This window comes from Panthera tigris, chromosome F3 (genome assembly GCF_018350195.1).
Source record: "Panthera tigris isolate Pti1 chromosome F3, P.tigris_Pti1_mat1.1, whole genome shotgun sequence".
In the NCBI taxonomy this organism is placed as follows: Eukaryota; Metazoa; Chordata; class Mammalia; order Carnivora; family Felidae; genus Panthera; species Panthera tigris.
In genome coordinates, this window is record NC_056678.1 from 65,413,634 (window position 1) to 65,485,722 (window position 72,089).

The window sequence follows — 72,089 nt, forward strand, 5'->3', positions numbered from 1 at the left end:
CGACACTGTGCACCCATGAACACATACGCATGCTTCTCCTCGTGTCATCCTCCTACTAAAACTTCATTCTGGGGGCGCCTGGGCCGCTCATTTGGTTGGGCATCCGACTTCGGCTCAGGTCATGATCTCGCGGTTCGTGGGTTCGAGCCCCTCGTCGGGCTCTGTGCCGGCAGCTCGGAGCCTGGAGCCTGCTTCAGATTCTGTGTGTCCCTCTCTCTCTGCACCGCACCCCCCTCAAAAAAAATAAAGAAAAAAGCATTTAATGAAAAAACACTTCAATCTGTTTTCAGAACATACATCATTGCAATATGCAAATCTTATTCTGAGCCAGGTAGCACGCTACGAGTGTCGATCTCTTCCAGCACAACTTTTGTTTTCTCACTAAATTTTAGTAAGTGAACCCTTTTACTTCAGTTTTGAAGTATGCATAATTAATCCAACCTCAATTCCTTTTTCTTTTTCTTTTTCCAGAACAGGAAAACCTTCTTCCAAAGCTAGTTAGGTATGGTTAAACATAGGGGAGCCTGGGTGGCTCAGTCAGTTAAGCGTCCGACTTCGGCTCAGGTCATCATCTCATGGTTTGTGGGTTCGAACCCCACATGGGGCTCTGTGCTGACAGCTCGGAGCCTGGAGCCTGCTTGGGATTCTGTGTCTCCCCCTCTCTCTGCCCCTCCCCTGCTCATGCGCTGTCTCTCTCTCTCAAAAATAAATAAGCACTAAAAAAAAAAAAAAAAGAATACATTCCTTGTATAAGAGCCAAGATGCTTTTCCCTCACAGGTGACATTCAGTGTGTCTGTGCTTCATTCCAGAAGCCAACATTTACCCCCACCTGCAGGCAGCATTTACCCCACCTGCCATCACACATGATGTCTTCCTCCTTCCCTCTGAGGTTCTACAGTACCTACTTGAACTGGGACCGTTCTCCTTGGGTCTCACTTTTCTGCACATCTTGTGAACAGAGACACTTCACGCCTTTGTCCTAGATTATCATTTCGAGGAAATTTGTATAATGAACGGCCTTGGAATATAGACCGTGTCTCCCTCTGAAGCACAGAGGAGGCAACTTTACTGCGCGTTAAAGCAGACTTGGGGGCCCCAAGCTCAGAGTTTCATTTTTCTAATGCAATTCATTGCATGATCAGGTACTTCCTGGCCCTCCTTCTGTTCCTGTATGAGAACCAGAGCTCGAAGAACCAGAGCCAGGGTCGATACTATTGCTGTGAATAATAACATCCTTTGTCTCAGACCCAGGAGTCTGTGTCTTCTGCCAGCATCTGTGACATGATGGCAGGCTAACGTGCCAGCAACTTGCAAGTAGGGTCAGTCTCAGACCCTTCATAGCTCTGGATGGGGGCTTTATTCCAATTTTCTTAATTCTCTAACCACGGCTCTGCATGCACAGGGGGTGTTCTGTAGAGAGATAACTGCACCCCTGTGCTCACTGCTACATTACTCACGATAGCCAAGACATGGAAGCAACCTAGGCATCCATCAACAGAGGAAAGGATAAAGAAATGTGGGAGAGAAACACGTGCCCACGCACACACACACACACATTATCCAGCCTCAGAAAAGGAGGAAATGCTGACATTTGCAACAGTGTGAATGAACCTGGAGAACATAACAGTTACTGAAATAAGCCAAATGATCTCACTTATATGTGGAATTTAAAAATGTGAAGGTCACAGGAGCAGGTGGTTGCCAGCAGCCGGGGGAACTGGGAGATGTTGGTCAAAGTTAAAAACTTACAGTTACAAGATAAATAATTTCTGGGGCGCCTGCGTGGCTCAGTCTGTTGAGCGTCCGACTCCGGCTCAGGTCATGATCTCGCGGTCCATGAGTTCGAGCTCCGCGTCGGGCTCTGTGCTGGCAGCTCGGAGCCTGGAGCCTGTTTCAGATTCTGTGTCTCCCTCTCTCTGACCCTGCCCGTTCATGCTCTGTCTCCCTCCGTCTCAAAAATAAACATTGAAAAAAAATTAAAAAAGAAACAAGATAAATAAGTTCTAAGGATAGAGCTTGCAGCATAGTGACCACAGCCCATACCGCTGTGTTATATACCTGAAATCTGCTGGGAGAGAGCTTCAGTGTTCTCACCACACACACGGTCAGGGATGTGTTAATTAGCTTGATTGTGGTAATCATTTCACAATGTATATATCAAATCATCGCATTGTACACCTCAGACATAGTACAGTTTCTTTTTGTTAATTATACTTTAATAAAGCTGGGGATCGGGGGGAATGCTGGTGAAGGAGAGTTCCAGGATTAGAGCCCTAAAGCAGTCCCACAAAGCAACCCCAGCCAGACTGGAGCTGGAGGAAAGAGGAGTGCAGAACGCTGGTCTTAAGACAAAAAGAAGCTCCAGCAAGGTAGATAAAGATGGATGGAGACAGAAATGACTGGATATGTTTGACCGTATCTTTTTTTTTTTAATATTTATTTATTGAGAGAGAGAGAAAGAAAGCAAGCAGGGGAGGGGCAGAGAGAGAGGGAGACATAGAATCTAAAGCAGGCTCCAGGCTCTGAGCTGTCCGCACAGAGCCTGACGTGGGGCTCAAACTCACGGAGTAGAAGAACACGACCTGAGCCCAAGTCAGGTGCTTAACCCACTGAGCCACCCAGGCGCTCAGTGGGGAATAGGGAATGTATTCTTAAGAGGCTAGATGATCCATTTGCTCTGTAAATAAAAACAGTAATATATTTTGGGTTTCAAACTTTGGGAAGGCTCTCTGTCTCTAGTATTTGAGCCGTTAAAATAACAGAGGATCTTTATTATGTTTGGATTACAGGTAGGTAATAAAGGTCAAGATAAATGGTTATTTATCTTAATGGAAATGTATATATTCAAGGATGTGAAGATATGAAGTCAATGAAAATAAGTGGCAGGAATTTCTCTGCGGCTGACAGGAAGAGGAAGCGAGAAAATGTAAAATAATACATTTAAAAAGAGAGCCTAGAGCGTGATTGAAGCATCAAGTCCTCTGAGCTATTAATTTAAAAGAAAGCAGAGTTTGCAGCCACTGTGGGCAATTTCCCAGTATCCAGGCCTAAAAGATTTTAAAAAATGGGTTTCATCAGGGAGGAGTGACAACAAAAGACCGTTCACACACCCTTGGTTCTCCTTCCTGCAGGCAGGTGACCCCCGTCCACGCCACCAGGTAAGAGCCGGGAAATGCCCTCGGGAGAGGGGCCAGGGCTCCCGTGTGCAGGTAGTCTGATAAGGCAGAAGCAGAGAAGGGATGTGATTCACGCCAGCATATTAGGAATGGTGTGAACAGCGCTAATACAGGCTCATTCAGCTCACACAATAGTAGAAAGTACACAATGACACATTTGGTTCCATCAAATTCAGCCTTTGTATTTCGGAAAATCCCACACACCAAGGTGCTGTTCAGCCCCAAAGACTTAGCTGGGTTTCTCTTCCTTACGATAGGCCCCCAAGGACTCTGCCTCTTTAAAGCCACCGCAGGCCACCGAATGGACCCTGGACCCATTCAGAACCACTCTTTATTTCCCGAACGTGGCACCATCATCCCTCATGGTGATGATAATTATGGCCAACATTTTTTGAGATCTTTCTATGTGTCAGCCATTTTGTGTAATGGCTTACACACTAACCTCTTCGATCCTGGCTGTATTTGCAGTTAAGGACTAATGTTACCCGCTGTGTAGATGTGGAAAGTGTGTTATAGAGAGGAGTGGACCTTGCCCGAGGCGGGAAGTAGGATTCATTCGTAGGACCTTCTGGATCTGGAGCTTTACCTCCACATTTCCTAGACCTTTGTAAATGTTGATCTGTCTAACCAGATGCCCTCTGCAACGCATCCATGAGTCACCTTTCCCTTACTAACTTGGACAAGCTCTTTTCTAGTGTATTGTGACCCTTAGTCTGCATTAGTTGGCCCTGTCTGATGCTTCTGTAGCATCCTGTACCAATTTCCATTATAGCACCCATTGTTCTGTATGGTCATTCTCATTTATCTTTCTCCCCTAATGATGTTCCGAGTTCCTTAACATCAGAGACTTTTTCTAATTCATTCTTCATTCAGTAAACGTTTATTGAGAAGCTGGTATGTAGTAGGGATTCCATCGATAGAAGATCCTATCACATGGAAGGGGAATAGGAAATGTTCGAACAAATAAATAAATACCTTTTCTTTCAGATTCATTTCCCCTTAAGATCAGTTGTGAATTTCATTGCTAATCCAACATGGAAAGAGGGGGGTTGAATGCGTGGCTACACCCAGGAAGTTACAGAATCGATTGTGTTCACCCAAGCTTCCCGTGAAGGTTGCCTTCTCTCGTCAGCTTCCGGTTCGTCCGCTTCCGGTTCGTCCGCTTCCGGTTCGTCCGCTTCCGGTTCGTATGCTTCCGGTTCGTCCGCTTCCGGTTCCTGCCCTAAGATCCCTGGAAGGCACTGGGTGCTCCGTGTCTCTGCTGGTGGTGATTCCTATAATCACACCTTATAGGTACTTCGTTTACTTAGATAGAGTTTACTAGGTGCCAGACACACATCTGAACACTCTGCGTAGCTTAACGACTTTGATGCTCACAACTCTGTGAAGAGGGTGCTATCCTTAAACCCACTTCAGAGAGAAACCACGACGGAGGTGACTTGCCTTGTGGTGACGTGGCTAGAGGGAAGTGGGATTCCATCCCGGGCAGTGTGGCTCCAGACACGTGCCTTTCGTCCCCGAGCCCTGTTGCCTCTCCCTATGCTCTTCGTTCCTCTTTGAGACCTGATGACGGGAGATTGCATTTTGGCGCCTTCTTGGTGAGACATCGCTCGGTAAGACGTGTCGCAGAAAGATGTGTGGCACTTGGTCGAAGTTCCGTGTGCAGATAGCTTTTGACTTTGCATTTCACTTCCTTGTGCTCACTTCTGTATGAAATGACATGTTCAGTGTTTTCTAGTATGGAATTGTTTATAATGGCGATAGCTGGGGGGAAATAACATCTGTCAGCATTAAGCTGAGTTAATAATGACCCATCTTTAAAGTGGAAAATTACGCTGCCGTTAAAAGGAATTCAGGTAAATCTTTGAGTGCTCTGCGGAAGGACGTCCGAGATGTCGTTACATATAGCGGGGATAGTATTAATGTATATATGAGCACACGTATGCCTGTACATTAGCTTGTATTTGAAGGCATATCTGTATTTTTATATACTATGTATTTCCTGGAAAGAATGTGGGGGTGGGGGTAAGGAGGGAGCGTGCTTACTGATTGCATCAACATGACTTTGCTATTCATTTGTCTTCAATAATACAACTTTACTCTTCTACTGTCTTCATCAGCATGGCATTGCTATTCCAAAAAAAAAAAAAGTCTTTGTCCAGGAAGACAAAAGTTGTGTATAACTTTATTGTTTTTCTCGGGAATCTTCGCAAAAAAAAACCTCAGGTCAATGACCATCAAACTGTTCAGCTCTTCAATAAACACCACCAAATGACTGTTAATTCTCTAAGGCGCTTGAAACCCTGACCTCAAAAGTCTTTGTTGGGTCCACACATCCTAAACTATTTTATCATGACACCCAGTCCTAATTAAGCTCCTGAGTTGGAAAACCAGTCATATACCATAGCCCCAAAACATCACGAATAGCCTCACTTTTCAGCCCCCACTAGCGGATATAACACTACTGCTCTAGGAAGGTGATACTCTCCCTTGTCAAGATAGGAATAAACTCAGCTTTGCTTATCAACAGGTTATTTTAGTGCTATTTTCAGAGAGTTAGCATTCTTTTTTAAAAAAATTTTTTACGTTTATTTTTTGAGAGAGAGACATAGCGAGCAGGGAAAGGGCAGAGAGAGGGGGAGAGAGAGAGTGCCATGCAGGCTCCACACTGTCAGCATGGAGCTTGATGTGGGGCTCGAACTCATGAAGTGTAAGATCACGACCTGAGCTGAAACCAAGAGTTGGATGCTTAAGCGACTGAGCCGCCCAGGCGCCCCCAGAGGGCTAGCATTCCAGAAGGGACAGAAAGGAAGTTTTAAGGGAGACTAATAGTTAAATGGAACCTGCCTTAGTTCTGTTTTTGTACAGCATTGTGCATTACCTAGTCAACAAAAAATTGGAAGGAGGGATGAACGGAAGAAACTAGGTACTCAGTAGAAGCACGTCAGGAAAGTATGTAAAAAAGCTAGATGTGAGTCCTTTATCATCTCAGTATGGAAAAGCAGAGAAGGAACAACCAGCAGTGAAAGAGCGTCTGTGATAGGAAGAGGCAAAACGAACTAGAATACTTTAAATTTCTTAGAAAGAAGCAGGGTCATTTGTGGCAGAGAGGGGTAGAGGACGCGTACTGTTTATGTTTGTGCATATGATTCAGTGTTATGAATTCTAGAACAGTTGGGAAGCAAGACATAAGTAAACCTTAGTGCCCCTCTGTTAAACTCATCGTTTCTAGAAAAACTGAGACTCTCTTTGGGAGGGAGGACAGGTTCCAGCTGTACCAGTTGGGTCAGCATGATGGGGGGGAGAGCTACCTTGACCACTCGATCAATCCAGTGGTTTGGACCCCCTCTGGGAAGAGTGCTATTCAGGAGAGAAGACAAAGAGAAGAGCTAGAGCTAATGTTGGAAATCCAACATGCACTGCCTTTCCAAAGAAAAGACATTTGATTGTATCTTCCTTCCTCAGTTTCCACTGTGGGTTCAGCAGCCAATTTCCCTTTGAGATGGTGATGAAAACATTCATCTATGCATCCAAGAAACTACTCCCCAACCCCCCCCAAAGGTGAACACAAAGACAGCCACATGTAGAAACATCACAAACTATTGTAGGATAAAGACAAAAATCATGAAATCAGCAAGAGCTAAATGACTCATCCCATGCAAGGAAACCCACACTTAGGCCCGTTTAAAAAATCAGATTTTGTCATGGTTGAGTTTGAAACTTGTGTGTATATTGTGGAGATATCAGACGTGTCAGCGGCAAATTCTCCCAATTTGTGGCTTGTCTTTTCCTTCTCTTGCCATGTCAGAAAAGAGGTTTTTATCTCTCATGGATGGTGCCCTTGGTATTGTGTCTAAACAGTCCTCACCACACCCAAAGTCATTGAAATTTTCTTCTCTTTTAATTTTTTTTAAATTACCTTTTTTAAAGAAATAAATTAAAATCTTTTAATTTTAGAGTTTTGCAATTTTCGTTTAGTTCTGTGATCCATTTTGAGCTCATTTTTTCAAGGGTGGTAGGTCTGTGTCGAGATTCATTTTTTTGCCTGTGGATTTTCAGTTCCAGCACCAGTTGAAAAGACTGACTTTGTGCTATCGTATCGCCTTTGTTTTTTCACCAACAATCAGTTGACTGTATGTGGGTCCACTTCTGGGCCTTCTCTTCTGTTCCACTCATTTGACTATTCTTTTGCCAACACGATACTGTCTTGACGCTGGGTAGTGTCACTTCTCCAATTTTGTTCTCTTTAGATATTGTGGATCTTTGGCCTCTCCAAATAAATTTCGAATAAGTTTGTTGACATCCACAAAAGAACTTTCTGGGATTTTGACTGGGATTGCGTTGGATACATAGATCCAATCGGGAAGATCTGAGTGACGATATGGAGTCTTCCTGTCTGTGAATGTGTAATATCTCTATGTTTATTCTTTATTTTCATTTATCAGAGTTCTTGTAGTTTTCCTCAAATAGTTCTTTTTTTTTATTTCTATAAGAATTTTTTTTTATTTTTTAATATTTTTGAATTATTTTTTTATGTTTTAATTTACATCCAAGTTAGTTAGCATATAGTGTGATAATAATTTCAGGAGTAGAATCCAGTGATTCATCCCCTACATATAACACCCAGTGCTCATCCCAGCAAGTGTCTTCCTCTTCCTTTGTCTTCCCAGCAAATGGCAAGATTTCATTCTTTTTGATTGCCGAATAATACTCCATTTTGTGTGTGTGTGCGTGCATGCTGTACCCTACACACACACACACACACACACACACACACACACACACACACATCTTCTTTATCTGTTCACCTGTCGATGGGCATTTGGGCTCTTTCCATACTTTGGGCTATTGTTGATAGCACTGCTATAAACATTGGGGTTCATGTGTCCCTTTGGTAACAGCACACCTGTATCCTTTGGATAAATACCTAGTAGTGCAATTTCTGGGTATAGGTTCTATTTTTAATTTTTGAGGAACCCCCCACACTGTTTTCTAGAGTGGTGGCACAAGTTTTCATTTCCACCATAAGTGTAAGAGTTCCCCTTTCTCTGCATCCTCACCAACATCTGTTGTTGCCTGGGTAGTTAATTTTAGCCATTCTGACTGGTGTGAGGTCGTATCTCATTGTGGTTTTGATTTGTGTTTCCCTGATGATGAGTGATGTGGAGCATGTTTTCATCTGTCTGCCAGCCATCTGGATGTCTTCTTTTGAAAAGTGTCTATTCATGTCTTTTGCCCATTTTTTTCACTGGATTATTTGTTTTTTGGGTGTTGAGTTTGATCAGTTCTTTATAGATTTTGGATACTAACCCTTTATCTGATATGTCATTTGCAAGTATCTTCTCCCATTCCATCGGTTGCCTTTTAGTTTTGCTGATTGTTTCCTTCACTGTGCAGAAGCTTTTTATCTTGATGAGGTCCCAATAGTTCATTTTTGCTTTTGTTTCTCTTGCCTCCGGAGATGTGTTAAGTAAGAAGTTGCTGCGGCCAAGATCAAAGAGATTTTTGCCTGCTTTTTTCTCCTCGAGGATTTTGATGGCTTCCTGTCTTACATTTAGGTCTTTCATCCATTTTGAGTTTATTTTTGTGTGTGGTGTAAGAAAGAGGTCCAGGTTCATTCTGCATGTCGCTGTGCAGTTTTCCCAGCACCATTTGCTGAAGAAACTGTCTTTATTCCATTGGATATTCTTTCCTGCTTTGTCAAAAATTAGTTGGCCATATATTTGTGGCTCCATTTGTGGGTTCTCTATTCTGTTCCGCTGATATAAGCGTCTGTCTTTGTGCCAATACCATACTGTCTATTCGCTCACAGAAACTGTGAAGAATTGGTATAATTTTTCCTTAAATATTTGGTAGATTTTATCAGTGAACCCATTTGGGCCTGGTGCTTTCTGACTTTATATTATTTTTCTTTTTTCTACAAAATTTATTGTAACAGTTTTCAGAAGACGGGTCTACTGGCAACAAAATCCCCCAGTTTTTGCCTGAGAAAGTCTTTATTTCTGTTTCATTTTTGAAGGATGCTGTTGCAGGGTACAGAATTCTAGGATGGTCATTGTTTTCTGTCAACACTAAATATTTCACTCTGCTGTCTTCTTGCTGGCATGAGTGCTGAGGAGAAGGCCGGTGTAACCTTTGTTACTCTATAGGCAAGAATTTTTTTTTTTTCACTTCCGCCCCTGACGTGAACCTAGTGATCCTGTGGTATACACAGGATCCTGTGTATACCTAGAAATCCTGTGGTATACACTGAGGGTGCCAGCAGGACACAGATCTATTTCTTGAATTAAGTAAGAGCGGGTTGCCCATATCAAGGTATTACCCCGTTACTGCCATGGGTTGGTGACAGAAAAGCAAAAATGACGAGCCATATCCCATGCTTCTCCAGGGAAATGGGCTGATTCTTGCTTCCACAATACTTGAGAGCCAAAGTGAGATCCTGTCCAAGCAGTACAAAAAAAGAAAAAAGGACATTAAGAAACACAGGAGGGGCATGGAAGTGATAGTCGCCGAAAATTACAGGCACAGTGATGGCATTATTAACCGTTGTTATGAAGTACAGGTTTAGGGGTAGAAAAAAATCCTTGAAAAATAACTCACCTCTATTTATATCTTTCTTTTCATCGGGAAATGTCACATCACAAAGAGATTTGGAAAAAGTCAACATCATTTATTAACACCGGGTACTGCTTTTTTCTCTAGAGAGGACACAGTATACAGGAAGAAAGAAATGTGACAGAGCTTAGTTCACAAGAGCGTTGGCCTCCATTTCTGGAAACATGATGAGTGTTATAGCCTGAATGGCCCTCCCACCGCCTGGCCTTGTACTAGTGGTCTCGTGTACACGAAGGAGCAGGGCTAAGGAAAGGAAAACACAGGACTCAGTACTTGGTAAGAACACCTGTTCTGGGAGATTCCCAGGGCACTTTGTGCTGGCAATGCATGTTGACGGAGAGGACTGGACCGATCTCAGACAGCACAGAGGGAACTCAAGTGCCACGCTCACTCAACGCCCACCATGTCTTTGACCTGGGCCCACCTCTTTCGTGGTCAAGTTGGGTAGTTGTTCTCATGATTCTGCCGTTCGTTTGTGTTGAGACTTCTCCTCCCTGTCATCCTTGCCCCAAATCAAGCACATCACGAGAGACTTGTTGATTGATTCTCAAGAGTGCGGAGTTCCTAGCCGGGGGAGGAATGCTGCTGGCACCCGAGGCCGGGGCAGCACTCTCGCCTGCAGCTCGGAGCACAGTGTAACCTGTTGTGCAGCGAGAATCTCGCCCTCCCTTCCCTTTGGCCGGTTCATGTGGATCCGGACCCTTCTCAGTGCCAAGGCTGAACTCTTGCTGCAGCCAAGCTCCTCCTCACAGATTCCTCCAGCTTTGGGAGGTCACCCAGGCTTGGCCTCCTTTTCTCTTTGTCCTTCTAATTCTGTACCTGCTGTGACTCTCTCCGACAGTGTCCTCATCGTGACTATTATTTTTCTGGACCATCGCCTCCATATTCCCTTCATCGGCAATCAGCTGACTGTCTCTATGTGGGACATGTACATCTTCCCAAACATGCTCTCCATCTCGGAGAACAGCTACGCTGTGGCCGTCGTTCCTTGCATCCTATCCGGCCTCCTGAGTCCTCACCGGCCCATTGCCAGTCAAGACGGCCATGCCCACTCGTCTCCTGCCTCACTTGTGCAGCCCACAATGCTTTTCCTGCTCCTGGCCACGCAGCCTGATCACTGTGTGGCCATCTGCAACCCCTGTGGTAGTCGGTCCTCGTATTCATCGAAGTTCTCCAGAAAAACAGAACCCGATAGGTTTTATTGATACGTGTAGGAGATTAACTGTAGGAATTTGCCTCATGTGCTCAAGGAGGCCGAGGAGTCCCACGATCTCACATCTGCAAGCTGTGTAGAACCGGGAAAGCTGGTGGTGTAAATCCCGGTCTGAGTCTGAAAGCGCGAGACCAGGAGCACTGATGCGTGAGGGCAGGAGAAGACGGATGTCTCAGCTCATCCACCGACAGAGAATTTGCCCTCCTCTGCCATTTGCTTTATTCAGGCCCCCAGCAGATGGGATGATCCCTGCCTACATTGGATAAGGGTGATCTTCCCCACTCGGTCTGCTGATTCAAATGCTAATATATTCTAAAGACACCTTCGCAGGCGTGCCCAGAATTAACGTTTTGCAAGCTGTCTGGACATCTCTTAGCCCAGTCAAGCTGACGCACAGAATTCACCACCACAGCCGTCCTAGGGAAGAGGCCTGTGCCAGTGGACGTCTGCGTCTCTAAGAATTGGCCTGGGCGTGGCCTTGGCCAGGTAACATCTGTGTTTGGCCTGCCCTTCTGGGACGCCCTTGTCATCTTTCACTTCTTCTGTGACGTCAGGCCCCTGCTGAAGCTGGCCTGCGTGGACACCCCTGTCAACGAGATCATCAACTTTGTCGTCAGCGTCTGTGTCCTGATTCTGCCCACGGGCCCGGTCTTCTTCTCCTACGTCCTCATCGTCTCCACCATCTTCAAGATCCCCTCCGCCCAGGGCCGGAAGAAGGCCTTTGCCACCTGCACCTCCCGCCTCACGGTGGTCATCGTCCACTGTGGCTGTGCCTCCGCCGTCTACCTCAAGCCCAAGTCCCAGAGTTCCGTGGGGGAAGGACAGACTCATCTCTGTGACCTACACCGTCCTCACTCCCCTGCTGAGCCCTGTCGTGTACAGCCTGGGGAACAAGGAGGTCAAAGGTGCCCGGTGCGGAGCCGTGGCAAAACCACCGCTCAACTCTCAGTGCATCGAGACCGTGATAGGTTCTCTCCACGTACTCGTTCCTCTGAGTGTTGACTCGCAGGGCCATCGTGATTCTCCACGGCTCCACGGAGCCTCCAATGGGGCCTGCCCCTGCAGTGTCCTCTCAGGAGACGTCTCCTGTCACACTTCAGTCATATTCCCATGAACGCAGGTAACAGGCCCTGGGGATTCTGGCCAGTTCTTACATCTGCCAAATAACACACAAAAAAAGGAAGATTCATGTTGGACACCTTGGAAAAAGCTCCAAAAATTTGGTTCTGCTTTGAGGCCAGGGGACCTCCAGGAGAGATGGGGTTGGTCAATCTGGCTGCGCCTTATGCACTTTCCTCTCACGTTTTCATTTGTTGCCAGACTTTGGCGCAAATGCACTACTCTTTCTCTCCATCCGGTCTCTTTCGCCCCCCGCCCCAGGGAGCCCGTGCTGAGCCCTGCTGGATGCTGTTCCTCCCGGGTGCTGTTCCTGCCTCCCCCACGGCCGTGGCATGTCAATACCGGGACTTAGTATCACACCAATGGTAAAGTTGTTTGCCTTTGGACACGCCTCACGATTTATAAGGAATTTCCACCTGCAGGCTTTTATGTGATCTGGAAGGTAGGCAGGCCGGCCGGCAACGATCACCCCTGTGCCGTAAATAAAGAGACCGAGGCACGTATCGGTGGCATTGATTTGCCCAAGCATACAGAATTAGACAGCTGAAGACTCGGGATTCGAATCTACTTCTCTTTATTGTCTCTCGTTCCTTTTAGTGAATCCGTTTACAAGATGCGGGAACTTCACGGGCAAAATTGGGACCTCCAGGGAATAGCGTGGGCAGGGCTGTGGCTGGTCTGCAGGAGGCTTTGTGCCCTTGAGGAAAAAAGCATCCTCTCCTCTGGATGCTTCTGTCAGAAATGGCCATCACGGTTTTACTGCCCTCTCCTGGGAATTATCCTGAATCCAGATGTCTAAGCTGTGGATGGACCCCCTTAGTGTCACACTGGACACCTGCAGAATCCCACGCCGCCGGGCTGATCGAGGGATAGACGAGGAGCCTGGAAACAAATAGGTGCCAGTGTCCTTGCCCACAATCTTCGTTCAGTCCTGGGTTGTCTGAAAGCCTCATTTCCCAGCCCGCCCTTATCGACTGGAGTCCCTCTCACATCTCTAACTCGGGTCTGGTCGAGACGATGTGTAAGATGTACAAGTTCTGGAGTTGCTGTTAAGTGTGGTACCAGCACGGGGGTTCCTAGACTGAGCCAGCCTCTGTGGGTCCAGAGGACCAGATCTGTCCCCAGTTCTGCCAAGAGCTGGAGACAGGAGTTTACGTGGAGGGGGGGTGGAGGCCACGGTTACCCTGCCAGCATCTCGGACATCTTCCTACAGACACAGGAGCTATGATGTTAAACTCCCAGTTTCCAGCCCGGTGCCTCTAGTTCAGTGTCAGAGAAGACGACACGGATGCATTAAGTGTTTCGTGTGCAACAGGAACCGTGTTCGACATGGTATGTCCTGTGTCCTTCAAAAGCTGGTATATTGATTCATTTCTTCGCTCATTTACCCAAGTGGTGGTTATTGAGGGCTGTATGACCCGTTGATGCTGTGAAGCTGGCTCTAAGAAGGCTGGGCCATCCCATACTTTGTGACCGGGGGACCCCTTTAAACTCTTCGTAAAAATGAAGGAGGACCCAAGAGTCTTTGCTAGTACCACCTGACCACTTTAATTTGGTAGAAATTAAAACCAAAAGATTTCCAAAGTATGTTTTATTCACTTAAAAATAACAATCCAAATGATAGCACAAGTCACGTTGTTACGAAAAATAACTACAACCCAGACAAAAAGAGTGACGCCCGTGTACGTTTTTGCTAATGTGAAACCAGCATCTGGTTTCATCCAAGAGACCCGGTTCTCCCGCATGTGACCTGATGCCCTATCGCATATCGTGTAGCCTCTGAAAAACTTCTCTCAGAAGAGAATGAGCGAAAAAGGTGAGGAACGTCCGCTTCATCATGAAAACGGTTTTGACTGGACAGAACCTTTGGAAGCACACCCGCATCTGCCTTCACCGACCACGCAGATCTTAGAATCAAGGTCAGAGCCAGAAGTGGCCGTGGCGGGGGGTAGGAAGCATCACTCCTTGGGGGCGGTTAGCAAAGGACCTGAGGAGGCCGTGCCGGCCCCTCCTCTCTTCGAGCATTCCTTTGGTCCCTCGGAAGGGGCTTCAGGGAGCACGCCTGCGCAGGAGAGTGGAGAAAAGAAATGGAGAGTTGGGATCAGGAGGCTCATTACCCCTCAGTGCTCAGTTTGTGGGTGAAAGGCTGGCTTCCCGAAACTTGTTTCCCTGTTGATTTTCCTCACTCCTGACCCCACCCAGCAAACCAGAGTTTTTGATGCTTCCTAGCACCAGCTGAAACTTCAGACCGGTCCTTTGGACTGCCAGCATCCAACTGGAAGAGACACTGGATGGATATTTTTGTAGTAGTTGGCTCTAAGCACACTGGAGTTCAGAGCCAGGAAGTGCGGTTTAAAAAAAAAAAATCTAATGAAAGAGAGTTTCATGTTTGCACGTTTCATGTCTATTCAACCGTGGTCCCTTCTCTGTCATGGGCCAAATCGGTATATGCATACGCATCCGTTTTAGGATTCTGTTCTGGTGTATGGATCTATTTTGGCTATTCTGTGCCAATTTTATGCTGTTTTAATTAGTATAGATTTATGAGGTATGTTGGTATCTGCTAGATCAAGTAAAAAAACCCCATTGTCATTTTTTTTCTGAAAGAGCCTCGTCTATTTTTGCACATTTCCTAAACATAAGCCCCATGAAAGCAGTGAGGTTGTTTATCATTTTGCTGGCTGCACCCCAGCAGCTTTAATAAAAGTGACATAGTGTAAGCACTCAATAAATATTTGTTAAATAAAGGAATGAGCTTCTACTTCTGGACTAATTTTAGAATGAGTTTGTCAGTATGCATGCAGCATCTTACTGGGAGTTTTATTGGGATCGCATTGAATTTGTAGATTGATCTGGGAAGAACTGACATCTTTGCATCCTTGAATCTTCCCATCAGTGAAGGTGGCCCCATTTACACAGTGCTTCCTTTATGTTCTCCGGCAACGGGACGTAATATTCTCCAGAAGGATCTCATAGAAAAATATCCATTTACTGTAATAACAAACTTGTCTGAGCACCTTACAAAAACAACAGAAATAGACAACAGCTTTATTGGGATGGAATTCAGAATGTAAAATTCACCCTTTTAAAATATGCAATTCACTGGCTTTTACTAAAATCAGAGTTGTGCGCCTGTCAGCACTACCTAATTTCAGAACATTTTCATCACTGCCAAAGACCCCTGTGGCCATTAGCAGCCACTTTTTCGTTTCTCCCCTCGCCCCAGCCACTCACAAACGCGGATTGACTTTCTATCTATGAAATTGCCTATTCTGCACATCTCAGATGCACGGGATCACACGATTGTGATTACCTTCTTCCATTTAGCACAATGTGATTAAGCTCCATCCATGTTGTAGCATGTGATCAATATTTCATTCCTTTTTATGGCCGAATAGTATTCTAATATATCGACATGCCATCTTTATGTATCCATTCACCAGTTGATGGGAATTTGGGCTGTTTCCACTTTGTAACTCTTATAAATATAATGCTGCTGGGCACATCAGCCTATACGTTTTTGTGTGGACACTTTTTCGTTTCTTTTGGATATATGCCTCAAGATGGCATGATGGCATTGTTGCTGGATCCCATTTTGTAGAGGATGTTTGTATCTATATTCATCAGGAATATAGGTCTGTGGCTTTTCCTCTTGTTTTCTCGTGATGCCATTGTCTGGTTTTGGTATCAAGGTCATACTGGCCTCCTAGAATGAGTTGGAAATCATTTCCTCGTCTTTTATGCTGTGGAAGAGTGTGTAAAGGATTGGTATTAATTCTTTAATGTTTTATAGATTTCATCAGCGAAGCTAATGGTGGTTCTGGGCTACTCTTTGTTGATTACTGATGCAATCTCTGCTTCTTGTAAGTCTATTCAGATTTTCTATTCCCTCTTAAGGCAATTTTGCAACTTTCTGGGAAGTTGTCCATTCCATCTGGGTCACCTAACTTGTTGGCACACAGTTCATAGCCTTCCTCTATGATTTTTATTTCTGTAAGGTCACTGGTGATCTCTTCCCTTTAATTCTTGATTTTAGCAACTTGCGTCCTCTTTTTCTCTTGGTCTGTGTAACTAAAGGTTTATCAACTTTGTTGATCATTTTAAACAGTCAACTTTGGGTTTTGTTAATTTTTTAAATTCTGTTACCTATATTATTTATTTCCCCTCCAATCTTTTCATTTTTTCCCCATCTGTTTGCTTTGGATGTAGTGTCCTCTTCTTTTTCTAGTTTTTTAAGATGATTCTTGGGTTAATGACTTGACTTCTTTTTTAATACACACATGTACTTCTTTAAATTTCTCTCTAAGCACTGCTTTTGCTGTATTCCATAAGTTTGGGGATGTGTTTTCATTTTTATTCATCTTAAAGTGCTTTCTTTTTTATTTCTTTTTTGACACATCGGTAATTATTTAGAAGCGTGTTAATATCCACATAGGTGTGAATTTCCCAAATTTCCTTCTGTTGGTGATTTCTAATTCCACTGCTGTCAGGGAACATACTTTGTTTGATTTCAATACCCTTAAATTTATGGAGGCTTCTTAATGGTCTAACATACGGTCTGTCCCGAAGAATGTTCCTTGTGGACTGGATGAGGATGTATATGTGTTGATAGTTTGGGTGGAATGTTCTATGGATGTCTGCTGTAGCTGTTTCATAGTGTTTTTGTGTCTACTTCCGTGTTGGTCTTATTTGTGGTTGTTTTACCCATTGTTGAATACAGAGTATTAAGGGCTCCAACTATTACCGTGGAATTACCTATCTTTTCCTTCAAATCTGTCAGCTTTTGCTTCACGTGTTTTGGGGTTCTGGTAGGTGAATGTACAGTTGATAATTGTCATCTCTTCCTGATGCATTGAACTTTTATCAGTTTTGTCTTGCAGCAATTTTGGTCTTCAAGTTAATTTTGTCTGATATTAATATAGCCATTCCAGATACTTTTGGGTTGCTGCTTGCCAGGCATGTCTCATTCATCTTTTTAATTTTACCTTATTTGTATCTTTGAATCTATGGCCTGTCTTTTGCAGACTTTGTATAGTTGGCTTAAAATTTCCTACTCCATTCTGCCGATCTCAGCCTCCTGATTGGATTATCTAATTTATTTCTATTTTTTTGTACTTCCTGATCAAGTAGGAGCTACACCTCCCACTTACTGTTAGTTTTCTGTCTGCCATGTATTTTTCCTTCCTCTGGACCTCTATCCCTGCCTTCTTTTCTGTTAGATAGGTATTTTCTAGTGTACCATGTTTTTTCTTTCCCGGATTTTTTTGAGTTGATTTCTTAGTGGTTGCCCTGAGAAGGATTACAATTTTTTACCTTAAAAAACATGCTAATTCTTATTAATACCAACTTAGTTTGCCCAGAGGCAAAAACTTTGTCCCAGTGTAGATTATTCCCTTACCTCTTGCTGTCCTTGTTATACATTTTGCTTTTTTGTACATCGTTGTACACATTTTCTAATGAGTGCTTTATGCTGCTGTGTTTTAAGTCGGGAGGAGAAGAGAGTTGCAAACAAAACGTATCTGTCTTGTCTTCTCTATTTGCTGATACGTGTGTAGTTTTGGGGTTTTCTGACTTGAGCTGGAATGTTCAAACGCAGTCATGAAATGACGTTTGTGGACTTCTGATAGCTGCGCATAAGTAAAGGAAATTTCGTTTTAGTCTCAGCTTGATAAGAATGTTTATGATCAACTGGATGTTGGATTTACATCTGACGTTTTATGTTTCTCATCCTTTGAAATAATACATTTTGATTCTTCTACTGTGGACTCATCCTTGCATTCCTTTTTTAAACCCAGCTTGGACAACGATGCTGTTTTGTTTTGTTTTAACTATGGATTCTTTTTTTAAAATTTTATTTATTCTCATCTGTAGGTGACATTAGTGTTTAATTTTGTATTTTTAACTGCCTGTTTCTGGTTTGATACAAAGCTTTTGAGGCTAGTGGCCTCATGATTTGAGCTGAGGAGATTCTCCTATTTTTCTAAAACCTGAAAGAATCTGCATGTCTGCTCTTAAACCTTTGGTCTCTTTGTCTTGAGGAGGGATGAAAACTGCATTTTCACTGTCACTTTCCTGTCTCTTGACTGTTGCTCTGTTCATTTTCTAATCTTTCTCAGACCATTATTACAAATTAGTATTATTAGAATTGTACGTTTGGTCCGGGTGTTCAAATTAATCTAAAGCGTCTCGTGGTGTTATCATTTTAACAGCTGTATTTGCATCCCTAGTTATGTCCTTATTTCGTTTGTGATTTTATTTGGGTGATCCTTCCCTCATCTGCTCTCAGGGGTAACTACCAAAATTTTAATATCTTCAAGGCCTCATTTTTATTGCTATTTTTACTTCAATCTTTAAGGCCCATCTAATTATTTAATTTGTCTTTGTCTTTGCATTAACTCATATGTTACCAATGTAATGTTACTTGAAAATTTTTTTCCTTTGTATTCGCTTTCTTTTTCTGCATTCTTGAATTAAACACTCCATTTTAGGTTTTTCCGGGAAGCGGATTTACCTCTGGACTTTTTCATACACCACTCTGATTTTGCTAGTCTGCATTTTTATCTTTTAATTTCAAATGGTTTATAATTTTTTTTAACATTTTTATTTCCTCTTTTATACTTCTTTTTTCCAAAGTATATTTTTATATTTGCAGCTGTAGGGATGGTGGTGGGAAGGGCCTAGCAAGGGGTGGGTAGCGAACTTCTGTGGTTGTGTTTTTTTTTTTTTTTTTTTTAATTTTTTTTTAATGTTTTATTTATTTTTGAGACAGAGAGAGGCAGAGCATGAACGGGGGAGGGGCAGAGAGAGAGGGAGACACAGAGTCGGAAGCAGGCTCCAGGCTCTGAGCCATCAGCCCAGAGCCCGATGCGGGGCTCGAACTCACGGACTGCGAGATCGTGACCTGAGTTGAAGTCGGCGCTTAACCGACTGAGCCACCCAGGCGGCCCGGTTGTTTTTTTTCAAATGTACTGCACGGTGTGTGAAAGCCGTGTGTTGAAGCTCAAGGACATCTCTTTGCAGCAGACAGTGTGGTCAGATTTTTGTGAAAAATCGTGGGTACCTTAAAATAATTTAAAATTGGGTCCAAGGGTTTTTCTCACCTTTTGAAAACTTTGGTTATTTTCTCACATTTTGTCTGCCTTACCAGTGTTTTGAAAATGTTTAATGTCTCGTAAATGACTTTACGATGCCGGTTTCTCCTTGTATGTTTGTCAGTGTTTGCTTGATATATTTTGAAGCTTGGCTGTTAGGTCCATTCCAGTGATGGCGTCTACACGTTTTTGGTGAAATCGTTCTTTTTTTAAAATTTTTATCAGAACTCCATTTGCCTTTTAGTGCCCTTTTTTCTCAATGAATTTTAGTCCACGTGATATTTATGTAATTATTACAGGAGGTTTATTCTTATTTTGGGTTTCCCTTGTATCATGTTTCTCCTTATTTCCCCTTTTTCTCAACCTTTACTCAGTTTTTAGATGGTCTGTTTTATACGCTCTGTACTGGCTTGAAAGTTTTCCACTCGCTACCTCTTCACCTAGTAATTACCCTTTTTAAAACATTTTTATGTTTGGGAAATAGTGTACCTACAGTTTAAAAATTCAAGTATTACTAAAATATATACACATGTCCACACACACACACACACACACACACACACAAAAGGAAGTGATTCTCTACTCCACCCCTCCTACCCTTTCCTTTTCCCTAGAGGCAACCTGTTTTTGGGGTCTTCAGAAAAACTGAACCAGTTACGTGTGTGTGTGTGTGTGTGTGTTTTATGTACACGTGTGTACGAGGGAGAGAGGTGATGAAGGCTTACTTTTACCAAGTGGCTCACATGATAACGGAGGCAGGCAAATCCCAAGTCCGCAAGGTGGCTCAACAGGCTGGGGGCCCAGGGCAGCGCGGGTCCTGCAGTTCAAGTCTGAGGCCATCTTCTGAATTCCCTCTTGCTCATGGTTGGTCCGTCTTGTGTCCTATCCACGCCTTCAACAGGCCCGCCCACATTATGGAGGAAATCTCTACTGAAAGCCCACCAATTTAAATGTCAATCTCCACTCAAAACACCGTCGCAGAAACATCCAGAATGCTGCTTGACCAAATGTCTGGGCACAGTGGTCCATCCAAGTTGACGCATAAAATCAACCATCACACTATTTTCAACAACTTTATCAGTTTCCATCCTCATTTCCTAACTCACACGCTTCCTCGTTCCCCTTTTTCAATATAGGTTTACATTCTTATTTTAGTTGTCATTTACTGTTTCAGTGACAATGATTCAATGAATATTATTCACAGCTGATCCGTGCCATGTGCTATAAACACGTATCTCTTGAACAAGAAGGCTAAACGTTTTTGTTTTTTGTTTTTGTTTTTGTTTTCTCTCTGTGGTCCGTAATATCAGTCCTTTCTTAATTTCCCTTTTTCTTTTCATGGAGCCACTTGTCCAGGAGCCCTCTGCCTTTGTCCAGTTTTTCCCAGTTGCTCCTTAGCTGATTGGAGGGATGTGACACTTCAGTTCCAACCTGGGGGGTCCCCTTCCCTCTCTGCTCTTCTCGATTCACTGTCTCCTGGATTCTTCATCTTCAGTGTATACACCTCCGTTTCCATGGCTTCCTGAGAAAGAGGGGAGAAGCAAATTTTGAGCTCTTGCATGTCGTAAAAAGTGTTATTTAACTCTCGCACTTGGTTGATGATTGGCTGAATTTAGAATTCTGGTCTGGGACACTGACAACTAGTGATGGGAAGTCTCCTGAAAAATGGAGTCTGGAGGCTTCTGCAGGGGTGCTGTCAGCCGTACCACTCCTCATCACTGCAGACCCAGCAGGAAGAGAGGGACTTGACCCTACATGACTGGACCTTGCGTCCTATGGATATCACTCTACTACTCCAGGAGGCTACATCTCCCGGGGAACAGCTCAGCCAGTGCAAAGCACCATACTTGAAACTCCCCCTTTCCTCCAATGGACTTCTAGTTGCTAACAGCCCTCCCCAATCCCCCCTTTTCCCCTTAAAAGGAAGGTGCCTCTCCTTTGTTCTCAGACTTGCGTAGGGTTGTGCTGCAGCCTGTTTGCCCCGGACTGCAATTCTTATTCCCATATAAACCCATCTTGTGCTGGTAAAATAACCAGCAATTTCTAAGATTAGCGGGACTAGTTTTCCCTCAAAATGTTTACGCCACTATTTCATGGTTTTCTACTTTGTAGCGTAAAGTCCAGGGCCGTTTTGATCCTTGGTCCATTGCTTATTATTCTATCTGGCTTTTTATTTTGACGTTTGTAAGGTCGCCTTTTTAGCATAGTTTTTAGAAACTTCGTGAAGATGTATTTTGCATGTGGCCATGATTGTTTTCATCATGGGAGTCGTTTGGGCCGGAAGCTCATGTCCTTTTGCTTTTTGAAATTCTCTTTTTACTATGTCTTTGAAAATTTAACCCTTTCTACTTATGTTTGAAGTCTGTCTAGTCAATGATTCAACATCTTTTATCGTCGATATTCATATGTTGGCCCCTGATTTTTCTCCTATTTGCCATCTGGTTCTGGTATTCAGGACATTTCCTCAAATTTCTCCCCCAAGTCTGCCGTTTAATTTTTTATTTCAGGTAATGTATTTTTAATTTGTCAAAGCTCTTTCTGCTTCTCAGAACATGCCTTTTATACAGCAGCACTTTTGCTTCACCAATACGGCATCTTGTCACGTCCTTCTGAAAATGTTGAATATGTGTCTTTGGAAAGACTTTAATCTGCTCTCTGGGCCGTATCTGATTCTCCCATGTTCTTTTGTTACCTGTTTGTCAGGCGATGTCTGTTTTCATGTTATTCCCAAATGCTTGGGGATCCTTGTCAGTCCATTTGTAATATGACTAGTTCACTAATGACTATCTGTTTGGAAAGTGTGTGTGTGTGTGTGTGTGTGTGTGTGTGTGTGTGTGTGTGAAGGGCTGGGATATCTTGAGTGGTGGGCTTTCCTTATGAGGGTGATAAAGCTGAGTGATGTGGTGTAGATGCTTTCTTTGGATTCTTAGGATAAGCTTACTTTTTCAACATAGGATGACACCGAACTTTCCATATCTTTTGGTCTTTGTTCAGGAAATGCTAAGTTGCCCAGGGAATATCCTTCAGTTTCCTGATTGGGAGCTTGTAAGCCTTTTTCGTCAGTATCCTATAAGGTTTGCCTCTTCCTTACTTTTTAAAAAATTGCTATGGCACCCCCCCACCCCCACCCCCCCCCCCCCACACCTCATCTCTGTAAATGTCCCCAGAAAGTCACCCTCCAGCCTTCTGCACAGGTGGAGGAGAGGTTCTGGCTGTATAGCATTTCTTAAACATTTTCAGAGGTGTTTTACTAAACTAATCACACACTCTGAGGTTCAGAAAGGCTTGCTGCCTCCCTTTCCTGAACGCTTCTGCCTTCTGGCATTCTGGGTGAGAAATCGGCGTTTCTGTTGTTTGCTCTGCATCAGGCACCTTCTGTGGTCTATGTGCTAAGTCACACGGAAGACAGTAACAATGTATTAATCTGCGTTCCAGATTCCATAATTTGCCGCACACTCTTGCTGTCATCTGGCTGTCATCTGGCTGTTTCTATGGCTAAGGAGGCGAGCCTGTTCTGAACTGAAATTGAGTAGGGCTTTAGGGCAAAGCCGCAAACTAATACATGTGTGAACTCTGTGTTTCAGTTCTGTTTAGCAGAATTCCTAAAACTTTGTTCTAAATTGTGACTAGTCTTAGCCAGTGTGTAGAGCTTCCCATGGAACAAGAGAGGGGAGTGTAATTTTCTTATAATTCTTTTATTAAAAAAAATATTGCCACGACCCCCCTGTTTCCTTCTCCTGGCATTTCCCACTGTTCTCATTGTCTTCCACCTCTGGTACGAAGTAACTTTCTTGACTGGGCTGGCCTTCCAACTCCTGTGGCCTCCAAGGTGCCTTATCGGTTGAATCACACTTGTTCTGAGTCTCTAGGTCATGCCGCATAGTTTGTAGCCCACTAAAAACTCCATTTCATCCATTTTTCATCGTCTGGATGAATGCTCCTGCTTTAAAATTGTTGTCCCTTCCAGGGTTTGGTAGGGGTGCGGCTGGAGAGTGTGGAAAAGAGAAATGCTCGCTGCGCTCACTGTGCTACAGTGAACATCAGAGAAACACGGGTTCCATTTTCTTCTTTACCATTTTCTGAAGTTTTTTCAACGAGTGAGTATTGCTTTTGTAAACAGAAGAGTGCCCACTAATATGCCACTGTTTGACCAGAAAAGAAGACAAAAATGGGTGGCATCCTTCTCAGATGATCTGCGTACCATCCTGCCCAGTGTGGTGGGGCTCACACAGGCAACGCCCCCTTATGGAACCCAGGTGTCGCCGGGTTTCCCTAACTTTAGAGGCCACCCCAGGAGCACATGGCAGCCTGACCTTGCTTTGGGTCTTTACTAGAATCTGCTGTTTCGTTGCACTTTGCTCTTTAGTCTTTGCAAAGTCGATGGCTGAAAATCTCGTATGCCATGTTGGGGGGCAACCCTGAGTTCGTAGTTGAACCGTGATCCACGATAGCATACATTATTGTCTCCAACCAGGCTGACAGCATCAGAACCTGCATAAAGCAAGCCGTTGGGTTTTGGACAGATATTCAGATACACATTTCGAAATACAGTTAATCATTCTGTGACTTAGCCCAAAATAGCTTTGCACGGTAAAATTCAGTAGAGGTATATGTTACGTTTATTACTGCAAACGTAAAATGCAAGAACAGTTGATGACTGAGAGCTATTAATTTTGGGGACAAATTTAAGAGTTTTAAATAGGAAAATAAGTCCCCGTTTCATAAATATTAAGAGTGTGTTGGGTTTTAGTTTTAGAAAGAATGTCATATCCTGTAAAGCCAATGCATACTTATAAATTTGAATATACAAAGCAGAATAATGGAAGTTAGATACCACAGTTCTAATCTTTGTAAAATTGTCTGGTGTCCTGTATTTATACTTTCATTTTATTTATTTTTTTAGTAATAAAAAATAAATAAAATGAAAATAAAAAATGAAATAAATGAAAATGAAAAAAAAATTTTTTTTCCCCAAATTTTTATTTCAATCCTAGTTAGTTAACATACAGTGTCATATTGGTTCCAGGAATAGAATTCAGTGATTCATCACTTACATACAACACCCAGTGCTCATCACAACAAATGCCCTCCGTAATACCCATCACCCATCTAGCCCATCCCCCACCCACCTCCCTCCGTCGACCCTCAGTTTTTTCTCTATGGTTAAGAGTCTCTTGTGGTTGGCTTCCCTCTCTTTTTTTTTGTCCTTCCCCTATTTCATCTGTTTTGTTTTGTAAATTCCACACATGAGTGAAATCATATGGCATTTGTCTTTCTCTGACTTACTTCGCTTAGCAAGATACCCTCTAGTTCCATCCATGTCATTGTAAATGGAAAGATTCGTTCTTTTTCATGGGTCAGTAATATTCCATCTACATATATCGCATCTTCTTCATTAACCGGTCGATGGACATTTGGGCTCTCTCCATAGTTCAGCTGTCGTTGACAATGCTGCTATAAACATTGAGGTTCTCGTGCCCCTTCGGATCTGTATTTTTGTATTGTTTGAGTAAATACCTGGTAGTGAAACTGCTGGATCGTAGGGTAGTTCTGTTTTTAACTTTCTGAGGAAACTCTACTGTTCTCTAGAGTGGCTACAGCCAGTTTACATTCCCACCAACAGTGCAAGAGGGTTCGCCTTTCTCTGCATGCTCACTAACACCTGTTGTTTCTTGTGTTACTAATTTTAGCCATTCTGACAGGTGTTATGTGGTAGTTTATTGCGGTTTTGATTTGTATTTCCCTGAAGATGAGTGGTGTGGAGCATCTTTTCATGTGTCTTTTGGCCATCTGGATGTTTTCCTCGGAAAAATGTCTATTCCCGTCTTCTGCCCATTTCTTCACCGGATTATTTGTGTTTTTGGGTGTTGTGTTTGATAAGTTCTTTATAGACTTTGCATACTGACCCTTTATCTGCTATGTCATTTGCAAATGCCTTCTTCCATTCAGTAGGCTGCCTTTTTGTTGATTGTTTCCTTCACTGTGCAGAAGTTTTTCATCTTGATGAGGTCCCAATAGTTCATGTTTGCTTTTGTTTCCATGCCTGGTTTCTTTGATCTGTTCTACTGTCTTTTTTATTTCTATGCCATGGATTTCTGTTTTAATCTTTATTATTTTCTGTTTGGGGCTGTATTTGCTCTTCTTTTTCCAGCTCCTTTAGGTGTAAGGTTAGGTTGTGTATTTGAGAATTCCTTCCTTCTTTAGGAAGGCCTGGGTTGCTATAGTTTTCTCTCTTATGACCACCTTTGCCGTATCCCAGAGGTTTGGGACTGTCGTGTTTTCATTCTTATTGGTTCCATGTGCTTTTTAATTTCCTCCTTAATTTATTGGTTAACCCATTCATTCTTTATTAGGATGTTCTTTAATCTCCAAGTATTCGTGATATTTCCAAATTTTTTCTTGTGGTTGATTTGAAGCTTCATAGCATTTTGGTCTAAAAACGTGCATGGTAGGATCTGGATCTTTTTGTACTTGTTGAGGGCTGATTTGTGTCCCAGTATGTGATCTATTCTGGAGAAAGTTCCATGTGCACTCAAGGAGAATGTGTATTCTGCTGTAGGATGAAATGTTCTGAATATCTTTTAATGCCATCTGGTCCAGAGGGTCATTCAAAGCCTTTGTTTCCTTGTTGATTTTCTGCTTAGATGATCTCTCCATTGTTGTAAATGGGGTGTTAAAGTCCCCTACTATTATTGTTTTGTTATTCATGAGTTTCTTTAAGGTTGTGATTAATTGGTTTATATACTTGGGTGTCTTTAAGTTGGGGGCATAAATATTTACAATTGTTTGATCTTCTTGATGGATAGACCCCTTAATTATGATATAATACCCTTCTTCGTATCTTGTTACAGTCTTTGGTTTAAAATCTAGTTTGATATAATAAGTATGGCTACTCAGGCTTTCTTTTGACTTCTATTATCATGGCAGATGGTTCTCCATCTCCTCACTTTCGGTCTGCAGGTGTCTTTAGGTCTGAAATGAGTCTCTTGTAGGCTACATATAGCTGGGTCTTGTTTTTTTTATCCATTCTGATACTTCCTGTCTTTTGATTGGAGCATTTAGTCCATTTACATTCCGAGTAACTATTGAAAGATGAATTTAGTGCCAATGTGTTACCTGCAAAGTTGGTGTTTCTGTTGATGTTCTCTGTTCCTTTCTCATCTTTGTTGCTTTTGCTCTTTTCCCCCCCAAATAATCCCCTTTAATATTTCTTATAAGGCTGATTTAGTGGTCACGGACTCCTTCAGTTTTTGTTTAGGGAACTCTTTATCTCTCCTTGTATCCTAAATGACAGCCTTTCTGGATGAAGAATTATTGGCTGCATATTTTCCCCATTCAGTATGTTGAATATATCCTGCCACTCCTTTCTGATCTGCCAAGTGTCCGTGGACAGATCTGCTATGAACCTGATCTGTCTTCCTTGTTGGTTAAGGACTTTTTCCCCCTTGGTTCTCTCAGGATTTTTTCCTTGTCTGGTATTTTGTGAATCTGACTGTGATATGTCTTGGTGATGACCAGCTTTTGTTGAATTTAATGAGAGTTCTCTGTACTTCTTGGATCTCAATGTCTGTGTCCTTCCCCAGATTAGGGGAGTTTTGAGCTGTAATTTGCTCAGATAAACCTTCTTCCCCTTTTTCAATCTCTCCATCTTCTGGGACTCCTCTAATACACATGTTATTATGCATTAAGGAGTTACTGAGTTCCCTAAGTCTATCATCGTGATCCACTATCTTTGTTTCCCTCTTCTTTTTGGCTTCATTATTTTCCATAATTTTACCTTCAGTGTCACTAATTTGTTCTTCTGCTTCATCCACTCATTGCTGTGGTGAGGTTTGCATCTCAGCTATCACGTGTTTATTTTTGGCCTGACTAGATTTTAGTTCTTTTATCTCTGCCATAAGGGATTCTCTAGTGTCCTCTGTGCTTTTTTTTCCCAAGCCCTGCTAGTATCCTTATAATCATTGTTTTAAATTCTAGTTCACACACCTTAGTTATGTCCGTATTGGCTTAATCCCTGGCCGTTACTTCATCCTGTTCTTGAGGGGTGAATGCCTCCATCTTCTCATTTTGTCCAGAAAAAAAAGATAATAAGACAAAAACCACTAGGTCAGAGGTGTGTTTTGGTCTGCTTATTAAAAGCTAGATCCAAATATATATATATGAATTTTTTAAAAAGAATAAAAAATAAAATTAAATATAAAAAGGAAGCTAGATCCTATTTCCCCTAGAGCGGAGGCTTTGCAGCACTCTATGATCAGTCGACCTGGTGCATGAGGCGGGTTTGTGCCGGTCTTCTGGGGGAGGGGGCTGTTGTGCCGATTCTGAGGTGGTGGTGCCCTCGTAGAGATGCACCTGCAGGGCGCAGGGGTGTGGAGCTTGGTGTAAATGGCTCCGGTCTCCACTTGGTGGTGCTGTTTTACTCACTGAGGTTGGTCACTGCTGGTGGGTTGGGGGAGGGCAAAATGGCATTTCCCCACTCTCTTATCCCTGAATGGCTTGTGCCTGCCACTCTTTAGGAAGCCCTCACGGATGGGAAAGACTCACCCCTCTTGTGTCCGCGGCTTCTGTCGGATCCCTGCCTTCCCCCCGTCTGCGTCCACGCTCTTTTCCTGCCGGGTGGCACCGTCTTTTATCTCAGGCACATGGCAAGGTCTCAAAACTCCCAAGTTCTAGGGACTTGTGGCACACGGACCTGCACTGATACTCTGGAGGGAGGGTCTCGCTGTGCTTTTCTATTCGCCGGTCTGTCCCAGGAAAGTGGTCGTGTGACCGTGAAGCAGTTCAGAGTTTATGGTAAAACTCAGATGAAAGCTGGCACCAAGGCTGCCCGCGCTCCGCCAACATGCCCCTTCCTACGCTTGAGAACGGTGCAGCCCGTCCGCGCTGCCACTTTTGTCCCCGGGGAGGGCTTGCCACCAGGCCCCAGTGCACTCCGAACAGGGCAACTGTTTCTCCCCACGTGACCCGGGGGATCTTCAGACCAGCTGCCCACTCCCAGGTCACCACCCTCCTTCCCCACGGCAGCACCCTTGCCAAGCCAGGCATGACCCCGGCGATGGTGGACTTCTGAAACCTGAGATTTTATGTTCTGCTGGGGATAGTAACTTGTGGTGGTCTCTGTAAACAGGGCATCCCCCCCCCCCGCCCTGCAGCACCCACAGTGCTTATCTCCCCCCAAATCAACTCTCTGCACCTCCTGCCTTCCATGAGATGGTCACTTTTCCACTTCTAGGGGTACAGTTTTGTTCTGTCCTCACGTTGATTCCTTAGGCGTTCAGAATGATTCTGATGAAATTTATTTATTTTTTTAACGTTTATTTATTTTTGAGACAGAGACAGGGCATGAGCAGGGGAGGGGCAGAGAGATGAGACAGAATCCGAAGCAGGCTCCAGGCTCCCAGCTGTCAGCACAGAGCCCGACGCGGGGCTCGAAGTCACAGACCGCGAGATCATGACTTGAGCCGAAGTCGGCCGCCCAACCGACTGAGCCACCCAGGCGCCCCTGATTCTGATGAAATTTAAAGTGGGGTTTGTGAGGAAACGGCTAAGAGAGAATCCTTGAGACATTTTGGGGGCCAAAAGGTGGTCTTATCATAGCAGGGGACAGGACCCGTGGGCAGAAATGGCTGCGCTGGGATTGGGAAGAGTGAACCCGATTATATACTTTGAAGTTTGTGGAGGGAGAGGGCATAGAGAAAAAGCCGGTTTCCAAGGAATTTCTGGATGCTGAGACCGAGGTCTTACAGGACCCTGAGGATTTAGCTATTGTCAAGGCAAGGTTGCTTTTAGTTTTTAATGACATGGAAACATCAAGGCATTAAGGCAGCCAGAAACTTCTTGAGGAATGGTAGGCACTGCAGGTCTCTGGAAACTATCAGTGGGCTGCAAGTCTTAAGGGGATTTAATTTAAACTACATTCTTCCTGCCTTTGTTTCCCTCATCAGTTTGATATTTATCTAGGTGTGTTTGAGGGAGGAGGCAAGCTTAGGGTCCCCCTGTTCCTCCGCCATCTTACCTCCTCATGAACCTTATACTTTTAAATAAAACAACAGTGCAGCACAGTATTTTTAGCTTTTTTAATTCTATTTAAGTCCTGAATTTGCAGTACGATTTTAATTTTGCCTCCAAAATCATATATGGAAGATAAACTATTTTTAATCCATATCTAATGAAGAATGTGAATAGAAGAAAGCGTTAGACAAAAAAATAAGGTATTTCCCTCAAGATCTTTTTTTTGCTTCTCTGCCAATCTCTGTCTCTCATGTGAGAAGTGAATACCCACCTGGCATCCCACACGTGTGACGGCCGCAGCCACCCAGCAGCTGCACAAGCGTCCCTCCTTTGAAATGTCCAGTATTTAAATATGAACACCGAATCGTTAATAATAAAATTCCAGCGTTGTTAACGTTTTCAAGTAAGATTTTTACCTTCAGTAGCCCAGAAACACAGTCTAATGGTATTGGGCTTCAGCACTAACTTCAGTTGAGTATTTTAGCTTTCGCCTGTTGGGTATTTGATCAACATGTGTTGGAGCTGCACCTCTGTTCGTTGACATTATTTGAATAGAATGAATTAGAACCGACTGGAATGAAAAACCTCAATTCTTGGTAAGTAGTAAGGATAAATACTGGTCTGTGAATTTTCTGATTCCATTTGTAGATGTATGCAGCCACGCTGGGTTATGTTACCACAAGCATTTCTGATTGAGGGTCATGGTGGAGACTTTGAAATCCCTTGAACCGGGGTGCTTGGCAGAGCACGGGAGAATAGGCAGTAAATTCTGGAATTGCGAACAAAAGTGAGTGATGCCCAGTTTGGGGATTTATTATTTTTTTGTAAGGGACTGCATGTGTGCGACCTGCACAATTAATGAGAAATACAGTAGCATTAGAAGTTAGGCATACGTGGGAGGAAGGTAGGAATCAAAAGTGAGATCACGGTGCCCGGGTGGCTCCGTCGGTTGAGCATCCAGCTTTTGATTTCGGCTCAGGTCATGATTCCAGGGTCATGGGATCAAGTCCTGCGTCGGGCTCCGCCCTGAGCGAGGAGCCTGCTCAAGATTCTCTCGTGCCCTCTGCCCCTTGCTCCCCTCTAAAATTTTTTTTTTTCAATAGTGAAGTAATATAAAATGGCCAGGAAAAATTGGAGAGGTAAGAACATAGGGATCGTGTTAGCTAATAATAGGGATAATGATGATAATATGCCATATTTCTCCACATTTCTGGTGGTTAGCACAGCAGTTCCTCCTGTGTTTATTCTAGTGTAGTTGATTCTTACAACAGCCTAATGGGAAGGACGGAGCGGGCATTGATAGCCCCATGTTGTAGATAAGGAAAGATTCAGTGACTTCCTTACAGACCCACAGCTGGGAAGGAGTACACGTGTGTCTTCATTTCAAATGCCTTATGATTTTGTGCTCTTTGGAACAGAAGAGACCAGTTGAGAAGTGAAGGGTGGCGCCCAGGTGTCTGGGGAAACCGAGTACGACACGCGCTCTCCGGCTCTTGGTGCTCCCCGAGGCACTGTTTCGGATTCGTGACTGCTGTGTGCCTGGAGGACCATCCAGAAGCGAACTTGCCCTCCTCATTCTCCAGGGTGTCCGAGGAAAGAGACAAGCCAGGCGTAGAAATAAGAGGGGTGGCAGGAGGGAGGAAGAGCGGCCTCCGAAGTCTCGGAGGCGGGGGCCGCCTTGGGTGGGCGAGCTTGAACTCTGAGTTCGGTAGATGCAGTTGGAAGCTCGTGGCGATGATTTTGCTGTTTTCTGACTCTAATAGAAATTTTAAAGAATTGTCTCTGTTTCATCGTTTACAAAGGGCTTTCACACTTAAGTATCTCATGTGGTCATCACAGGAAACTTTGGGTATGTTTTATAGGTGAGGAAACTGAGGCTTAGTGAGGCTAAATAATTCATTCACATGTGGATTGTAAGACGTTCAAAGGACTCAAAATGGAGCCTTTCTCTTGCAGTGCCTGCGTTCCATCCCCTTCACTCAGCTGACCTCCCAAAACCACTGCCTAGTGTTTACGTGGCTAAGTTGGCAGTTATAGATTATCTACTGAGGAGGTTGAACAGATAGGGCAGCATTTTGGAAGCCCGTCTGAAATAACATCTTTTTATTCACTTAGTAAAACTGACTTTTGGCAAATGCAGGGTACTTTTATTTTTGGGTTCTCTTGGATTTCACCATAAATTTCTAAAAAAAAAAAAAAAAAAACACCCAAAAGCCCATAGTTTGAATCTGTGTAAGAATGGACCATAATGAGCTTTTGATGAAATATCTGGATAGAGCCCTATTTTTAAAAAATTAACATAAAGGAGAAGACAGTCTGTGAAAACCACATCCCTTGGTACAAGTGAGCCGTGATACGAGCAGGTGGAGCTGAGCGCCTGGGTGCTGCGTCGCTCACACCTTCGTGCGTGAAGACGCCCGGGGGGGAGCTCCCCGTAGGGATGTGTGAACGCACAGCAGTGGGGTGGGAGGGAGTAGATGGAGTGATTTCATCAGAAGGTCCATAGGAGAGAGGCTTTGGTTTGGGGTTTCAAAATGAGGAGGGCGCCCTGCCGAGTGGCAGTGAGGGATTTCCAGTTAGCAGTAGACTGGCCTGAGGATAGGAAAGGGGAGGCCACCGGTCACTGGGTGTGGTTGGGTGGAGGACAGGCTGAGGGCAGGGGTGCTGGAAGTGGAGGTGACCAGTGGATGGTGTCCCATTAATTCGGGGCCTAGATGGTCTTAAGCGGCAGTAGGGTGGATGGTTGGAGTGTCTTTGGTTGCTCCTAAGTTATCAGGTGGCTACGTTGTCTTTACCACGCACAACCGCCCAACCCTCTCCTACTCGCCCCTGCTGTAGACTCTCTCCTTTACTCCCCTGCACTTATTACTTCTTCCACTCCACAAAAGCCTCTCCCGAGGCAAGCCCCTCTCTCCTTGATGGGTGAATCACTCACCCATTCCACTCACCAACCTTTGTACGTCCTCATAATATAGATGCCAGTATGATTTATTTGGTGCTCCAGCGTTCATCACTTTCAAGGGATTTCAGTCACTTTCCAAAAATGTTTCTCTGACATGATCCTGAGAACAGGTTGCCGTTTTCCTGTCTGGCCGACCTGGAACTTCTGTGGAAAAGATCCCGAATTCAAGCCTAGTGAGTTTTATGGAAGCTCCCATCCCTGAGATCCACTTAGTCATGATGTCTAGGATGCAAGGAAGTTGAGTTGCCAGGGAAGGATTTGCTTCAGCTTGGGCTTAAATGTGTGTAGCTCTAGGTGGGTGAAGGGGAAACCCCACGTCCAAAACCAGGACACTACAGGTTACATTTAAAACGTTAGTCCTGTCCCGGAGCAGCCTCCCCAGGTTAATCACTCCTTCTGTCCTGATCTCATTCTGCCACATGGCACATCCACTCCCCAGAAGTTCCTTCCGTGTTGACGTGCCATGCTGTCCGTGTCCACGCTCCAGGGAAATGTGTCCCTTTCTCCAGTGGCTGGATCTGGAATGCCTTTGTTCTCTCTGGCCCACCCACTGCTGTAGTAAGTTCTAGAATTTTAACTCTAGGGACTGTGGGCCCTTCTCTGCTTTCCCTCTCTAGCAAGTCTTATAAGACCCTCCACTGAAGTGGGCCCATCTTGTCAGGAAAGCTTCCTGCCAGCGGCCCGGAGCAGAGCATCCTTGACCTCCTTGTTCCTCAGGGCGTACACCACCGGGTTCAGCAGGGGGGTGATGACGGTGTAGGTCACCGAGATCAGCTGGTCCTGATCCCTGGCGTTCTCCGACTTGGGCTTGAGGTAGGCGACGGAGGCGCAGCCGTAGTGGACGACGACCACCGTGAGGTGAGAGGCGCAGGTGGCAAAGGCCTTCTTCCGGCCCCGGGCGGAGGGGATCTTGAGGACGGTGGAGACGATGAGGACGTAGGAGATGAAGACCAGGCCCATGGGGACCAGGATCACCAGCACGCTGACGATCACGGTCAGGGTCTCGTTGACCGAGGTGTCGACGCAGGAGAGCTTCATTACAGGTCGGATGTCACAGAAGAAGTGGGCCACCTTCGTAGCACAGAAAGGCAACCTGAACACAGATGTCACTTGCGTCGTCGCTACGATCAGCCCAATGCCGCAGGCGCCCCCCACCAACTGCACACACACCCTCTTGTTCATGATGAGCGTGTACCTCAAGGGGTTGCAGATGGCCACGTAGCGGTCGTACCCCATCGCCGTGAGCAGGAAGCAGTTGTTGATGGCCAAGGTGATGAAGAAGAACATCTGGGTGGCACAGCCAGCCAAGGAGATGGGCTGACTCAGGCCTACAAGGTTACAGAGCATTTTGGGTATAATGACGAGTGTATATACGGTCTCTGAAGCGGACAGCATGCTCAGGAAGAAGTACATGGCCGTGTGGAGGTGACGATCCACACTAATGATGGTCACGATGACGATGTTGCCAGCCAGGGTTACGACATACAGTGCAAGGAACACGACAAACAGGCCGAGCTGGTGCTCGCGGAAGCTGGAGAAGCCCTGGAAAGTGAACTCAGTCACCCAAGTGTGATTCTCTGTCTTCATCAAATCGTGTGTGGGATCTAAGAAAGAAAAAACCACGTAAGGGACCGAGACACGTGACTTCTGTCAGCAAGGCTGGGCAAGTTCTTGTGGTTAATCTGCCTCGGGCTTTGCTTATTGATATGCACGTTCATGTTTATTCCTTGGGGGAACAGAGAGTGGAAGAACGTCATTTTCTCACTAAGAGAAGGAAGGTGGCTTTTCGAGTTTACTGCTGGAAAGATATCCTACTTCTAACACGTGCCCACTTGTCTCGGGTAAGGAATTAGCATCTCTTAGACCAGTCCCATCATCTTGATGCGAGTGTAGCGATGGTGATGTTACAGAATTGTTCAGATGAGCGTGATGCTTAACAGTGTAAGCGTTTCTGTTAGAATTCGGACAATTATCGAATACATCCTGGCTCAGTGGTGTCCTGCCGAGCTCCAGGGTCTGCGGCCACCAGCAGAGCTGCTAGGGTTTGGCTGGAGCACCTGCCACCGTGGTCCCCTCCCCACGCCGCAGCTCTGTGGGTCCCGTCCCCCTCAACCTTTGCCCTCCGGGCCTCTTCCCGAGGCACTACTCATTTTTCAAAGCTACCCAAAGCCCATGACACCTATGAAACCCTTTCCTTTCTTCTCCACCCCACCTCCCCCTCTGGCTTCCGCTTCCTTCCACAGGTAGGTAGCACAGAGCTGTTTACTGGCTCTTTTGTCTTGAAAGCACCTTACAGTGGATTTGTGATTACCAAAGACATTTACATCCTTTCCTTTCATTCCCATCCGGTGGAACGGGGAGAACAAGGAATACTGGTTGTCTTCAGATACAGAAACTCTTTCGGGAATGGCCCGGGGGGCACCTATCAGCCTGAGCCCATGACTTCTGATCCTGTCTCCAATGTCCCTCCTGCTACCCAAAACTGCAAAGTAGACCTGCCCCACCAGGGCGAGATTATATGGTCTCTGAGAATAGGGAGCCGTGTGGCCACTGCGATGGGGGCATAATATCTGCTGGCAGAGTCATTACCGGTCCTGCCCCACCAGATACATTGCCTGGGAGGAAGCAGAATGCTGGAGTGAAGAAAACCACAGTGAGGTTTTCTTCAGAGAAGAGGAGTTAATGTTTTTACACCGTCTCCTTTTCCCTGCTGTCTGTGCGCGTGACATCAGCAAACAGCTACAGAACTGGGCTAAATTTTAACACTGAGATTATAAGCCTAGAAGAAAGCATGACACTATTAACATTTAATTGGAAAATACACCGTGGTGCGGCTCGTCCAACAGGCTCTACCCGATTACCAACCAACATATAATTATGTAACCAAGTGGCTATAAAAAAAATAAATTCGATAATTGAAACGGTGGAGTTGCCTAAAAAGTACATTTTTGCCAGAAGTAAAGCGAATCACCCACATCGCAAAATGGTTTACTGTTGGGTAAAAAAACAAAGGTAGGCTTTTCGAGTACTTTTAACATTAACCGACTTCTCAGAAACACACCATTTTTAATAAAGAAAATCTGCAAAAAGATATAAGAGATTGACACAGTTACGCCTTGAACCCCTTAGAGCAAGCATGTTACGAAAGAAAATGGCATGAGGTTGTAAAAAAACAGTGCAGTTTCACAGACCATTTCTTAAAAAAAAATTTTTTTTAATGTTTATTTATTTTTGAGAGAGAGAGACAGAGCACAGCAGGGGAGGGGCAGAGAGAGAGAGAGAGAGAGAGAGAGAGAGAGAGAGAGGGAGAGGGAGACACAGAATCCGAAGCAGGCTCCAGGCTCCGAGCTGTCAGCACAGAGCCCGACGTGGGGCTCGAACCCACAAACTGTGAGCTCATGACCTGAGCCGAATTTGGACACTCCACCGACTGAGCCACCCAGGTGCCCCTCACGGACCATTTCTTGACAAGGGAGGTGGTTTGGCATTGATGTGTGCACCGTGGTAAGAAACTTAAACCCGCTCCACGAAGCTTTGTCAACAGTGTCTCTGGATTGTGATTTGTTAATAGGACGTAGCCAAGGAATCATAGCTGATACGTGGCGCCCTCCGTTCTTTGTTGGTCAAGGTACGCTTTAATCCTGGGAAGCCAGGATTCCTGAGGGTTAGCAAGGCATCTTTGAAAGTGACAGATATTCGTAGACACCAGGACCCTTTTTAGTTTAATTTAACCCTTTAACGACAATCATGGCCCTTTGTAAACCGTTGAAGTCTTTTTTGAAATCTCACTTACTTTTCTTCCTGCAAACCTGTGGCTCAACAGAAAAATGAAAGTAGAGGTCAGAGATGTGGCCCATTGGTCACAAGTATTCACAGGTCAAGGTCATGAAGCAAAGACAGCGTGGTCCTTCCACCTGCACTAGGGCCAGTCCAGGGACGGCAGGGGAAGGAAGGTCACAGGGGCTCCTTGGATACTAGATATTCCCTCCAGCTGGAGGAGGAGCTTTTAACCAAGAAAGGCTCTCTGAGGCCCATCTCTTGAGGTTTCTGGGTGCCCTCCCCTGGGCACCCGTGAAAGCCACACCGGGCTGGAAGGAAGCCAACAGCCAGCGGCCGGGGACCTCGTTATGTGTGGGGCTCATTTCCCACATCACCTGGGCCTGTGCTGCGGCACTTTGTGAGTAGAGACAGCAGTGGCTTATTTGTCGGGCTTCATTTTTTAAATAAATGTTCTATTTTTATACGGTTGGGCCTTGAAAAACCATGGTTACAAAGCCCCAGTGAGCTCGAGCTAAGAGCCGCTGCTTGGATTCCAGGAAACTGCACAGTTCTCCCTGTAGTCAAGAGTCCTGCTCGGTATTAGAAGCTGGGGTTTTTTTTTTGTTGCTTTTCTTTTTTCCTTTCCTTTTCTGGAACCAAAACAGTCAAATATGACTATATTTGTTGTCCTGTGAGGTTCAGAAGTGGAGAGTAAAGCTCAACGGACCTTTCTAGAAGGCCAGGAGACCCACTGCAAGCATCCAAACAAATGCGAGCCGGGATTTCAGCCTCAGGGACCCAGGCAGACAGTCAGACACGCTGGGCCTCCTGAGCCCAGCTCCTCGCCGCTTTCCCTGCCCCAATTCCGTGCACTTTTTCTCCCGAGAGTGTCTTACTCTATTTTTCTCTTTTATATTGTTAAAAGATAAACCGCGACGTATTGAAAACATGAAGCTTATTTGAGCAAAAATCAAGTCTGGCAATGACAAATGGGAAGTGGTTAGGAGTGCCCAACCAGCAGGAACCCGGGGAGACTTTTCTAGAGAAGAGGTGGAAACACGGGGAGCATTGAGTGGCTGCAGCTTAAAGCCTACTTGGCCCTTTGTGATTGGTTATCCTTCGTATTTTGATTTTGTAACTGTGAGGCGTTTACAGGCTCAGATTTGGGTTCGTTTCTGGAGGCGCCACGGTGGTCCAGCCAGCCAGCCCGTGGCCTCCGTGTTTAATTAATCTAACAGAGATTCCCTTATCTGTCCCTGGCCAGATCCTGACGGCACTCTTCCAAGTGGAGTTTTCTACACTCAGCAAAAATGAAGGGCTTATATTCGTATCTTTTTTTTAAATCTTTTTTAATGTTTATTTATTCTTGAGAGAGAGAGCGCAAGCGTGAGCAGGGGAGGGGCAGAGAGAGAGGGAGACACAGAATCGGAAGCAGGCTCCAGGCTCCGAGCTGTCAGCACAGAGCCCGACGTGGGGCTTGAACCCACGAGCCGTGGGATCATGACCTGAGCCGAAGTTGGACACTCGACTGACTAAGCCACGCAGGTGCCCCTATATATTTATCACTTTTAATACACTTTATACTTAACGCTATGTTTGAAGCACGTAAATTGTGGGGCATCACATCTGGGAACTCGTCACTCAACCCTAGGCTGTTTTCACGCATTTCTCATAACCCCCTTCCCCCAGCCGTGACTCCTTTCTAATTTTGTGTTTATTTTCGTTTATTTCATACCTTTATCGCATATATATGGGTTTAAGCAATGTGTTGTATCTATTTGAGCTTTATAAAAATGATCTTCTCTATATAATTTTCTGAGATTTCTTTTTTTAAATGGGTAACCAATTACCCTAGCACCTTTGTTTGAAAAGCCTCCTTTCTCCACTGGCCCACGATTCTCTCTGCCGTATTTCACAATCGTATGTACGTGTGGGTTAGTTCAGGGACTCTATCTCCAGCTCCGCTGGTCAGTTTGACCCCCTGTACCAAGATTACACTGTCTTAACAGTGATAACTTTAAAATAAATCTTAGGGGCGCCTGGGTGGCTCAGTCGGTTACGTGTCCGACTTCGGCTCAGGTCATGATCTCGTGGTCTGTGAGTTCGAGCCCCGCATCGGGCTCTGTGCTGACAGCTCAGAGCCTGGAGCCTGTTTCAGATTCTGTGTCTCCCTTTCTCTCTGACCCTCCCCCATTCGTGCTGTGTCTCTCTGTCTCAAAAATAAATAAATGTTAAAAAAAAGCAAAAAAATGAAAAATAAAATAAATCTTAGTTATCAGAGAGATCAACGCCTCTTTATTTTTAAGTGGTTGCACACTTGCTTTTCCATTTTAGGTCGGGTTTGGAACTGCATTGAATTCAAATATGAGGGGTGAATTGATATAGGCTATCTCTCCATATATTTAAATGTCTTTAACCTTTTGTCGGACATCTTCAAGACCACCATGGAGCTAGATGATTCCGTCGGAAGGACTTACCGGATGCATGCCGAAAAGCCGTTGTAGTCATGGTTATGGTTTATCGCAGTGGGAGGGTGTGCGTGTGAATCCTCAGGGGGGAAGGGGCCGGAGCAAAGTCCCGGAGAGAATCGGCTTCAGCTTGTGAAGTGTCCTCTCCCGACCGAGTCCCACAGACATGTGTGAATTTCCCACCACCAGTGCATGATGATAAGTGTGAAGTGACATCATCCCGGGAATCTCACCTGAATCTTGGTGTCAAGGGTTTTTGTGAGGGGTCAGTCACGTGGTCACACAACACCTGTGTTACCAAGAGCAGGGGTTCAGCATAAAGCACATTGTTAACATAAGTTATCTCATCAGACAGGGATTTAACGCAAGGCCTCGACATATAAAACGCTTATCAAACCGAGTAATTCAGGGGCTCGGAACGCCTTTCCCAGGAGCTGGCCACCAGCCAGTCCTCAAGATGAGCCTTTCTTGGGAATATCCAGGGTTTGAGCAACCCAAGGCCTCCCGAGCTAACCCTTTCCCGCACAGATCTCCGTAAAGAAAATAATTTTGTCATGTTTTTGAAAACCTTTTTTCAGATATGGGAGTGCTGATGCATAGGGGCACTTGTACCCCAATGTTTACAGCAGCACTCTCAATAATAGCCAAATTATGGAAAGAGCCTAAATGTCCATCAACTGATGAATGGATAAAGAAATTGTGGTTTATATACACAATGGAGTACTACGTGGCAATGAGAAAGAATGAAATATGGCCTTTTGTAGCAACGTGGATGGAACTGGAGAGTGTTATGCTAAGTGAAATAAGCCATACAGAGAAAGACAGATACCATATGGTTTCACTCTTATGTGGATCCTGAGAAACTTAACAGAAACCCATTGGGGAGGGGAAGGGAAAAAAAAAAGAGGTTAGAGAGGGAGAGAGAGCCAAAGCATAAGAGAGGGTTGATGGGGGGGAGGGCGGGAGGGGGGGTGGGTGATGGGCATGAGGAGGGCACCTTTTGGGATGAGCACTGGGTGTTGTATGGAAACCAATTTGACAATTTCATATATAAAAAAAATAAAAATAAAAAATAAAACCCTTTTTCGGAGACACAATTTCAAACGGACAGAAAAGTTGTAAGAACAAAAACTGTTAAACATCTTGTATCTGGATACCCAATTATTTCTATTTCGCCCCACTTCATCAATTTTTTCCTTCCTCCTCTGCTTCTATAATTTTCTTCCAAATCGCTTGAGAGTATGTTGAAGGCATTGTCTCACAGCATTTTAAATATTTTCGTGTGTCCTCTGCAAGACAGGGAGCATTCCCTTGTATAACCACTGTGTAGTTACTGAGAGTCGGTGTATATGTCCAGAGAGAGATACATGCGCATATACGGCATCAAATACGGTAATAGCGTTACCTAATCCGCAACTCATTGTAAGTTATGCTGGTTGTCTCGATAATGTCCTTTACAGCTAAGCGTCTTTGCAGCCTAGGGTCCCATCCAAGATTACCCATTGCTTTTTGTCCGCCTGTTCCTTTAATGCCTTTTATCTGAAACAGCACCTTGGTTTTCTTTGTGTTTCTCAGACTTGACACTTTTGAAAACTACAGGCCAAGTGCTTTGCAAAATGTCTCTTAGTTTGGGTTTACCCGAGGAGGGGTAGAAATTCTAGTTTTTCCCTCACATTCACCTCCAGTTCATTTGGAACTCTTTCTCTTTTTTCTTTATCCTCTGGTTTAATCTTCATGATTATATTCAGATGATGAGTTTTCCACAAGAATATCACAAAAGTGACGCTGTATAATGAGGAAGAATGAAATCATGCCATTTGCAGCAACTTGGATGGAACTGGAGGGTATTCTGCTGAATGAAATAACTCAGAGACAGATATCATATGTTTTCACTCGTATGTGGAACTTGAGAAACTTAACAGAAGACCATGGGGGAAAGGAAGGGGGAAAAAATAGTTACAAACAGAGAGGGCAGAAGGCAAACCATAAGAGACTCTTGGATACTGAGAACAAACTGAGGGTTGATGGGGGGAAGGTTGATGGGGTGAGGGGGGGAGAGGGGAAAGTGGGTGATGGGCATGGAGGAAGGCACTTGTTGGGATGAGCACCGGGTATTGTATGGATGCCAATTTGGCAATAAATTATATTCATTAAAAAAAGTGATGCTGTGTTGTTCTCTGTGCATCCTACTGGGAGTCACATGTTGTCATTTTGTCCCGATATTAGTGACGTGACCTGTAATCTCTCGTTCAAGGTGGTCTCCACCAGAGTTCTCTGTCGTAAAGTCAGTATTTTCTCTTTCTCAAAGGCTGATCTATTGAGATGAATACCTTGTCTCTCATCAAATTCTCGCTCTCCAGTTTTAGGATCCATTGTTGCGTTTCTAACTCCATCATCCTTGCTATAGATTGGCATTCTACATAAGGAAGGGATCTATTTACATACAACTAGATTTAGATCGTGTAGATTCTATTTGATAACGTTAGATACTATAATGTTATTTTGATGTTTAAATCGTCACCGGATTGGTCAGTGGGAGCTGCTGTCATCTGGCTCCCCTGTTCCTCTGACATGTCTCCATTATCCATTAGTAACTTTTTTACACACCAGCCCTCTCGTACTTCTCTCGTACTTCCCCGGCGCTGGCCCTCGAACCAGCCATTTCTGCAGGGAGCTCTGATACCCTTTGGTGGCGGATCGTATTAGAAACCGAGATCTGGATATTGTCATTGCTTGTAATTAGTCTTAGACTCTCAGTGGGGAAAAACAACTAGAAAGTGGGATGTGTGTTGGTGTCTGCGGATTAACATCTACATCTTAAAATCGATGATTTCACGACGGCATCTGCAATTCAAACTGTCTCAGAGTATATTCTGATGTTGCCCCTTTCCATATTTATAACTCCTGTCTACAGCAATAAGAAACCTGGTTCATATTCTCAATATATTTGCACATTTGCTCGTCTAATATACATAGAAAGTTGTTTCTAAATTGCTAACCTGTGCCACGTCAAAACCAAACCTACTAAATGGAATTTAGAAATGTTCTATACATTTATCTGAGCATGTGCTTTTGTAATACAAATGGACTGTATTCTGTGTACTGTTATAAACTTGCTTTTTCGTATAACAATACATTTGAGATGCTTTTACAAATCAGTATATGAAGATTTATTGCATTCATTTGAACAACTGCGAATTGTAGAATAAGAACATAGCATAATTTATTTAACCTATCCTATATCAATGGATAGTTCAGCTGTTTGTGGGTTTTGGCATTTTTTAGGCATATTCTAGAGAATCACTCTTCATATATAATTGTGCATTTCTGGGAGCATATCTACAGGCTACCCTCCTGAAAGTAAAATTCCTTGGTCAGTGATATATGCATTTAAGAACTTAATAACTATTGCTAAACTGAAGCCAAGGTAGGACATTTGTATACATTTGGCGTAACTGAGAATGCTTTCTTACCCACATTTCCATCAACTGTGGTCTTTGACCAATTTTTCTTCAGCGTTTGGCAAGATGATAGGTAAAAATGCTGTTTTATTTTTTTTTCTTTGAATTTTTATTTCTCTAATTATGAATGAGCCTGAGTATCTTTTCATATGCCCGTTAGTCATGTGTACTTCCTTGGCGGTGAACGTCCATTGACGTATCTTGCTCAGTTTTTTGTATCGTATTGTCATTTTCTTATAATGAGTTCTATAATAGGGAAATATGCCTTCTATCATACATGTTGTAGATAGTTTTCTTCCATTTATCATTTTTACTGAGCTTACGGGTTTGAAATTTTATTAGTATTATATTTATGTGTGGATCAGGGCCTCCCTGACTACAAGATTGTTTTTTTAAGTATCCCTATTTTCATTTATACTTTTTATGTTTCAGTATTTGACTCATCTGGAATTTAATTGGTTTTAAGAAACAAATTTAGAAATATTTCTTAAATCAGATATACCTTTTATTATTCCCAATAACTAGTCATTGTCTCAACACCATTAAAGGGGGAGCAAAATTTGCCATCCCAAAATGTCTCTCGGGCATGGGGATTATTAAAAAAATTTTTTTTAATGTTTATTTATTTTTGAGAGAGAGACAGAATGTGAGTGGGGGAGGGACAGAGACAGAGGCAGACACAGAACCTGAAGCAGGCTCCAGGCTCCGAGCCATCAGCACAGATCCCTACGCAGGGCTCCAACCCAGAGTTTTGAGATCATGACCTGAGGCCTATGCTTAAGCAACTGAAACACTCAGGCACCCCAAGGGATTATTTAAAACTGGTTATTTTTAACAGCACACGTAGGTGGAAACTGAGTAGAATTTGCCCTTTTGTAAAAGACATTTGCATTTATAAGGGAAAAGTCCATTTGTAAGGGTGTCTCCCTCACTGTACCAGGAAGAGGGGAATGACTCAATCTGTTTAAAGTCTCATCAGATCTGCATCACAATCTTAGCCTTATTGGCTGTGCTTTTCATGGTCACCTCCCACTATCCCCCCCCCCCCCCCACATATTCTTCTGTCTTAGGCTGAAAAAGGTATTTGAGATGATGGCTTCATTTATTTGGGGGGAGTACTTAGTTTTTCTGGGTGTTTCTCCGATGCATACAGGAGGTATGTATGTTGTTAAACTTTTTTTCCCTCCCGTTAACCTGTTTCATATCAGTTTTATATCAATTATTAGGCCAACCAAAGAACTTAGAAGAGGAAAAACCTTCTGCCCCTATGTCATCTATTAAATAAGAAAAACGTCTTGCATCGTTACTCTGTGATGCTACTATATGCTGATCCCAACCCCCACCATTCTTCTTCTTTGGAGTTTTTCTAGTTATTCGCACATTTAACAATTAATGGTGCTTTTATCGATTTGTTATTTGTATTCATAGAAATTTAAGGAGAAGAAACATCCTTAGTTTTTACAACACTGAGGCTCTCTATCCAAAGTGGGATTTAAAAGGAAATGCTTTTATGTGTTTCACAGAGGTTTAAAATCTTCTCCATATGGAAAATGCCCATTTCCTATTCCCATGTATTTGCTGTGTTTTGTTTCATTTAGAAGTGGGCTACTTCCATTATATCTTCTGAAGAGCTATTGTTTTTATCACTTATCTTTCCAGCTCATTCTCCCTGGCACCCTAACCCAAAAATTTCTCAGTTTATAAAGTCCTACGCTCTATATCTGCGGGTGTTTGTATCGTTCTCAGGGGCTCCTGCCCTGAGACTGCCCTGGCTCTTCTTTCTTTCCTCCCTCCCCTGTTAAGATTCCACAGACTATCATTTTCCTTGTTGCTTTGCATTTACCTTTAATTCACTTGCCCCTGTTTTACCTGGCATAATACCAGCTTTGGTTGAATCCAATGTTGCTTGTGGAGAGCACCTGGGCAGCTGAACTTCACTGGTGAAAAATATGTTACTATTGTCGCGCAATTAGCATGCGTTTGCTCCCTGGTAAGTCACACATAGAAACTACACCCGGTGGAGGTGTCACACAAAGGGAACTTTATTTGCAACAAATAAGGCCATCTCAGGGAATAACTTGCAAAACCACGCCTCCGCCCCAAGCGGGGGTGAATGGGGTCCTTTTATGTAGGATTAGGATGAACATTTAGAAAGGGGATCCTTGTCCCTGTATGTAGAGGCGTGCATAACGTCGTGAATGCACCTAAGGAAAACACGCCTGTTTGTTAATGAGGCGTGTGCTCCTCCTTGGGTGGCGATTTTAGGATTAAAATGAGGTAAAGTTCTCTCCATGTGTCCCTGCGAGGTCTATCTGCGCAGGTTTGAGTTGGCTGTTGAGCTCAAACTGGTCTGGGGCTCCTCACGAGGGCAGTCGTCACTGCTTGAGGGGTAGTTTGGGTTTCCACCGCCCCCAGATGCGATCCCCAGCCAGTCTTTTGCCTGAGTCAAAAGATGAGCTGGAGAGAAGAGCTTAAGGGAGATGTGGGACAAAGGTTGGTGGGCACATGCAGGTGGGTGGCAAAAGTCAGGTTTTGGGGTCTTGCTGGTGACGCTGGTAACTGGTTGCAATACTGTGATTTGAACGAACATATATGGTCACTGAGATCACCCAAGTTCATTTCTCATACGTATTTGGTCTTCCTCCAGGCTTCCTGGCTCACAGCTCCCCAAATCCTCCAAATCCTTGAGCAGTTAGAGCAATGGAGACATCTTTTGCAATATTAAAGTAATACCTGGTCTCTTGTCTTTGGGCATCAGAGCCAAAGGGTGAGATGACTGTCTCAGTAGTCATAACGAGCCCCTTTCAACCATAGCTGGGTTTATGTTAATGAGGCAAGTTTTGGAAAATACCTGAGGATAGGGGCTAGGTGGCCGGAAACAAGAACAGGGGAACCAGCCGTGTGGTTAAACACTCGGAACGTTCAATCCCCATGACCTCGCAGGAGGGGAGAGTTCCTGGAGATTGTATCAGTCACCAATGGTCAATGCGTTAATCAATTGTGCCTGTGTAATGAAACCTCCATAAAAACTCAGAAGAACGGGGTTCAGAGTGTTTCCAGGTTAGGGAATGAGAACATATCCATGTGCCCCTGTGCGGGGCCCCAAATTCCACGAGGACAGAAACTCCTTTGCTCAGGACCTTGACCTATGCCTCTCTTCATCTGACTGATGACTGGTATTCTTTAACATCCTTTGTACTAGATTTGTAGTCTAGTCAATAAACCGGTTTCCTGAGTTTTGAGAGCTACTCTAGCCAATTAACCGAACCCAAGGAAGGGGTCACGGGAACCTCTGATTTCTAGGTGGTCAGGTGACAGCCTGGGCTTGCGATTGGCATCTGAAGGAAGGAGGGGTTCATCTGGTAGGACTGAACCCTTCCACCTGTGGGATCTGATGCTGACTCCAGGTGGTGGAGTCAGAATTGAGTTGAGTCGTAGGACACTCAGCTGGTGTTGGAAAATGGCTCAGGGGTGTGGGGAAACCACCCCCCCCACACACATATCGGAATTGGTGACCCGAACCCCTTTACTGCTCTTACTTAAATTTCATGACATTTCACAGGAAATGGGGTATTGATGTTGGTGAGCAACGTGCTATATTTCCCACCTACCATGCGCACCATCTCCGGTCCTCCAACTTCCGGAGGTTCTTCCTTATCCTTGTTTTCCGCAGATGATCTGATGGAGGGAGGCAGACGGGGGATGGGCTAGATGGATGATGGACATTAAGGAGGGCACTTGTTGGGACGAGCACTGTGTGTTGTGTGTAAGGGATGAAACTGAATTCTACTCCCGAAACCAATGCTACACTGTATGTTAACTAGAATTTAAAATAAATGAATGGGGGCGCCTGGGTGGCTTAGTCAGGCATCTGACTCTGGATTTTAGCTCGGGCCATAATCTCACAGTTTGTAGGATCGAGCCCGCCCGTATCAGGCTCCGCACTGACAGTGAGGCCTGGTATATATTCCCACCACCACGTTCGCCCGCTGCGTGTGCCTGTGCTCTGATTCGGAGCCGAGCACACCCTCCCCCTGGGGAGCACTGAATGCCCCCCTGGCTGGGTGCCCGTGTCACAGCCCCTCATCTTCACTCAGGACCTTGGCTCCGCGGTTCTCCCCTGTCTCCTTTGATTCATCAGGTTTCTACTGGCTCACTTTCATTTACAGACTTCTGTGTTCTAATTCCCGTTGTGCTAAAAGAATGAAAACAGACACAACCTTCTTTGATCCCACATCCTTTTCCAGCTACAGGCCCATTTATGTGCTCCCCTTCTTACCAAAACTCTTGGAAGGAATTGCATTGTCTTCAGTTTCTCTGTCCTCTATCTAATTCCCACTAAATTGGCTTTTCACCATTATATGCTACCAATACAGATTATTTTTTTTCAGTGGGACTAATCACCCCATTTTGCCAAGTCTAATGGTCAGTTAATTGTAACTCACCCTACTGGGCATATTGGCAGCATTTGACCCAAATATGTGACTTCTCTTTCTTGGAAACCAGTTTTCATGCAGTTTCCAGGACATGCCCTGAGTGTTGGTACTTTTCACTTTGTTTTTGTTCCCCCACTGTTCCTTCTGTTTCCTCTTCTCCTCAGTCTCTTGGTGTTAGCTCACCTCAAGATTCAGCCCCAGACCACTCTTGTGTTTATCCTCACCTCTTATGTTTATCCTCACCTATCCTTGGAAAGTTTAAACACTTTCCGAATTAAATCTCTACTCCATACTGCTTTTCAGGATGTGAAGTTGTATGTTCAACAGTCAGTCCATTATCCCTGCTTGGATGTCCACTCGGCCTCTTGAATAGAATGTGCCCCCGGCTGAACCGGCCAACTCCTCATGCAAAGGCACACCTTGTTCCAAGCCGCCATCACCTGTAACATGGGCCTAGCAACGAGGTCCTGACTGGTTTCTCCTTGTTTCCCCTCTGGCTCTGGGAGTTGATTTTCCACGCAGCCAGAATAAAGATTTTTTTTTCAAGTTTCATTTATTTTTGAGAGAGAGAGAGAGCATGAGTTGGGCAGTGGCAGTGAGAGAGGGAGACGCAGAATCGGAAGCAGGCTCCAGACTGTGAGCCATCAGCACAGAGCCCGACGCGGGGCTCGAACTCACGGACTGCGGGATCATGACCTGAGCCGAAGACGGACGCTCGCCTGACGGAGCCACCCAGGTGCCCCCAGAATAAAGATTTTAATACATAAACCACATCAAGTCATCGCTTGCTTAGATGTTCCTGCAGTGACTATCCATCCCATTCAGAGTCCCTGCCATAGCTTGTGAGACCACAGTGTGACTCTCCCCCGTCATCCTGCTCATTGTCTCCAGCTGTGCTGGCCTGTTTGTTAATGCCACAGCTAACCCTCCTCGGACCCTTGGCTCTGATCTCAGCCTGGAGTGCTCTTCCCCCAGGTCCTCCTACGGCTGGCTCATGCCTTCATTCTACTTCTTTTGTCCTTTTTCGCTTTATCTTTAGACACTTATTACGTACCAAAATAATACAGATCACCTACACACTTTTGAAGTCAGCTACGATCCTCTTGAAGTATACGCTCCGCGACAGCAGGAGCTGTGTTTACAGCCTGTTTGTTTTCATTTGTGCTTTCCGCTCTCTTCTATTTAGTATTTTGCCTGGTGTATAGTTTTCCCGCCCTTTTAGCCAGCCTTCTTATTTTGTGTCAGATAGCTAGCGATGAGTGCTAGAGGGACCATAAAAGAGCTCCTGGAGAATGTCACTGGTGTGCTTGATGATAAATGAAGTGGTCAGGGAAGGAGCACATGAGCTCGTTTCGCTGGAGGCCTGACTGATGGAGAAAGAACAAACGAGAACGTGGAGAACCTGCGCTCTAGACTGAAGGAATGGTAGGGGTAAAGGTCCTCAGAGGGAACACACCTGCCGTGTTGATAGATGTTGGAGTAGCGGGGGGTTCGCAAGAAGAGATGACGCCCTTCTTAAAGCACGGGCGGCAAGGACAGGCAGAGCTTTATAGGCCATCAGGAGGAAGGTGGATTTTATTCCGGGTGCAATGGGGATCTGTTGGATAGTTTAATGAGGGGAAGGGTGTCATCGGATTTTCATTTTTAGAAGATCACTTTGCTATTTGGTAGAGAATGGAATGGAAAAGCACAAGAATAAACAAGGAGAGTGCATTGTGAGAGACTCTTTCTGGATCAGAGTAGTTTCGGTGGAGATGGGAGGAAACGGATAAATTCGCGTTGTGTTTTGTAGATACGGCTGACAAAGCTCGTCAGGAGATACCAGTCTAGATGGCCCCAAAGGCTCATTTTCTCTCTCCTTTCAGTAGTTTGGCAAAGAGCTGACACAGCAGGTCTAAGAAATTTCAGTGGAAGGAGAGGCCGACGCCAGCTGCCCAGTTCTCAATGCTGCCCTTCTTTGTAACAGGGCTGTTTCCCCCTGGGAGCTCCTGCTGTTGGATAATCACTTAGATAGTCCCTGTTTCCCCTTTTTTATAAGTGTGTCATTCCCGTGGTACACCCAGCCCACTTGTGCACAGCCAAAGCTACGGGTTAAGGAGAGTTGGGAGATTGTGTGTCCTCGTGAATATTTTCTCCTTACAACCTTGTTTGGTTTAACACCCTGCGGTGCTAGCAGGATCTTGTCTTTTTCTTCTTTTGCATAAAAATGTGCTGACCGATGCCATTCTGGGGAGGAGGAGGAAGGAAAAGATAGGATTCAAGATAGGCTCACTGGGTTTTGGATCAAGCAACTGGGTAGAGAAGGTATCATTGGCTAGTTTGGGGAATGGATACTAATTTTGGATGTGTTTTATCTGGAATAATCCTACACCTCCAAATGGAAGTGGCGAAAGTTGGCAGCCAGTTATACAAGCTTGGATCCGGGAAAGACCACAGCTGGAATTATAAATTTGGGATTTCCCCTTATTGTTCATAGCTATCAGCATAACGCGACAAGAACTAATCTAAAGCGACCTTTTCTTTAGAAAACATTGTAGAGGGAGTGGTCAGAAACCTTTCCCTTCACAACAAGAGTCCCAGCTCCAGATAAATGCTAGGCTATAAAATCATGTGGTGTGAAGTCAGAGGATAATTCTACCAAAACTTTAAGGAATAAATAACCACACCAGTCTTTTAAGAAGGTGGGAAGGCTAGAAAAAGAGGGAGCCCTTCAAATTGTTTTATGATGGGCATAGCACTGAAAACAAAGCCTGATTTGATTATCACACATACACTGGATGGACACACCCACACCCACACACACACACACACACACACACACACACACACACACATATGTGTTGGGGAAGACGAATTTATTCTACCCTTGAAGGTTCTTCTAGCTGGACTAAGAATCAGATTGATGAGACAGATTAACAGGAGAAAACCCAATTTAATAGCAAATGTATGGAGAAGCCACACAGTCCCGGAATTTCAAAGACAGGCAACAATGTGAGCTCAGGAGAAGGGTGGGGTCTGAGGATACAAAGGGGAAGAAGATGGTTAGTGGGAAGGTGAGAGCAGGTGTTTGGAAAACAAAGGTGCCCTGTTATGCACAGAAGTTTCTTAGGTAGCAGGAATCTCTGTTAATAGTGCTCTTGATATGCCCCGATTCGAGAGACCCCCCGAAAACAAACCACCAGAGTCCAGAGCCAAAGCCAAGCAGCAAGGGTCGTTTATTGCAGGTTCGAACCCGGTCCTCCGCGCACTCGTCGCCGGTGACGGTGACGCAAGAGGCCCCGAGCAAGGATCTTACAGCTTCTTTTATAGACAGGCACAAACAAGTTAGGGATTTTTTTGAGGTTACAGAGTTGTTATAGGCTGACATTTAAATTTGAATGCTCAGCAGAACTCGATTGGTTCCCGCCTTTATTTCAAACCATTCAGCAGAACTTGATTGGTTCCCGCCTTTATGTCAGACTACGACCGGGCGGCCCTGGCTGGTTTCGGGATGGCGGGGGAAGGGAAAGATCTTTTCTTTGCAGTTGTGAGTACACCTGGTAATTTTTCTCTTAGCCTCTCACTCTTTCTGGTACTGGCATACAATTGAGGGGTGGGGGGCGGGTAAAGAGCTTCTCCTGAAGCTGCTGGGTTTTGATTGCTCAAAATAACGTATGTGACAAAGTAGCCCATCTTGGGGCTGCCTGCTGTACACATGCAAGTAGACAGAAAATACGGATTTCACTAAAGTAAATAAAGAGCAACCGGTACTAGATTAAAATAATCGTATCCTGTGGCAATGCGTCACAGCCATATTGCACGCGATCAATAGGAAAACCACTGGATCCAAAACTCTTGGGATTCAAAAACGCGCTTCATCACTTATGGACTATGTAATCTTCGCCCTGTTGTTTAACCTCTAGGCGCCTCAGTTTCCTTTTCACCAAAGTTTATATAACATTCGTACCTATAAAGTGGGGGTAATAATGGTATCTACGTCCCAAGGTTATTTTGAGAATGAAATTAGTTAATTAGCAAACATCCTTAGGAAAGGACCTGACACATGGTAAGTATTCAGTATGTTCCCTATTATAATACCAGTAATACAAGCATTCTGAATGTTTCAATCTATTAATAAATTTAATAAACCATAAACCATATAAATAAAAAGAGGAAAATTATATGCCTCTTTCTCTAGATGCTGGAAAGGATATCCAATAGAATGTAACAACCATTCTTCATTTAAAATAGCCAATTAAATAGGATAGATGAATAATTCTGTAACATAAAAATGAGAAACACTCCCATTAAATAAAACAAGACAGTGGGGTGCCTGGATGGCTCAGTCCATTAAGCATCCAACTTCGGCTCAGGTCATGATCTCGCGGTCTGTGGGTTTGAGCCCCGCATCGGGCTCTGTGCTGATGGCTCAGAGCCTGGAGCCTGCTTTAGACTCTGTGTCTCCTCTTCTCTCTGCCCCTCCCATGCTCATGCTTTGTCTCTCTCTGTTTCTCAATAATAAATAAACATTAAAATTAAAAAAAAAGAGAGACAAAGTGGTCACCATAACCATTATTGTTTAACTCCATTATTGTTGTGTACTGACCAACAATATTACATCAAGAGAAAGAGTGAAAAGGTATGAAAACTGGAAAGGAAGAGGTAGAATTGTAGTTCCCAGGTAATATAATAGAATACTTGTAAAATAACCCAAGAGAATTCACTGAAAAATTATTACATACATTAAAATTATTCCACAAGGACTCTGGGTTCAGGTTTATCATTTTCCTAGCTACACGGGAATAAAAGCCAATTAATAATATAATGGAAGAAAAGCTATTTCCAATTGCAAAATTATAAGAAATGTCAAAGAATAAACAGAAATGTGCAAAATTTATAGAAAAGCAAATTTCTGGTACAGATAAAATGGTATAGATTCATTTCTCTTCTTAAGTACAACTATACCCCCTGGAAATAACCCAAGAGGCAACCAAAGGAGAACTCTGAGAGACGGTGAGAGGAAGCCAGACGTGTTTTAGACCTCAGGCCTACAGAAACAGCACAGTGGTAGGAAATCTTAACCTTCCCCATCCCAACATAAGGTCACCTTGGCCCCTGTGTTTCCTGCCCATCGACCTGGCTCATTTCCTATCCTGGGTCAAAGAGGAGTCCCTCCCACAACAGTTGGTGAGCCTAGCACCACCACCCACTAATAAGTAGCCAGGGAAAGTGTGTTCTCTCCCTGCAGGGCCTGTAGCTCCCTTCCCTGACCCAAAACATTAGGGCTACTGATCCACCAAGAAAACCCAGTTCTGGAAGCCTCTTTGACCTTGTGAGGCTGATGCTTCCCTCCATCCTCCAGAGACAGAGTATAGGCATGGGGAGTACTAGTGGAAGAGACTCTCCATTCCCACATGTGAGGGGCGTGTGACCCTAACAAGCACTTGCCTAGAGAAACCTCTGTCCCCAAGGCTCAGACTCCCCTCCACACCAGCAGCCCAGCTTGGGGAAACCCCTGGTAACCCTCAGGCAGCACCGGGAGGGCCATCTCAACAGCCCCAAATAAGACAAACACACCAAATAACAGAAAATGTTCTGAAAAGTAAATATCACTGGAACCACAGGCAACAAAAGTAGGCCAGGCCCTGCATGCTAACCCTAAAATGGGCAACTGCCTGCTAAAATAAAAGACTGAAGTAGGATCTCGAGTCTTCTCACATAATAAACAAAATGTTCAGGATGCAAACCAAAAGTTAGTAACAGAAGGACAATAGGAAAACTTCTAAAAACATAAAAATTAAGCATCCTGCTTCTAACAAATCCATGGGTCAAAGACCACGTCTCAAAGGAAATAAAAGAATACATAGAAAGGAGTGAAAATCAATGTAGGATGTGTCGTACATGAATGTGGCTAAAGCAGTGTTGCTGGGGAGATTCATAGCACTGAATGCTTACATTAGAAAGGAAGGAACTTCTCAGATTGGTAATCTAAAGTTCCTACCTCAAGAAACTAGAAAAGAAGAGAAAATAATCTCAAAGCAAGCAGAAAGAAATGGTAAAGAGCAGAAGTCAATGAAATAAAACAATAGGAAAATAGCAGAAGAAAATCCAGGTAACAAAATGGGTTCTCTGAAAACTCAACAAAATTGATAAATCTCTAGAAAGACTGACAAAACTTGAGAATACACAGGTCACCAACATCAAGAATGAAATGAGGGTATCACTGCACATTCTGCAGCTATTAAAAGGATGATATGGAAATACTGTGAGCAACCTTGTTTCTAAATCCAGCAACTTGACAGAAGTGGATCAAGTCCACTTGATCAAGTGGATCCTCAAAAAAAACCAAGCTACCAAAACTCAGCCAGATAATCTGAAAAATCCTATAACTATTGGATAATCTGAGTCATTTTATAACCATTAAAGAAATTGAATTCATAGTTTAAAAACTTCTAAGAAATCTCCAGGCCTAGATGGTTTCACTGGAGAATTCTACCAAACATTGAAAGAAAAATCAATATCAAATATGAGCAATCTCTTCCAGAAAACAGAACAGGATAGAACACTGATCAACTCACTTTAGGAGTTCATAATTTATGAGGCCACTCTTACCTTGTTACACCACGTAAAGGCTGTACAGATAAAACTATTGGTAAGTATCCCTCAGGAACTTAGATGCAGAAATCCCTAACAAAATATGAGGAAACTGAATACAACAATGTATAAAAAGAATTACACTCCGTGGCCAAGTTGGATTTATTTTAGGAATGCAAAGCTAGATCAATGGTCACAAATCAAACAATGGTATCCACCATATTAACAGATGAAAGAAGAATGATCATATAATGACATCAACTACAAAGAAACACTTGATAAAATCCAGCACTCATGACAAAAATTCTTTGCAAGAATAGAGGAAAATTACCTCAATGTGATAAAAAGCATATCTGAAAAACCTGTACTTAATGGTGAAAAACTGAACGTTTCCCCCTTTCACCCCCACAACATTAGGAATAAGGCAAGGATGTCTGCTTTCACCACTCTTATTTAACATAGTAATGGAAGTTCTAGTCAGTGCAATATGGCAGGAAAAAGAAAAGGCATACGGATCAGAAAGGAAGAAATAAAACCGTCCTCATTTATACAGATGACCTAATCGTCTATATAGAAAGACCCAGAGAGTCTACCAAACCCCACCCCCAAAACTCCTAAAATTAGTGACTTAAGCAAGGTCATAACACACAATATCAACACATTTCTGTAAACTAACACTGAATGTATGGAAACCAAAATTAAAAGCACGATATCATTTGCCATTTCTCCTAAGAAAATGAAATGCTCAGGTATAGAATGTGTGTAAAATTTGCATGCTGAAAGTTACAAAATGGTGATAAAGGAAATCAAAGAAGACTTAAATAAATGGAGAGACCTACTGTGTCCATGGACTGGAAGATTCCACATCATAAAGATGTCAATTCTCTTTAACTTGATCTATAGATTTGATACAATTCCTATGAAATCCCAACGACGTGCTTCATAGACATAGACAAGCTTGTTCTAAAATTGATACAGAAATACATAAGACTTAGAGTAATTAAAACATTCTTGACAAAGGATAAGAGGACTCACTTGACTCAATATTGAGACTTGCTCTAAAGCTGCATTAACCAGGACAGTACAGTATTGGAAAGCATAGACACTGACTGCAACAGAAAGAAACCCAGAAACTGATCCACAGAAATATGCTCAACGGACTTTTGACAAATGTGAACATTCAGTTCAGTGGAGACTGATTGCCTTTATTTATTTTTTTAATGTTTATTCTTGAGAGAGAGAGAGAGAGGGGGAGGGTCAGAGAGAGAGGGAGACACAGAATCTGAAGCAGGCTCCAGGCTCTGAGCTGTCAGCACAGAGCCCGACGTGGGGCTCGAACCCACGAACCGGGAGATCATGACCTGACCTGAGCCAAAGTCAGATGCCTCACCTACTGAGCCACCAGGTGCCCCAGATGATTGCTTTTAAAGATTGGCCTGGAGTAAGTAGTTATCTGCAAGCAAAAATCAAACTTTGACCTCAACCTTAAACTTGAAACAAAACTAACTCAGGGCGTCTGGATGGCTCGGTTGGTTAAGAAGCAGACTCTTGATTTCAGCTCAGGTGATCTCACACTTGGTGGAATCGAGCCCTCCATCAGGCTCGGTGCTGGTGGTGCAAAGCCTGCTTGAGATTCTCTCTCTGCCCCTTCCCCCCCCCCCCCCCGAAAATAAATAAACTTAAAACTAACTCAAAACAGATCATCTAAATGTAAAACATAAAACTATAGAAGTTTTAGGAAAAAAATATAGAAAAATGTTAAAGTTCCTGATTCCAAAGGAGACTTGAGCCAATGGAGAATAACGCTATGTTTTTGAATACGGAGACTCAAGATCATTAAGATGTCAATTTTCCATAAATTATAAATGTGGTAGGATTCCCGTAAAATAGTGCTGGAGTGTGATTTGCTTGTGTGTGTTTAACCGTGTGGAGAATGCTGTGTGCCTTTGGGGTGGGGGAGGGTGGGTTGTAAATTGAACAGACTGCTTCTAAGACTTATGCGAAGCAAAACATCCAAAAAAAAAAATTCTAAAGAAGAATGGCAAATAACTAGCTCTGGTAAATAAAACGCTGAAAAAAAAATCCATGATAATTAATGTTGTGGACACGCGGAATAAACACATAAATGCGACAGAATAAAAATCCTGCCTTGTCTTTGCATTTCCCATTCTTCATTTCACAGGAGTTTCATTCGCCCCAGGGTAAACCTGAAAGAACCCAGAAAGAAAAAAATCCATTGAATTTCAAAAAGATTTTTTTTAAAACGCTTAACTAAAGCATTTGTCTTAAAAGCCGAAACAGTTTTTAACTTCAGCAAACTTTTCTAGAGAGGAAAGCCTCTTTTAGCTTACAAATCATGGTTCTGAATATCAACCTCTTCATTAGGGGGTCAGGGGCACAGCTGAGTGCCTAGATGCCTTCAAGGAGGGGCTGAGGGAGGTCCAGGGGCCCTAGAGTAGTCATAAGGAAGGTGAGGTGCACGGGCCACATTGGTTAAAGAGCACGAGACCAGGGTCCTCTCAGTTGATGGCACCTGGGGCACCTGGGTGGCTCTGTCGGTTGAGCGTCTGACTCTTGATTTCGGCTCAGGTCATGATCTGATGGTTGTGAGACTGAGCCCCATGTCAGGCTCTCTGGTGAGCACGGAGCCTGCTTGGGATTTTCTCTCTCTGCCTCTCCCTCCACCCCATCTCTCTAAAGAAATAAACTTAAAAAAAAAATAGATGCCACCAAAGATGACCACTGGGGGTCATGTATCTCCATAGGATCCAACGCGGAGCAGTTAGAAGTGACCGGGGACTATAGTTCCCTCCTCTGTGGTAAGGAGACTAGAAGCCTTGAGCAGAACTTGACTGATTCACCCCGAAGAGAATGGGGAAAAAGGGGGGAGCAGGAATTGAATTCAATTATGTTTACTTATAAGGTGACTTATTCACTAAATTGCCCCAGTGTGCATGGAAAGGACTCGAGGCCTTTTCTTTTATCCGTCTGATTGGGAGCTCAGAATGACCAAATAGATTGAATTGTAGAACTTCTAAAAGTTAGGTGTTTATGCACCCGCATGCGTTGGGTTTAAATTCATAATCACTTAACACCTTTTGATATTTCTGCATTTCAGAAATATTTTGCAATGAGAGTACTGTGTACTCATGTGTTTATTGTGTCTCTTTACAAATAGCTCAGGAGAGTAACTTTGACTTGCTCAGCAGTTACAACTGCTAATCACCGTGTTATTCAACACCTATTTCGTCTCACAAGTTGAGTCTGAAGTTCACCCTCATTGTTTTATATATTTTTGAAGCGAAAAATGGTGAATAGTCTTTCATCATTACACGTCTAACTCAGTTGCTTTGTTTCTATGGAAGTTTCATGTCAAAAATCCTTTACTGTTGACTTTTTTTTTTTTTTTAGCTTTCCAGGAGTAATAATATTAACCTAATATATCAGAAAGATATTTTGTTGACCCTTTTTCATATTTTCATTGAGCTTTCTTTCCTTGCCTTTGTGACTGGGCTTGTGAAGGGCTCAAGACCCAATGTGAGGGACGTTTTCTGAATTCCTGCCCCCTGCCCTGACCGTCCCCTGGTCCCTCTGCTTTCTCCTACTCTCCTCTCACTGGAAGCTCCCATTTGGATCTGCCTGTCATTTTTCTTTCTTCTTAACTCGATTTCACAGCGTTCTTTGAGCAGTCTGCTCCCTGAGCCATCTGTCTGCTCTTCTTCTGAGCCCCTTGGTCATCCTGTCCATGGGGGCGGGGCATTGCTGTCAGCCCCACAAGGACTTCTTTGTGTAGCTTGTGTTCAGCCAGAGGAAGCAAAGGGTCAGACCCAGTCATGTGCGCTGTTTCTCTGGCCAGAGCTTCACGACTCTCACACGTGGTTAGGAGTCCCTGGTGCGTAAATTCCCTTCTCCTCCAACCCCAATTTCCCTTCCCTTGAAGCCCCACATGTGAGTTACAGGAAACTTGCAGGGTGTTGCTAGAAAACCTTCTCTCTAGAAGGTTTTTAGCTCATCCCAAACCCATTTCCTGAAAGATAGCTCTCTTTTTGCTTCCCTTATCTTCTTAAAACACAAGGCGATCAGTTTTTGGCCCAGTCTCCATTTTAATAACCACTGGTTCAAGCATCCAGTTTATGTTAAAAGAAGATTCAGTCAAGTGTGATTTTAAAGTGGTTTATACTTCAGGGGAGTGGACTGGTCATTTTAAATGGAAGCTTTTGAGATGAACACTAGATCACGCTCTGACCTTGTAGCTATCTCCTGGAATAGGGCCAATGGGCAACTGTTCACAGGCCTGCAGAGTGACTTATGTTTTTGTTATGTTAACAAAGAGGTTGAGGAAATAAGAGTCGATTATTAGAAGCCGGCCCCCAGCCTCACTTTTGCTCTGGCCCTGGCTGCGAGGAGTGAGATTTCGCCAATCACTTGAAGCCGTGGCCGTGTAACATTACCTATAAACTCCCGTGCGGAAGAGCCGCATGCCTATTTGGGTAGAGATTTCATCTTAGGGAAGGGATTTCCTCCCCACCACTCTCCTCAGAGCATCGTGGACTTCTTTGTTTCTCAGACTGTACACCACAGGGTTCAGCAATGGTGTTATCACGGTGTAGGTCACTGAGATTAACTGGTCCTGATCCTTGGTGTTCTCTGACTTGGGCTTGAAGTATGCAATAGAAGCGCAGCCATAGTGGACAATGACCACCATGAGGTGGGAGGAGCAAGTGGCAAAGGCTTTCTTCCGGCCCTCAGCTGAGGCAATCTTGAGGATGGTGGAGAGGATGAGGACGTAGGAGATGAGGAGGAAAGTGGCAGGGGCTGTGATGGCCAAGAGGCTTACAGTTAAGGTCAAGATATCATTAACGATTGGAGTAACACAGGCTAAATCCAACACAGGTCGAACATCACAGAAGAAGTGCTCAATCAGCGAGTTACAGAAAGGCAGTCGGAAGATGGCCACAGCCTGAACCAGAGAGAGCAAGAACCCCGAGGCACAGACCGAGGACGCCAGAATGGTACAGGCCCTCCAATTCATGACGATTGAGTAACGAAGTGGGTTGCAGATGGCCACGTAGCGATCAAACCCCATGACTGCTAGCAGGAGGCAGTTGGTGATGGCAAAGCCAAGGAAGAAAAAGAGCTGAGTCCCACAGCCCACCAGGGAGATGGACTGGCTCAGACCCACGAGGCCGGAAAGCATGCGTGGGATGATGACCAGGGAATAGCAAGTCTCTGATGTGGAGAGAACACTTAGAAAGAAGTACATGGGGGTGTGGAGGTGGTGGTCAACACGGATAATAGTCACGATGATGACATTGTCGGCCAGAGTTAAGAGGTACAGGGTTAGAAACACGGCAAACAGTATGAGTTGATGTTCTCGGAAGTTGGAGAAACCTTGCAAAACAAACCCCCTCACCTCTGTGTGATTGGCTGTCTTCATTGAGGACGTCAGATGAGAAGGGTAAAGAGAAGGTTGACACTGTCCCTTTGCACCAAAGACCACCACGTCCCCTGGTGAGCACACTGTCAAGACCAAAGATTCAGTAGCTCAAAACAGGTTCGAAACTTCATGAATCAACCGCCTTTCCCAGGGGCATGGAAGACTCGGTCCTAGAACTGAAGTAAAGATATCAAAAATCTGAGCAACAGTATTTGAAAGTTTGAGGGAAAGCATTCTTTGCAAGGACACCTGACCCTGTGGATGGCCCATAAAGTTGGTCTAGGTTTTCTTAAAATGTTGACCGCATTCTCAGGGGACGGTGTGATTAAGTTAGAGACTATGAGATAGACACACAAAAAAGCTTGAAAAATTGGAAATGTTTGGAAATCTATAGTTCAAAGAGGAACTTAAAACGGAAGTTAGGAGGTTTTTAGAATTAAATAGTAATGGAAGAACCACGTAGCAGAACGTGCATTGTGCATTCAGAACGTTATCAGAAGAAAGTTTATCATGGAAAATGCTTGTTTTTTTAAAACTGAAAATTGATGAGAACTCATCCTTAGAAGTTATAAAAATAACAGAGTAGGAGGGAAAAAAACAGGCGCCTGGGTGGCTCATTCTGATGAGCATCTGACTCTTGGTTTTGGCTCCGGTCATGATCTCATGGTTTGTGAGTCTGAGCCCCAGATGCGTTGAGCATGGAGCCTGCTTGAGATTCTCATATTCATTCATTCTCTCGCTCTCTCTCTGTCTCCCCCCCTCCCCTTCTCTCCCCCCTCCTTCCCCTTTTCCCTCTGCCCCTCTCCCCTGCTTGTGTGCACACTTTTTCTGAAATTAAAAAAAACAAAATGAATAATGATGAAACAGATGTTAATGATAAAATATAGAAGATCTACAAAGGTAAACTTTAGGTAAACTCCTAGTGAAAATCTGATCAAGAAAAACAAGTGAAGACATAAACTGGATTATGAATAAATGAAGGGACACTGTTACAGAAGCTTCAGACACAGAAAGATGAACGGTAACATTATGAACAACTTTACCTCAATATATTTCTAAACTTCAATGAAACGGATACATTTCTAAAAAAATTATCAACTTTGAATCAAGAAGTAGAAAACCTGAAAACTTTTTTAAGAAATAAAGACAGTAATGGGGCCCCTGGGTGGCTCAGTCGGTTAAGCGTCTGACTTCGGCTCAGGTCATGCTCTCACGGTTTGTGGGTTCAAGCCCCGCGTCGGGCTCTTTGCTCACAGCTCAGAGCCTGGAGCCTGCTTCGGATTCTATGTCTCCCTCTCTCTGCCCCTCCCCTGCTCACACTCTGTCTCTCTCTGTGTCTCAAAAATAAATAAACATAAAAAAATTAAAAACAGAAAAAGCAGTGAAAAAAAATCTATAAATAAATCTCTAGGACAAGGTAAATTTACCAGTAAGTGCTATGAAACATTACAAGATAAGCTGATTTCAATACGAAACAGATTTCTATGTTAGGTAGTAAAGAAGAAGTCCTCCTTACCTCCTTTTACAAAGCTGGAATTATCCTGACGACAAATTTAACAGGCCGATCTCACGGATCTAGGTGTAAAACTCTTAAGCAATTATTATCAAGCCAAATCCAGCAATGTATAAAATGGGTACATGACCAAGTTGGTTTTGTTTCAGAATGCGAAATTTGTTTAACATTAAAATGATCCAATAACGTATTTCCTCAAACTGTTTAAAGGGGAAAAGTCATGTGATTATTTCAATAGCTGCCAAAAAGGCATTTTTAAAATTGAGTGTCTACTTATAAGAAGAACCCTGAACCAACTAAGAATAAAAGATTTTCTTTAAGCTCGTAAAGCATGTGTACAGAAGTTCAGCCAACATACACTTCGTGGTAAGATACTAAAGGATTCTCTGTGAGATTGGGAATGAGATAAGGGTGACTGCTTTATCCACCTCCTTCAACATTGAACTGTACGTCCTAGCCAACCCAGTAAGCCACGAAAAAGAAATTAAAGATATAAGGATTGAGAAGGAAGAAACTCTTTACAGATGATGTGCTTGTGCACACAGAAAATCCAAAAGAACCTACTGATAAATTAAACATTATTAAGAGAGTTTAGCAAGCTTTCTGGTACAAAATTTATAGAAATCCATTGAATTTCTGTACTTCAACAAACTGATAGCAAATTAAAGAGGGTGTCATTTATAATAGCTTAAAAATATCAAGTACGTAGGAATAAAGGCCTTCACCAAGAAAATTACAAAACCTTAATGAGGAACACTAAAGAGAACTGAAGTAATGGAACAATGGGCCCCACTGATGAGTTGGAAGATCTAAGATTATGAAGATTCCAATTCATCAGAAATCTATGAGTTCCTAGATCTGTGGTTGACAAATCAGTCGAGTTCAATCAGAATCTCTGATGGATTGCTGTTGGTTGGTTGGTAGCTTCATAACTGATCCTAAAATTTATATGAATGTACTAAGAGCTGAGAGAAGCCAAAACGCTCTTGAAGAACAGAAGATTGGCCTTTCAAATATTATTACTTATTAGGCACCAGTCATTAAGAAGGTGTGGTGTTGGCACAGAGGTGAAGAGTCACACTCGTGGAAGAAAACAGAGCTCTGAAATATGGGAACTCTTCATGCCAGGGCGGGCACTGTAGGTTGGTGGATTAGTCAGTGATCTTGGAATTATTGCCTGTCTGTATGGGGGGAAATGAAATTAGATCGCACCATAAAAACATTAATTTCAAATGTATTAAAAAACCTAGGAAGAAGCAAAACGCCCTATGAAACGTTTAGCAGATCATATATGAGAATGTTTATAAAGCTCTGGGTAAGAGATACAAAACATAAAGGAAAATAATGATACATTCTGTTACATAAACATTAACTTCCATGTTTCAAAATAAAGTACAAGAAAAAGGGGCGGGAACAAGTAAATATATATATTAAAAAACCACAAATAAAACACTAGTATCTAGAGTATCTAGAGTTTGAAACACCAAAAAGAAAAAAAAAAAAAGATCAGCTTAATATAATGATAGATTTAGCAAGTGTATAGGAATCCCATATTAGGGGACGCACAGATGGCATGTGAACAGATTTTTAACGTCATTAGTAGCCAGGGGAAAATAGACCGCAGACCACAATTTCACACCGATCAGGCTGTGAAAAAGTCAAAGCTATCACAAATAAAGAGCACTGGAGGTTCTGGTTCCCTGCTGGAAGGAGAGCGAATTGACACAATCATTTTGGAAAACAGTTTGACATTACCTGTTCAAGTTGCAAACCAACGGCCCTATAGGTGCCAGCCATTCCACCATTAGAATTTAATCCAGAACAACTAAAGACACACAAAGTTAAAACAGCTTTGTTTATAATAGGGGAAGCAAAACAAACAACAACCCTGAAAAAACCAAACGTTGTTGAGAAGCAGAAAGGATAAAGTAAACCCTACAATATATTATGGAACAGCAAACGAATTAATTATAAAACAGGGGTGCGCAAACACAGCCCAGGGGCCAGTGGTCTGTTTTGTAAATAAAGCTTTATTGGGACCCAGTCACACCCACTTGTCTACATGTTGTGTAAATTGCATTCACGCTGTGGCAGTGAAACTGAGTAGCTTCAGCAGGAGACTGTATGGCTCACAGAGACTAACATGTTTACCACCTGGTCCTTTACAGAAAAGGTCCACGGATCCTGTTAAAGATTCCTAAGGGCACTGGTTACAGTTTCAGACTTCAGCATAGATGAATCTCACAACCATAATGTTGAATAACAGAAGCCAATCACAGACACGTGTGTGTGTGTGTGTCCCATTGATGTAATGTTCAAAAGAAGGCACGACTAAATAATATATTATTTAGGGATAATCTGTTTCTTTATAAATGTGGGAGTACTTTAATCTAAAATTCATGATCGTGACTATTTGGTGAGTATTTGAAGTATTTGAAAGGAGCATCTATGAGGCTTCTAGATTTACAGTGATCTTTAGTTTCTTAGCCCGGGAAGAGGGTAGCTAGGTGTTTGCTATTTTTCTTAAAATGCACATTTGTTTTATATACTCTAATGCATACCCTATTCTACAATAAAAATTTTAAATTATACATCAAGGAAAGTGTTCATGATATTGTTAAGTGGGGAAAATATCACAAAACCGTAAAAGTCATATGATCCCAATTTTGTAAAGAAAGTAAAGTTCTATATTCACGTGTACGTGAATATGTATGTATACAAAAAAATGAAAATTAAGTAAATGAGAGGCAACTGGGTGGCCCAATTGGTTGGGCATGTGACTCTAAATCTCGGTCCAAGTCGTGATCCCAGGGTCACGGGAACAAGTCCCACATCTGTGCTTGCCGCTCTTTCTCCCTCTTTCTCCTCTCCCTCCCTCTCCCTCCTCTTCTTTCCCTCCCTTCTCATGCTCACTCCCTTGCTCTCTCTCTAAAGAAATATAAATATGTATAAATGAATATGTGTGACATTTGTAAACAGAAACTAATAAGGTATTTTAAAAATCTGTACTATGTAGCTTTTAAATGATACCCTGAAAATTAGGTAATTCAATGGGAAATAAGTTATAAAACAGGATATGATATATACAAAATTACCTGAGTTAGATGAAAATGTGCCTAGAAAAGATGCTGAATGGAAATCCTCTAAATGTTAGTAGCATGTGATTCTGCATGGTAAACTTATGGGTGAATTTTTGCTGTCTCCTGAATTTCCCAAAGTGTCCATAATAAATATATATTATGCAGTTGGATAAGGTAGCTTCAATTTCTTTTAAGCCTCCCTTGGGGTAATTCTCCTCACCCTCTTTCCATCCAGGCATCCCGCCCATCTTGGTTCTCTCAGGCTTTCATTCATTTGTACATGATAACACTTGTCACATTCAATTGAAATGATTTATTATCTCACTTTTCAACTAGATTGTACGTTTTTTTGATGACAGATCCTACTTAGTCGTTTCCACATACCTGGAACTTGGCTCAATTTTTGCCGTACGTCAGGCCTTTGATCCCTGTGTCAAAGGAACTGATAAGGAAAACTCTGGAGGTACTTCTGGTCTGAAGGAGCCCCCCCCCCCCAACCTCTGCCAGGTACCTTCCAGCAGTACTGACAGCGATGGGTGGAAGTCAGAACAGTAGACTCAAGTGAGCATCTCGACCTCAGAGCTGGAGAGAGGAGAGGTGAGGACGTGACTTGCCCATCAGGGGGGCATTGGAGACACATGGAGCTTGTGAAGCACTCAAGCAAAAGATGGACATGTGGCTGACAGGCGGACAGGAAGGGAGAGAATCTGCAGGCTCACTGAAGTTGAGAAGGTTCCAGGGGACAAAGATGGAACTATATAGGAAGACATGGGTGGCTGAGCTAAGTATTGGCAAACCATTATCATCAACATAGACCATTGATCTTGGGTTAGTTTTCCAAATCTCAATCTGACTTTTGGTGGATAGCTCTTTTCTCTAAAAAGATTGTAGAAATGTATATGAGTTTTTTACATTTGACAGTTTCCTTTATTTGTCAAAGTAATAATGCACCTACTACTTAGAAGTAACTCTGGGGTAGAAATGTGGGGACACTTAATCCCCAAAAGGATGCAGGACGCCTGATAGCACTCATCTAGTTCACGGCAAAGATAACCTGGGGGCCCAGCTCTCTTTGCCCAGTACTGAGTCCTTTGCTCTTGAGAGAGCGTAATACTGGAGGACCTTTCTGTCCCAGCTGAGATACCGATAGGTGTAACGCTGACACGGGAAGCGGGTGAGTCTTCTTAAGGAAGACATTAAGAAACAGGAAGTCACTGTATCTTGTTCTGGGTTGTTTTTGATATCTCTGTGAAGGGATGCGGACTTAATAAGTATTACCCAATTTCCTTTTAGTTCCTAATGTAGCTACTAACATCTTGTTGAGGGGGGGAGGGGGGGAGGCAAGGCTCAGGGGGATTTGGTGTCCCCTTTTTTCCTCTTTTTCTATCTCAAGGACAGCGTCTCCTCCTCTAGAATCTCCAGCCTCAGCCCAGTTCACGTCCGTGTCTCTTTCTCTCCTCCCCCCAACACAAATTATGCCAAGCATATTTTTCTGGAACCAGTGATCTGATCTGGATGTCCCATGCTGCACTGACAAACGAAAGCAGGGCAGAGAACCTGACCCAGAATTAAGCATTATAAGTAAGAGGAGTCAAGGCAGGGTATAGACCTCAGAGGCCGACGCAGCAATAAAGTTGTCTGGGGTCATTAGAAACCAAACTGGAGAAACGAACATCTGGTTAAGATACCTGCCAGCCTGTGAAGACAGACTACATTGTTTAAAGTTTAGCAATTACCCTACAAAGAAATAAAATACTCATTTTATCGGTGGAGAATCTGAGGGTCAGAAGGATGAACCACTTATCATATGTTTCTAGTAATGATAAGAGCAGGTGTGAAACACAGGTCTCCAAATCCACTCGCTTGCATTGAATCCAAACCGCGCCGAATGAACGTTCAGACAAGAGCTTCAGGTTATGGGGAGGGAGGTACCAGCTGTCGGAAAACTGCCTGACCCTCAGCCTCATTCACTCGAGACACCAGGGACATCGGTAGTAGATGACAAGTCTGGGATTATAGAGGTTGTCTTATTTTTCTCCCCCATCCACGATTTTTAATAGGTTCCCTCATTATTTACTTACGGGCAGGAGAACAGTCTCTTCCACTTTATAGGCTCCTGGGCTCAGTCGGCAAAGTGGGAAACTCTAAAGTTCAAGAAAAGCATCAGAAAACCAGAACAGGAAAACGAAGAAGCTTAGAATGTCTAAAATCAATTCTCTCCTGGGTTTTTCTACCGACAGCCACTTACTTCCTGCAAAGTTGGCAAAGGAGGCAAATTCTCTGAGTTGCAGATCTACCTTAACTTTTTAAACAAAAAACTCAGAAGAGGACTCTTCACAAGGTCTGGGGGGGGCGGGGTGGAGGAGAACTCGAACCCCAGGCCTAGAAGTGCATCATTTCCTGAGTGTCTAAAGGAAGCTCGGGGTATGGTGACAGGCTCAAAGCCCGGAGCATTGATTCCTCTGGCCTCAGAAGATCCTCCTGCAGAGCTGAAGCCTCTTTAGAAACCCCAGATCTGGGCATTCAGTCTGTGAATTCCCAAATCCCTCTGATCCAGGACTCCAGGGATATCCCCTTGAGAATCGTTCCAGGGCACAGAGGGCAGCGCAGAAAGAGTTTGAGGCTCTATCCCAGGGGACTGATTAGGAGCTTGGGCAATTAGTAGAACAAAACTCTACCTTTGTTGACTGATTCGCAAGAGCGGTTAGCCTCGTAGAAACAAATACGTTTTGCTAAAACTCTAACGAGCGCAGGAGACACCTGCCAAATGCGTGCCTATTAGTCTACATCTGAGGACCGTGCCTTCATTTATTGAAGTAACAAAGAGTAACGCACGGTTCCAGGCACTGTGCTGGGCATTGGTGGTGCAAGTGTGACAAAGACAGTCACGGCATTTGCTTGCATGGAGCTCATCATTAATGTATTAATCCACCGGGTATTGTGCAGATTAGTAAAAGGAGCCTCCTCTGCATAGACGCAGCCCGTGGGCACCCCTCTTGTTGAGGAGACAGCGTATTTTGGCAGCTGGTAGAAGGGCATCCCTTCACGTGGACGGCTCCGTATTGGGATGTACCACTGGTCGAGTGATGATGGGCCGCCTTTATCCCTCCCGCTGTCCCTTGGTTCGGTATCTTTGTATCGTCTATGGCGGCCACACCAGGCAGGTTTCAAACATCCAAGGTCACAAATACACACATTATTACAAACAGCGACACATGCCACAAAGGAAGAACAGAGTTTTGCGAGAGCACAGAATAAAGGGGGTGACGTTTTGCTAGTCTGGGAAGTGTAAATATTCCTCTGAGCGGTGATTTTGCACTGGGGTCTTTAAGATGAGTGAAGGTCAACTAGACGAAGTTAGGGAAGAGAACTGGAGGCAGAGAAAAACAGGAGGGAAGGACTTGATTGTTGACAATGCGTCGTTTCAAGAACTGAAGGAAAGCCCAATTGTGCACAGAGAGCTCGAGGGAGAGATGAATTTGGGTGTGAGGATGTGAGTATACGGGTCACACAGCACTTGGCGCTTATGGGGCAATGTGGAGCCAGCAAAGCTTTTAAGGAGGCAACGGCACAGTCCGATGTGCTCTCTAAAGCATCTGGTTGAGAAGTGGGAAATGAATTGGACAGGAGCAAGTTTGGGACCGGGTTAGGCAGCTGCCACGGTTGTCCAGTGCGCACACGACAGGAGCTAGGGCCACGGCGGCAGGCACGGAGTCACCGACTCCCTGGGATAAGAGAGACCAGTTCACAGCGGGCACCCTAGGGGGTGTGGTCAAGTGACCTGCCTCCTCCAGGACTCAGACGTGATTCAGGAAGCATTTCTCAGAAGAATGCCCATCTAGAGAAGGAAAGTATGATTTTTTTAAAACAAAAAAATCCGAGGATTCTGTGCTGTGATCCTCCTCTTGAGGCTGGACAGAATCCTGACTTCATTCATTTTAATGGAGAATAAGTCTCTCATCCAATTCCCAGACTGGAGACTTCACATTCCCAGAACTCAAGTTAGTGTGTGTGTGTGTGTGTGTGTGTGTGTGTGTGTGTGTGTGTGTGTAGAATGGCAGTGATCGCACAAAAGGGGATCTCAAATAGAAGCTATAGAAAAGGAGCAAATGCAAACTCTAGATTTGAAAACTATAATAACTGGAATTTCAGGCATCAACAGTAGATCTGAGCTAGCAGAAGAAAGAAGCGGGAAGCCTGAAAATCAATCCTAGAAATCACCCAGCCTTCAGAACAGAAATAGAAGCATGAAAACAGAGGGAATCTCCCAGACCTTTGGGGACAAAGGAAACATCCCAGCATTGGTGTGATGGGATTCCCAGAAAACAAGGCAGAAAAAAAAGAAAACTTAAATAAATAATGACTGAAAACCTCCCAAATCTGATGAAAACCATTAACAGATTCAAGAAACCCAACAAACCCTGAGTGGGATAAATGCAAAGAGAACCACATCCAACTGCTGAAAGCCATGTACAGACTAATCTTGAAAACCGAAGAAAAGTGACTCACCCTCATGTACAGAGAAAAAGCAGCGTGATTAATAGTGACTTCCCGACAGGAAATAAAATTGAGACCAGAGGAGAGTGAAATGGCTCAAATTCCCCAAAACTCAAATTGTCAAGGGGAAAAAACAATTAACAACAACAACAAAATCTGAATCTAGCAACAATATCCTTAAAAAAATGAAGGAAAATTAAGGTGTATCTAGATAAAAAGATGGAGAGAATTTTTGCCAGCAGACCTACCCCGCAAGAAATACTAGACGCTCTTTCGCCTGAACGGAAACGGCAGTTGACAATAACTCATTTCCATAAAGAAGAACGAATAAAACCAGAAATGCTGCCTATCGTAACATGTATAAGTAATCATACAAGAGTGTGTATGTGTGTGTTTATGTGTCCACATTTTTAGGTTCCTCCTGTAGTAATGTTTTTAGAGGAAAACAGACCATCATTCGAAGCGGTCGTATTGTTATAATACTGTATGGCTTTATAAATTGGATTTATAAAAATAAAGATGTTACATGACGATAGTGCAAGGGCATAAGAGGAAGAAACGGAGGCGTATTTCCATTTTGCCATATTTCATTGAAATCAACTTTGTATTAACCTGAACAACATTGTGATAATTTAAACATGCATAGAACAAGCACTCAAAAAAAATATCCAGTTTTAAAATCAACAAAAGAATCAATAGGGTACAATAAAAAAGTTGTTTAACAGAAAAGGCAGTAAAGGGGAATAGAGGAATGTAAAACACATGAAATTTGGAAAACAGCTAGTGACATGGAAGACAGTGCTTCATTCACACTGTTTATTACATTAAACGTGAACGCACCGATGACTCTTGGTTTCTGTTCAGGTCCTGATCTCACAGTTTGTGAGTGCGAGCCCCGCATAGGGCTCTGTGCAGTCAATGTGGAGCCTGCTTGGGATTTCCTTTCTCTCTCTCTCTCTCTCTCTCTCTCTCTCTCTCTGCCCCTCCCCTGCTCGCTCTGTCTCTCTCTCTCTCTCAAAATAAGTAAACTTAAAAAGGTGAACACATTGAATCATCAAGTCGAAAGGGAAAGATTGTCAGAACGGATTTTAAAAAGCAAGATGTAGTTGATAAGTTGTTTACAGGCAGTACCTTTAGAGTCAGAGACACAGATACTTTGAAAGTCACGGTGGTAAATAGATACGCCACGCAAACAGTAACCACAGGAGAGCTGTGTTAATATCAGACAAAATAGACTTTGAGACAAGGGATGTTACAAGAGACAAACATTTATGATAAAAGAGTCACTCTGTTAGGAAGATATAAAATTATGAAGGTATATGCACCTGAGAGCAGAGCCCAGAAATCCATGAAAAGGACAGATTGAAAGGAGAAATAGACCACACAACAAATATAGTTGGAGAGCTCAATAATTCTACTTTAGTAATTTATAGAACAATCAGAGAATCCACAAGGATGGAGAATACACGAACAACATCGCCAGACGACTTGACCTGACACTTCTGGAAAACTACACCTGAAAAGAGCAGAATGTGTATTGTTTTTGAGTACATGTGGCACGTTCTCCAGGCTAGACCGTAGGGCAGGTCACAAAATAAGCTTCAAATTTTTAAAAATGGACATCTTCTTTTCTGATGTTTACATAAAACAATAACTTTCTTTTGATTAGTGTTTGCATGGTATTTTTTCCATTCTTTTATATTTAATCTTTCTGTATGCTGACAAGGTATGTCTTCTATAAACAGAATTTTGTTTTCTTATCCCGTGTGACAGTTTTTGTGTACTAATTGGATTATTATTTTGCATTTAATGAAATTTACATTTTTATATTATAACAAAATTACCGATATCTTTGGGTTTTACGTATGTTACCATTTGTTTTCTACTTTTCCCATTTTTTAGATACCTTTCCTTTTTATCTTATTTTGGAATAATCAAGTATTTTTATTATTCCTTTTACTTGTTCCTTACACATCACTTTAATGTTTATTTTAGAGATTAGATTTCAAGGACCATGCCACGATTATGTGAAACCTGAATTTGATTTATCCCTATCTTCATGTTGTTACTGTGTATTTTCATTCCACAAGTATTTAGACATTCACAAGATATTAATTAATTGGATAATATTACGTATAATATTAATTTATGCTTTCCATACATTTATCTTTTATGCTGAAATTCATTTTGGTTATTTTTTGTTTTGGTTTCTGTCTGGCATGAATTTTCCTTCCATCTGAAGAACCCCAGGGGCACCTGGGGGGCTCAGTTGGTTAAGTGAAGAACCCCAGCTCATAGTTCTTTAGTGCAAGTCTTCCGGTGAGGAATTCTCTCATTTTTTCCATTTCCGAAGCTGTTTTTATTTTGGCTTTTCTTCGTGCATGATATTTTCCTGGAGTCTAGAATTCTCCTTTGGCAGCTACTTCCTTTCAGCCCTTCGATGTCATTCCATGGATTTCTGTTTCTTATTACTGCTGTTCAGAAGCCAGTTAACAGTCTTATTGTTATTCCTTGAAAATAGTGTATCTTTTTCCTCTACCTACTTTTAAGCCTTTTTCTTTTTTGGCCATCTTACACGGTATGTGTGCATGCATTTTGTTGGGGTGGGAGGTGTGTGTGTATATGTTTTGCATGGAGTTCAGCGTCATTCTTGACTCTCTGTCCTGATATTGTCCTCAGGTTTGGAAAACTGAGAACATGTTTCTGCATCTGTTGCTTCTGGTACATTCCATCTCTCTCTCCTGTCTACCCATAACTCCAATTACACATACGCTAGACCTTTCACCAGGTTCTCTATGCCTCCTGTGCTCTTGAATATATATTGCACATTCTTTCTCCCTCCTTGTGCTTCTGCTTGGATATTTCCTACTCACATGCTTCTCATTCAGTGATTTTTTATCTCTAGTTTTTTTCTTTTTTATAGTGAAACTTTTTAAAAAGGTTTATTTATTTATTTTGAGAGAGACAGAGACAGCATGAGTGGGGGAGGGGCAGAGAGAAAGGGAGAGAGAGAATCCCAAGCGGGCTCTGCGCTGTCAGCACAGAGCTCGATGCGGGGCTCAAACTCCTGAACCGTGAGATTATGACCTGAGCCAAAGTCGGATGCTTAACCGACTGAGCCCCCCAGGCACTCCTATCTCTGGTTTCTTTCTAATGTGCTGTTAAAATATTCTATTGAGTTCTTAGTTTCAGTTATTACAGTTTTTACTTCTGATGTTTTCACTTTATTTAAAAAAATATATTTTCCAGTGCTCTGTAGTGGTTCCACAATCTGCCAGCTATTTTCTTCAACACAATAAAAATTAGTTTTTTATTGCTTTGCAACAAATTACCACATACTTTTTTTTTTTTACATGTGGCAAATTTACATTCATTTTCTAATATTCTGTCTCAAATAACCACAGATTTAATAGCTTGTAACAACACAGACATGTTATGTCACAGTCCCCACGGCTCAGGCGCTCCGGGTCCCCCGCTCTCTGTCACGGTCCCCACGGCTCAGGTGCCTTGGATCCCCTGCTCTCTGTCACGGTCGCCACGGCTCAGGTGTTCTGGGTCCCCTGCTCAGGGTCTCAAAAACCTGAAAGCACAATGTCAGCCCAGCCGCATTTCCTTCTGGACCTGGGCGTTCTCTTCCAAATTCACGTGGTCGTCGGCGGATTCATTCCTCGCGGTTGCAGGACTGAGGCCGTGTTTGCTCACTGGCTGTCACCGGAGATCAGTTCCCCCAAGTGCCCACATTGCTTGCCACATGGCCCCCTTGGGAGTCCTCTCAAAACGTGGCTGCTTACCTCTGCAGAGTCAGCAAGGGAGGGTCTCCGTTCTGCTAAGACAGATTTTTATAGGACGTGATGTAAGCATGAGAGTGACATCCCGTCACCTGTCTGTCCTCTGTTGGGAAGAGGCAAGTTACGGTTGTGCCCATGCTCAGGAGGAGACGATGGTCCGGGGGTGTGTATCTCGGAGTTCTCAGAGCCTTAAAACGGGAACTTTTTTGGTGAATCTATTTCTATTGAGTGCTTTCTTTTTTCCTTCTTGATCTTTAGCCCTGTGGTCTTTCTCCTGGTACAGTTAGTGCATCTTCACTGCACCCTGCATGCACAATATCGGGGGTCCTCCAGCCCTCCCCGCCCCCTCCCCGGAGGGGGCCTGGTAGTAAATAATGTAGGACTTGTGGACCCAAAGTCTCTCTTGCATCTACTTAATGCTGCTGTGGTCGCGTAAAAGCAACCACAGGCGGCATGTGGGGGCGGGGTGGCTTTTTTTCTTTTAATTTTTTTACTGTTTATTTTTGAGACAGAGACAGAGCATGAGCGGGGGAGGGGCAGAGAGAGGGAGAGAGGGGCAGAGAGAGGGAGAGAGGGGCAGAGGGAGGGGCTCGAACTCAGAAACCGCGAGACCGTGACCCAAGCCGAAGTCAGACGCTTAACCCACTGAGCCACCCAGGCGCCCTGGGAGTGTGGCTTTGACTAAGAAACAAACACAACTTGAATTATGGTCACTGAAATATGACTTTCATACAATTTTCACGCCACACAATGTTATTCTTTAAAAGTTCTTTCTTTCGATCATTACAAAATATATGGCCCATTACACAGCACGTAGGCCGTGCAAAAACCGATGGTGGGTTCATGGGCCGGCAGGCAGTAGTTGGCTTACCCTGCTGTAAGTGAAAAA

At 43.6% G+C, this 72,089-nt stretch overlaps 1 protein-coding gene and 1 pseudogene across 1 annotated transcript; one reads left to right on the plus strand and one right to left on the minus strand.

Annotated features, from left to right (window-relative positions):
* Positions 1 to 10,718: 10,718 nt before the first annotated feature.
* On the plus strand, positions 10,719 to 14,780 carry LOC122235770 (annotated as a pseudogene).
* An 18,009-nt stretch (positions 14,781 to 32,789) lies between these two features.
* Positions 32,790 to 58,322, minus strand: LOC102962733 (olfactory receptor 10J1-like). Its single transcript, XM_042975558.1, has 2 exons — positions 57,818 to 58,322; positions 32,790 to 33,792 (listed from the first exon to the last, which is right to left on the minus strand). Exons 1-2 carry the CDS (start codon positions 58,320 to 58,322, stop codon positions 32,846 to 32,848), a joined length of 1,452 nt encoding a protein of 483 aa, XP_042831492.1. The 3' UTR covers positions 32,790 to 32,845.
* Between the last annotated feature and the right edge of the window lie 13,767 nt (positions 58,323 to 72,089).

Coding starts and splice junctions, on each gene's coding strand:
- LOC102962733 (XM_042975558.1), bottom strand. CDS start 58,322: ATGAAGACAGCCAATCACACAGAGGTGAGGGGGTTTGTTTTGCAAGGT. Junction 33,793..57,817: donor CATCTTCCGACTGCCTTTCT/GTAACTCGCTGA, acceptor TTTCTTTCTTAG/ATCCCACACACGATTTGATG.